Source organism: Physcomitrium patens, chromosome 8 (assembly GCF_059467195.1).
Source record: "Physcomitrium patens ecotype Gransden chromosome 8, ASM5946719v1, whole genome shotgun sequence".
Classification (NCBI taxonomy): domain Eukaryota; kingdom Viridiplantae; phylum Streptophyta; class Bryopsida; order Funariales; family Funariaceae; genus Physcomitrium; species Physcomitrium patens.
In genome coordinates this window covers 8914950-8987038 of record NC_143417.1, presented here as the reverse complement: position 1 = coordinate 8987038, position 72089 = coordinate 8914950, and the positions used below count along the sequence as shown (strand labels likewise).

The 72089-nt window shown below is 26.0% G+C and overlaps 1 protein-coding gene across 3 annotated transcripts; it reads left to right on the top strand.

The window, feature by feature from the left end:
• The first annotated feature begins 39922 nt into the window (after positions 1-39922).
• Positions 39923-46110, top strand: LOC112286053 (transcription initiation factor IIA large subunit). Of its 3 annotated transcripts, none has more exons than XM_024527580.3 (12): positions 39923-40150; positions 41748-42124; positions 42538-42714; positions 42899-43039; positions 43473-43533; positions 43784-43860; positions 44005-44136; positions 44368-44550; positions 44713-44746; positions 44928-45094; positions 45344-45427; positions 45794-46110. In XM_024527580.3, exons 2-12 carry the CDS (start codon positions 41972-41974, stop codon positions 45815-45817), a joined length of 1233 nt encoding a protein of 410 aa, XP_024383348.1. In that variant the 5' UTR covers positions 39923-40150; positions 41748-41971; the 3' UTR covers positions 45818-46110. The 3 variants fall into 3 exon arrangements, with proteins under 3 accessions (XP_024383348.1, XP_024383349.1, XP_024383350.1); XM_024527581.3 differs by having other exon boundaries at positions 39923-40164; XM_024527582.3 differs by lacking the exon at positions 39923-40150 and adding an exon at positions 40157-40745.
• The last annotated feature ends 25979 nt before the right edge of the window (positions 46111-72089 follow it).

The window sequence follows — 72089 nt, the reverse complement described above, 5'->3', positions numbered from 1 at the left end:
TAGACAACTCAAAGAAATTTAAAAAATTAAATTAGAAGAGGGTAATTAGCAATGTCTAATAAAAATTTCTACAAAGAAGGATAATCCATTCTCTTTAAAACAAAGATCAATATTAAAAAATAAGATTTTTTGTTTAAAGGTGGATAACTTGCAACCTTCAAAATACAACAATAGAAGTAGGATAATCCACTCACTTCTAAAATAAGACAAAAACAATATGTTTTCACTCTTGTCAAACTATCAAGGACATGAATCTTGAAGAAAGAAAATCCTCAATGCACTCTTATGTCACTGAAAAGAACTAGAAAGTTACTCAAAAATGATATATTATTGAATTAGAATGGCTATTGCTAAACACAAGAAGATTAGAAAATCTTGGAATAAGAGTAAGGACTAAGAAGGCATTGGGAAGAGTGAAGGAGGCTTCACTCTTGCCTCCATATATACTCTTAACTAGAAACTGTGTAGTGATGTCCTATAGGACCTCGAAAATGTGTTGACATTGCTAGCTACATGTCTTAACTTGCAAGATAAGTTATTTATATATGCGCTACATATTTAGCTTATTCTACAAGCTAGTACATAGAGTTAACTTGTTCCACAAGCTACCAACATGTGATTAATTTGTTGGCCAAGTTTCTATCGTATAAATATATTTAAAGTCAAAAACACATCTACAAAGCTTTTAAAAAGCTTTCCTAGAAGATTTTATGAAATTAATCTATATTTACCTACTTAATTATATAAATAACTATTGAAATAAATGTATATGTCTGTGACAATAGTCTTGCTTACAACTTGTTTTCTTAGAATCCTTGGGCTTCTAAGCGATTCAATTTCTTGACTCATTATATAATGTAAAACTTAACATTAATAATTATTATTTTATTTTATTTTATTTTTCATATTGATTTGTAATTTTTTCTTTAATATTTGTTGAATACTTGTTTTATTTGGTTGTTATACTTACAAAATTTAGATGGCTCCAAAATTTCTTATATTAAAAAGATTTCCTACTTACTAAAATTGACCTTCATTCAAAATATATTAATATAGATTCTTCTTCAATATTTATATTATTTTCTTTCTTTTTAAAAATAAAGTCTAATAGTGTGGTTTTTTCTTTTTTGCCTTTGAATTCAATCTTTATGTCTTAATGTACAATATAACATTGTTCTATACCATCTTTTTTTTATGATTTTTAATACTCTAGGTAAACTTAGTTTGTTCCATTTAAGAACATCATTCATCTTTAATATATATATATATATATATATATATATATATATATATTTATTAAAAAACTTTCTTGATAATGATTTGAACTTATAAGTCCATGGACTTTGATTAATAAGAATACAACATATCTCTAATATACTTGTCAATTAAACGTAAAGTTTTTCATATCTTTAAAATCATAGAATATTCTTTCCATACTTTCATATAGAAACTATTCTTACATTCTTAATAGCTCTTAATGAAGATCATTCTTTGTCTTTTAGTCATTATAGCCTTAATATAAGTTCTTGAAGTTGAGTTCAATATCTATATTGAAATTAAGATTAATTTTTATATTAAAGATAAAGATTCTATTAATATCAATCACTTTGTTGAAGTTAATTAATTTTTTTTAGTAATTAAATTCTAAACTTATACTAGTCATCTTTATTCTTTAATCTCTTTTTATGTCTTTATATGTTTTATAATATCTTGTTATTACTACTAAGTCTTTGTAAAAGTTGAAGTAGTCTATTGATGTAGTTTGCTTTGAAGTAGAATTTTAATTCAAACTTGATGAACCTTGTCTTATAATTATCTGCTTACTATATAACTTCATATTTTTGACTTTAAAGCCTTTTTAACCTTAAATTTAGAATCCTAGAGATATTCATAAATCCTACTTTGGTACATTTTATGACTTAAACTTATGACTTGTTAATATATTAATAAATTAGGAAAAAATAATAATAATAATAATAGAGTATTAATTGTAATCTTTTTATTATAATTTTTAATGATGTTTATAATATAAAATATTAATTTTTTTTAATTTCTATGTAGTGAATTCTTTTAATCCTATTTGAACTTAATAACTCTATATTATCTCTAACTATCTTAAATATCCAAGGTAATATAACTACCTTATTTTTTATTTTTTATTTTTTTTAAATATATTGGTAATTAACCGTCTTATCCATTTATAATATTGAACTTTTTTTTCTAATATTTTTTAAATTGACTCTTATTCTTCTTCTTTTTATTCTTTTTATATGAAGTCTTCATCTTATTTTAACTTCTTTTTATACAAAGGTTTTTTTTCTTTTTTATTAATATTTTTTATAAAAAATATAAATTCTATTACTTAATTTTATATTAAATTAAGTGATTTTAGAATCATAAATAGAATTCTAAGATTAATACTTGAACCTAATAAAACTTTGCTTTTTATTTCAATTTTGTATTTACCATTTGATTTGTGGTTTTTGAGTCATCCAATATGACAACTACACTCCAACTTTTTACAACTTCCTAAAAGGACATTGGCTAACTATCAAAATAAGAGTATCTCTGCCACATTGTTGCTACTTACATTCCTAAATTTATCCCTATTCATGCCAACTTTACTACCTCCAAAAAGATTTTCCAACTCTACTATTTCATATTGGATCAATTTAGCAACAATTAGTTGAAGAAACTTGCTTAATACAATGTCTTAACTAACTTGCTCTTCAAATAAGTCCTTCTTCTTACTAATATTCAACCTACATCTATAACAAGCAAAAAACTACTAAATTTCTAAATATAGTAACTTTTTTATTATATATATACTTAAGATTATATATTTTAACTTCAGTGGCAATGTTGCAATATCAATATTGTTGAATTTTGAATGTTATGTTATTTCTATAGACAACTATTTCAACTACTTATTTTTTTATCTTTTTCAGAAAAAGAATAATATTTCAAATTTTGTAAGATTTTTTATCTTTGGCCTAAAATTTAAATTGATCATAAACTTTGTATCTTCCAATTTAATGAAGGAAAAGAATGTCTCTTCTCTAATTTTGATCAATATCTAACAATACATGTCATCTAACAACAAGTAATGATTTTCTATATATCAAAATAAAATAAAGTGGAGAAAAAAACAAAACAATAATAATAACAATAATAACAACAAGACTCTTTTGAATGCTATTCAATGATTGTTCTATGAAAGAAAAGTGACAAAAACATATTAATAGAAGGTTGTCATTCATACCATGTATCTTCAAAATTGATATCTTATCAAAATAATCTCTCCAACAAAGACCTCCTTTGAACTTTGGCACAACCAAAAACCTAATATCTTTCATCTTCAAGTATTTGGTAGCAAATGCTTTAACAAGATTTTTTATTCTCTTTAAATTAAGGTGAATAATAAATCTTGGAAATTTCTTCTATTGGAATATAATTTCTTGAGCAAATAATATAAGCTCCAAAAAATCCACAATGCTAAAATGGTTCTTTCTTGGAATATTATATTTTAAAAAAAATCTACTTTTCATCTTCTACTTCTTTCTACTAATGTAGAATGCATAGATGCCAAAATTCAATTAGATCTATTATTTTATCAACCTAGTAGATCTTCTCTTTTACTTCTATTGATTTTTAATTATTTCTATTTGTTTAAATTCTTTGCATCAAGATTTCCTATTGTTATAGCTTCACCACCTACACTACCCTCGCGACTAATAACTATGTAATTCTTGTAATAAATTAATTTTTTTACTATTACCATATTTGCATTCCATATCTCAGCTTCCATGAACTTTGATGTGTCTACCACTTAAATATACTACCACCACTCTTCAACTAAAAATTATACTTCTACTTGTTGCTTTAGCCACCTTTCTTCCTTTATAGGTTATAATAGAGAAAGATTCCTTTCACCCTTCTAATCTACTATCTCAACCAAATTCTTTACTAATTCCATATCCAATTGTATCTAAGAATGATGCACTTATAGCTAATTTATCATATTCTTTACAATAATTTATTGATACCAATCAAAGATAGAAAAAATATTTGATATAAGTCATCATGATCACTGTTTCAATAAATCATACTATTAACCTCCATTTGATAATAACTTAGATGAATCTCCATCATCACCACGATTATTGCATGTGTCCATTTGCCAATATTTATGTGTAACAAAGGATGTCCCTCTATTGCGTATATAAGAGCAAATTTCAGTCTTCAATCTAAATTACAAGATAGCTTCAATTAAGAATTATTTATAATTAGTGGTATAAAGTGAGACAAGCAAGTAACAAGAATAAAAGAAGAATAATAATAAAAAATAAAATGATATAATCAAGCAAATTACACACTTCAAAACTTGATGATAATTTTTTTTTACTAAATTTTTATTTAATTAAAAATAAAATAAAATATTAAAATATATATTTTTAAATAAATAATCTTATTATATTTTTAATGACCTAGAAAAGATATAAATCTTATTTATTATGAATAAATTATAAATATTTAAAAATATAAAGTTAATAATTAAATATTTAACTAAAAATATTTTATCTAAAAGATAATTTATTTAAAGATCAAGGATTTAAGGCTCACCAAGGCTCACATATAATATATAAGGGTGTCTTAGAAAGGTCTCAAGGCCATAGTCTTATCTTCCTACCTACATCTAAGGTATTACAATTTATAAGGGACTTATGCAACCTCGTTCCTACAAAGACTACACTATTTGATAGTCCTCCTATTTTCTACTAATAAAACTATTTTTTGTATTTTTTTATCTTACGATAGTATTCAAAAACACATAATTAGCCTAAAAATCTTAAATGGCCTTCAAATCTTATTCTATTTTTTTATAATAGCTCTCAAGATAATAAAATTCAATTTTATAAAAGTCTTGAAATTTTTCCTAAAAATTCTTAAAGAATTCTAAATAAATTCTAAAAATTCTTATAATTTTTTTAATACTAATATCAACTTAAAACTATATATTCATATCTTAGTGATATTTTATAATAATAAAATTAATTAAAATCAACTAAAAATATTACTTTTTACATAAATAATTAAAAAGATATGAAGCTCTTTTTTATGCTCTTTCAAATTACTAACTAACATTTATAGGTATTTTTATATAAATAATATATATAGATAAAAGGCCATTTTAGAAATTATTTTTAATGATTAAATCTTAATATTTAATAATAATAAAATTACTAAATCAATTAAGATAATTACTTCTAAAATTCATTAAGAATCCATTTTTATAAAAAAAATTTGTAATAAGACTCTTCTATCCTATAAAATTTCTAAATTCTAATAAATACTGAAATAATCTAAAATAATTTCTAATTCTAATTTTTTATATTAAAATTATTCAAAACTGCATTTTTAATAATTTTACTAATTAAGAGCTATTTATGAAAGTCACATTGTAATCCAATAAAAAATTACAACTCAATTATTATACATTTCTATATCCAAAGTTGTAATCTTTTTTATTCTTAACACACTTTATTTACCATCTTCAATATTTTGTTGGAATCTCTAATATATATTTAAGATTTAAATTCTCTTGAAGCCTTTTAATAGCAATAAGTTATCTAAAATAAGCCAAATTCACATGTAGCAAATTATACTTGGATTTTTAAGGTCTTATCATGAAACCGCTAATCTATCTCTTACAATTGGATTTTAAAAATTAAACTAAAAAGCTTTGACTAAATAGATTGTTTTAAAGCCCGCTTGATTGCTTGCAACTTCAATTAGATTCTAAGATTAGATTACAACAAAATATTTTTCCATATAATTTATATTCAATCAATTTACTTAATTTTTGGTATTTTTATCCAATTAAATTTATACATCTACTAAATAAATGTCAAGATAGTTTTTTTCAAAAATCTTTTTTATAAAAAAATCTACATTAAGGCCCTCAACAGAAAGACTCATCTTCACCCCAAGTTTATCTTTCACCTTTAGAAGACCTTCTAGGGACTCAAAAAAATCTACTTAAGAGTAATTTAAAGTGATTAATTTATACCTTGCTATTCTTTGATTTATTAATTCAATGGAAAATAAAAACATCTACTACTTGCATTGCATGTCAAACTTTGTTATTCTCATATTCTATACTAATGATACATTCATAGCTAGTAGTACTCTTCTACTCCTTCATACCATCAAAAATCAACTTCTTTTTCAATTTCTTTTCTTCAATTTAGAAGATGTCTACCATATTTTTAGTCTTTAGGTCACTCATGACCTCTATTGTAAATAGCTCAGTATCATTCAAATCTTATACATTGAACAATCTTTGGCACAAAAATTTCCATGATAGACTGCTCTTCTATTTTTATGCTTCAATTCTTTAACATCCACTTCTTGTATGCTAATCCAATAGGCTCTTTTAAATAGGTAAGCATTTGTATATGCCTTAACATAGCTTTTATAATTAGTATCTTGGCACAATATATACATAACTTAGGATCTAAATATATCCAAGCTTATAAATATACTTTTTGATATCTTCGTGGCTCTCTCAACTATCACATCGAATATCATTGTATCACTTTATCTTAGAAATCTTTATTTTGATCTAATGACATAGTTTGGACTAGCAATGTTAACAAAAGATGTTCTATATTTGGATATTATTTTTTCTTATTACATAGTATAATCAATTAAGGCTTTATTTGCTAACATTCCATGGTATTGTCTAATAAAGAATCAAAGTATATGGCTATGGCTACTGCTACTTTTGAAGCTATTTGGCTCTACCATTTATTACATGACTTCCAACAAACTCAAAACCTCAAAATTCAAAACTATAATGCTAATCTATTGTAATAATAAATTGGCCCTTATTTTGCTTGATACAATGAAGTTCAATTCTTGTACTAAGTACATTAATATTTGTTATCACTTCATCCTCTATTCTGGTTATTGTCCCACTATGTCCCACTAGTGAAATGCAAGCCAATATATTCACCAAGTGGTTGTTGATATTCAAAGCTTGTTGATTACTTCTTGTTGCTCGATGTACTTCGAGGAAAACCTGACCTACACAACTTACTAACAATGGCATATTAGAAATCACAAATAGAAAAAATATTTAACCAATTAATGGTGAGTAAAAACAAATAGAAAAACAACACATCATGTCAAGAAGTCATGACCTTCCTGGATGCACCTCCCTTGGTATGATAAAAAGCTTGTAATACCTTGTTCATTATTATAAATTAAGTTACTAAATCTTAGAATTACTAAATCCTAACTTATAGGGTTACTTCCAATAATCGATTGCAAAGCTTTAGCTTAGCGACATTCCACATCAACGGATGTGTCAAAAGAGCATTCTCCAGTACCATTGCAGCCTCAGTTTCTTAGGACCAGATGGCAAGGCATTCATTCATGGTTCACCAGACCTGATGGTCATGTACCCAACACAAGTCTGCTACACTATAGACAATCACGAACTAGCTAGTGAAAACAACTATGAAGAATGAATAATGAAAAAAACAAGAAGGGGACAAAATGAAAAAATAAATAAAATACGAGATGAGAAGTATAACTAAAGGGATTTTTTCAGATAATAAGGAAAAAGTCTCATCCAAGAATTCCAAATGTGCTTATCTTGATCTAGGCGATCAAGGCCTGATCAAAAGATTTCAACACATAGAAAGACGCAAAAATCCTTCAAGCCTGTGACTTGTGGCGGCAAAGTTGCAAGAACGTTGTCTCTAAAACGTTGTCTCTACAAAAATATTTTATTGTTGCTTGACCCAGCATTATACTTATTGAACTTGATGAATACCTTGCCTTCGTGAAAATACAAAGAAACTTGGCTTGGTGGTATCTATACTTCCCAAAATAATAAATCAAAAAACCAACTTCAAATGCTAATGTTGGATTGGTTTGAAATTTTTTGCACAATTCAATTTTTAGAATCTTTTTATTGACCACAAGAAATTGATACAACAGATTTATAGTAACTTTGTAGTTTACTTAATTTTATACTAATTTAATCATTAAAGATATATTTAATTATTTTCATTTATTTATTTTTCTCCTATATTAACCAAGAATCCTTAAATTTAATTAAAAAAAATAATTTATTCACAAAACTAATGATGATACTTACTTCTAGTATAAAGACTATTAGAAGTGACATAAAAATTAAGTTATTTTTTAAAATATTACCTATGAATTTATATATTTTCAAAGAATATTATTTTTATTTAAAAAATTTAATCCTTGTGAAAAATTTAGAGGATTTCCCTTAAACTTTTTACAACAAAGTTTTTTCTTTTTACAGCGCTAGTAGTAGTTTTTTTTATTGGACTTGAAAAATACATCAAAGTCAAAAATTAAATGTTTGAACAATGTCTGCAACAGATTATTAATTATCATGAAATAAAAAAATAAAAAATACATTCAACTTACTTTAATTTATTCTAATTATGCTTATTACCTATAATTTTATTTTATTTTTATTTTTTCATAGTAAATAATTATTTTTAAATATGTTTGGAAAAAATATTATTGAAATCTCATACAACAGTAAGGATGTATGTAAATGATGCATTAAAATAATAAAATATTAATACATGTATTGTTTTAAAAGAAAAAATATTACTCTTTGGAGTTTATGGGAAAATATGATTACTTTGATATAAAATCAAGACCAAATAACTTTGTTTTATATTGGATTCTTAAAGTTTTAAACTAATATTGATTTAAAATCAAAATAATGTCATTGCATATTAGTTAAATATATATGAACCAATTAAGATTCATTTCATTTTTACTCTAGCTTGTTTACATATTATTAACACTTATAATTCTAATGAAAATTATAAAAAAATATATCAAAAAAATCTTAAAATAGTTATTATTACAAAAATCGAGACAAATAAGATCTTAGATTCAAAAAATTACTAATAAAAATTGGAATACTTTGTAAATTTATATAGATATAATTTATTTATAAAATATCTAAAAATAATATAACTTATTAAATTTTTTTATTAATAGAATCTATCTAAATAAATAACCAATTAATATATAAAAAATATTTAATGTAAAATAAGATAAAAAACCAATTTATTATTGACTAATGTATTTTTTAGTGTCTATTATAATATAATTTTTATAGACTTTGGTTTAATAAAATTTAGGACCAACATCTATTGGATTTATTTTTTAAATATAATATTATAAAATAAATTATTCAGATTAATAAAAAGTTTAACAATACAAAATTAAAACTTAAATAAAGATTCTTAAGAAGAAAACTTCATCTTTTAAATACATATTGAATTATAATAAATTTAATATAGAAATGTCAAAAAATATATCAAGTGATTTTTGATATCATAACAAATTAAATATTTGATGTAATGGCATGATGATTTTTTAGTTAGAAAGTCATATATAACAATCAATTAATTAGATGGTCGTTGTATTAAGTATAAGATTTTATAATTGGTGCAAAAGTTTTATCAATCACCTTTACAAAGAGTATAAGTCATGGTTTACAGCAAATATCATTTGTTGTATTTTGAACTTTGTCAATTTGTCAAGCAATTCAAAACTTTACTTCTTGTAAAATTAATATAAAAAAAGAAGTACTGTTAAAAAGAATCCCATTTTCTTAATAAATCAATTTTTTTAAAAAAGATTAATAATACTTTTTTAATTTATATTATGAAAGAATCTTAGATATAACTTGGATATAAATTTTTTTAAAAAATATTAATAATACTTTTTTGCATTTTAAAAAAAATTATAATCTTGATAAAGATAAAATTTACTTTGAAATAGTTTATATTTTTTAGATCTATAAAAATCATATTATTTTAGTATAATAAAATTTTATAGAATTTAGTGATAATAATAAATGAAGTTATATCTTTATTCAAGTAAACCTATTTCAAAAGCTTAAAAACTCTAAGCATCAAAAGAATTTCATTTGTTGATAATGTCTTAGAGAGTTTGTTATTATCCAAAAAAGACTTAATTAACACATAAATCTTATTTTTTTTATTATATTTGTAAATTTAATAAGTATATATATATATATATATATATATATATAATTTAATCAAATTCAGATTCTTGAAGTCTAAAATATTTACAAATTATATCTTCTTTAGTCTTTTAGGATCTACCAAAATTAAATCAAGTAATTTTTATTCTATTTCAATTAATTTTTCATTATCTAAAGTAATGAAAAAATTAATAAATATATTTTTTATTGTAAAATATAATTTTTATTTTCTTAAATTTGGTATTTTTTTATAGATGGCAATCTAATTCATTCATATATATAGTATTTTTTAAAGAAACATGATTCAAGTTTATTAAAAGATACATTCTATTATAATTACTCTTAAAATTAAAATTAAATTAAAATTAAGAATTTCAAATCAAATATTTCTATATAAATAAAATATTGTCTATTTTTTTATAAAATATGTTAGAAACGATATAAGTTCAAATATAGATAATATATAAATTTAAGATAAGTTAGACTTTTTTAAAAAGGAAAAAAAATTTCCTAATTTAAAAAATAAATATGTAAAATATAATGTTTTATAAAAGTTATTAAGTAGAGAAAGAATGCCAAAAAACCAAACTAAAAAAAGAATAAAAATATAAAACACTTTGATTATTTAAAAATTTATGTAGAAAAGACAAAGTTATATACATATATTTTCAGTTAAAAATATCAGTTATCAAAATTATTCAAGAAGATATTCTAAGAATTGTAGAATATCACAAAATTATTAAAACTTTTAGAAAAAGCTTCAGAGGGCCACAAAAGATTTCAAATGACTAAAGAAGATTTTTTAAATTATATTATTTGAATATCATAAAGATTTTACTTATATCTAAGTAAATTTAAATTATCTAAATATTAAAAAATACAAAAATCTATATTTATAGGTATAAAAATGAAATTTTAGAGAATCAAAATTAATCTAGAGACTCAATTTTATCTACTAAGTCTATTTAATCTTTATTCTTTCTATTCTTATAAAAGAATGTTTTTAAAAATCAATTTGGTGAAAGTTTTTTAAGAATTTCTTTATAATTTTAGAATTTAAAAACTAAAATTTTATTTTGTATTATAAATAGAGTTAAATTCGTTTATTATTTTAACTAGTTTTATTTATTAATTAAAAATAAATTACTTTTATTTTATTTATTTTATAATAAAATATTAATCATAAAAACTTGATACTAAAAGATTTATCATTAAACATATAATAATAGATAAAAAAGATATATCAAATTCAAATTTCTATACTTTAAGAAGTTGTTCTTTTTAGCCACACATAATAATAAAAAAAATTAAAAATTCTTTAATTATATTTATACTTGAAAAGAAAATAACTCTAATTATTATTGATAGTTATAAAAGTTAGACTTATGTTAAAAATAAGAAGATTAATGATTGTATTTATAAAAACCTAATCAACAATATCAAATCAAATAATTTAAATATAAAATTACTTTAAAATTTAAAATTTTAATATTTTGATTTTTAAAAAATATATTATTAATAATTAGCTATATTATCTTTTTATAGTATAAAAAACTTAAGTTCTAATAATACAATCATAAAATAATAAATAAATATAAATTTAAAATCTTGATATATATATATTTCATTTTAAATTTTCATTCTATAAAAAAATTAATAATCTAAAATGCTACAAAAAAAAACTACTCTGAAAATAAAAATCATTTCACTAATGATATAAATATTTGTTTCTTTTAGCTTATATAAATATTACTTTTACCAAAAAAGAAGAAATTTAAAACTTTTAGATTTAAGAATTTTTTATTAATAAAAATATATAATAAACATATAAAAAATAAAAATAAATAAATATATATATTATTTAATATAAATTTTAATTTAATTTAATTTATAAAAATAATAATATAATATAATAATTATTTAAATACTTGATAATTTTAAATGATATTTTATTTTTAAAATAGAATTAAATCTATTTTTTTAATTGTTTTGTCGTTTAAAAAATAAAATATTAAATAAATAATATTACAAATATCTTATGATTAGATAATAGATTAAATAAAACTTTTTAAATCTTTAGTTTTTGTTTCTAAATTAGATAGTTGGTTCTCATTTAGCTTATTAGTAGGTTATTAGACAAATATAGATCCTTAAATAGGTTGTTATAGAATAGTTAGAAATTATAACTAATCACTTTAAAAAATGAAGAAATTCGAATAGAAAAATATATTCCAATGAGGAAGATGTTACTAACCAAGAAGGGTTGGATGTTTGAAAAATAAAATATCTTTGTTTGAATTAAGCATCTTCAAGTATTTTGAATGAGGTGTAAGGTTATTATAGAAAAGAAGTAAATTATTCCAAGAAGTCTATAAAAATAACAATTAAAAGAATCTAGATTACCAAGTTTGTAATAAGTGGTTATTACATTGGCATTGTATTGTCATTTTGCCAAAGACATAAATCACAAACAACCAAAAAATTAATATACTCTTATGTTACTAAAATAGAATAGATAGTCACTAAATCATAGAATAATATTAAAACTAAATGGTTATTGCCAAAGACTAAAGACTAAGAAGAAGAAAGAGATTCACAAGAATAAAGAGAACTTCACTATTCTTTCTATATATATTATTTAACTAAAAGCTATGTAACAAAATTTTATAGGACCTCCAATATGTGTCCAATATATAAGACATTTATCTAACTTGTAAGATATGTATCTAACTTGTATGACATATATCTAACTTGCAAGACAAGTTTGATATGTACATCACATAACAAACTTCTACTACAAGTGGCTAATATATACAATAGATAGCCAATTTATTGGATTTTTTTTTAAATATCAGTTATATATAAATATGTATAAATTAAAATCTATATATATATAAATATTTTTTTAAAAAAAATTATAAGATATTATCAAATTTATTTACTTCTACTTATTTCTATCTAATTTTTCTAAATCTAAGTAAATGTTTATGTTTGTGACATTATGCACCCTTTTGGAAAAAAATTCTATAAAAAGTAGTGTTCACTTATTGATTAAGTTCAAGATGCAAAAAATTACATTTTTTACATATTTTGATCTTTTTTTCTTCAATGATAGTTAATAGGTCTTTTTAGCCATCAATAATATTTTATGTCAGGGCAAAAAAACTAATCTAATATTTGATTATTGTTAAGGCTTTTGTAAAATTTTTCAAATAAAACATTTAAAATACCATAAGAGCTAGTTTTTACCTCAAATAATATTATTAGACATTAGAAATATAAATTGATAATATCAAATATTTTATATTTTTTTATCTATTCAAAAAACATGTTATTCTTGAGGTTCTTCATATTACATTGTCTTGAAAGTTGTAACAATCTTAATGCCTCATCCAATAATTCAATAAATAATAATTTTAAAATTAAATCAGTTGGTTATTAATTTTCTATCTTTTGAAAACCATAAATATAAAAAAATCACAAAAAAGAATATGAAATAGCATGTAATCTTTACTAAATAATTTTTCTTTTATGACAAAAAATTATTTGGTTCTTTGTCTTCATTTTGCTAGATGTTTTCAATAAAAAAAATATCAACTTTTTTCGTTGTATTTGTAAGATCCTTGAATGGCTTCCATATACATTCACTAATAGCATAACAATGCCAATGTATAAGAAATTATAACATATTTTAGTATTGCATTGAGTCTAAGACTTCTTTATTATCAAATTCTTGATTATTATCTAATTCTATGGAAAGAAATAACCTATATCTATCAAGTACATGAATTAAAAAAAAAACAAAAAAGTCGATACATTATTTAGTCACTAAAAAAGAATACATAATCACTCAAAGATTGTAAAATATTAAACTAGAATGGCTATTGCTAAAGATAAGAAAACTAGAAACTTTTGAAACAAAACTAAGGATTAGAAAAGCATGGACAAGAGTGAGAAAGGCGTCACTCTTATCTCCATATATACCATCTAATTAAGAGCTATATAACAATATTCTATAGGATCTCCAACATGTATCCAACTTATGAGACATGCATCTAATTTAGAAGATAAGTGTCACAGTGTTATGATGAAAAGTAACATAATATATAAAAATAATATAAAATATTATAAAAGTTTGGAATATAAATATAAATAAAAATAAAATAAAAATAAAAAAGAATATAATAAAATATTTATTTAATTTATTTAAATTTATAATTTAAGTTTTTTTATTAAAAATATAAATTATAGAATTATTAGAAAGAAGTTTAGAAAGACTTTGGACTCAAAAATATAATATTTTGACTTCTAGACCATCCCATGTTAGTAGATAAGATAAAAGATAAAAGACTTTATTTCTATTAGTTGGAAATCATGCCCAATGGGCTTCAAGAAGTTAATTGGAACCACATTGGAGTTTGAAACTATTTTAGGGAAATCCATTCAAGACAAGACAAAGCATTCAAGGCAAGGCAATCTATTTGAAGTTTAGAGATTGGATTCAAAAAAAGGATTTTTTGGATTAGAATTTGGATTAAAAAAATGGGTGATTTGAATTTGTAAGGAGAGAATTATGGTTTTTTGAAGTTAGAGTGTGATTTGGATACATAGTACTACTCTTTTGAGAATATAAAGAGTTTTAGGAAAGCTTTGAAGAATTAAAAAGTGAGATTTAAAAGCTGACTTAAAGAGCTAAATTTTACATAAAAACATTAATATGTTTCATTTTAGAACAAAGAAAAAAGTATTGTTGGAAGTTAGATTTCAAAACTGAGATTTGTAATTTAGTTGTTTTTAATAGAAGTTTCAATTTTTGCCATATCTTGACTATTTCGCAAATTTTTTGTTCAATTTTTTATTATAAATATAGATGACCATGTTAAAAAATTGTATATGAAAAATTCATGGTTTTTGAGTGTTGTATTTTTGAGATATGAAGGAATTAAAGCATGAGTATCTAGAAATTGACATGTTTAGTATGTGCTAGAAATTAGATAATATTTACAGACTTGTAATGAATTTATGGTTGGATTTTTGTATAGAGCTAATCAAATATATAAGTTAACTTTTGAAAAAATTTAAACCCAACTAGACGATTAGATTAGAAGTTATTGAATGATAAATATATAGAAAGGATCTTCATAGGAATAGAAGTAAATTTAGGATATCTAGTCATATCTTGGATATTTTTGTGCATTCTAGACTTGTATATTTGATGTATTTTTCTTCTTAAAGAAAAGCTATAAATCATAATTTTATTTTATAATCTTACAATTTGTTTGAGTGATTAGTGGTAGATAGAGGCCTAGTACTTTCTTGAAGCAAATCTCTCTAGCACAAAAATCGACATACATATTTATTCTAATATATACTTATATGATTAAGAAGAAGTTGATAAAAGTAAATTTATTTTATAATATTTTTTAAAAAAGCTTTCTAGAAGCTTTATAGATAATTCTTTGACTTTATATGTATTTTTAGTTAATTGTTAGATTAAGAAACTTAATTAATAAATTAACTACATGTTGATAGTTTGCAGAACAAGCAAACTATGTGGCGCACATATAAAAAACTTATCTAATAAGTTAAGATACATGTCTTGTAAAGTCAACACATATTGAAGGTTCTATATGAAATTGTATCAAGGACATGAATGTCAAAGAAAGAAAATCCTCAATACACTCTAATGTCACTAAAACGAATTAAAAAGTCACTCAAAGATGATATAATATTAAATTGGAATGACTATTGCCAAAAACAAGAAGACTAAAAAATCTTGAAACAAGATTGAGGACTAAAAAAACATTGACAAGAGTGAAGAAGGCTTCACTCTTGCCTCTATATATACTCTTAACTAAGAACTACGTGGCGATGTCTTTTAAGAGCTCCAAAACATGCTGACTTTGCTAACTACATGTCTTAACTTGCAAGGTAAGTTATCTATGTATATGCTATATAATTAGCTAGTTCCATTAGCTACTACACGAAGTTAACTTGTTCCACAAGCTACCAACATGTGGTTAACTTGTTGGCCAAGTTTCTAAACTACAAACATATCTAAAGTCAAAACTACATCTATGAAGCTTCAATGAAGCTTTTTTAGAAGCCTTTATGAAATTAATCTATATTTACCTACTTCTACCTAATCATATAAGTAACTATTGGGATAAATGTATATGTCCATGATACATTGTTACATAGCTCTTAGTTAAGAGTATATATAGAGGTAAGAATGAAGCGTTCTTTATTCTTGTTAATACCTTTTTAGTCCTTAGATTTGTTTAAAGACTTTTTAATCTTTTTATCTTTAATAATAGCCATTCTATTTTAATACTATATTATCTTTGAGTGATTCTATAAACTTTTTGAATGATACAAGAGTGTATTGACACTTTAGTTCTTTGAAGTTCATATCTTTGATAGTTTGACAAGAATTCTAATTCATTATCTTATCTTATTTTTGAAGTGAGTAGATTATTTTATTTCTATTATTGTATTTTGAAGATTATAGATTATCTACTTTTAAAAAAACTATTTAGTTTTCTAACACTCTTTTTTTTCTTAAAGAAAGTGGATTATCCTTCTTTGTGGAAATTTTCATTTGACATCAGAGGTTGTGGATTACCTTCCTCTAATTTGACTTGTAGATTTGTCAAGTTGTTTGAAATAGAAGGAAAAATTTTAAATGTTATACTTGGTGGAAGTAAGAATAGGTTTGCAACTACTGCAAAGCTTCACAAATTTATCAACATTCTTCGAATAGAAATTTCAGGCATCACTAATCTCAACTAAGGAAATACTAATCCTACAGCTGTAAAAGAAGTTCAAAGTCCGCATCAAGAAATTTTGTAGTTGAATGAAGTTGAAATGAGACTAGACTATCTCTAAGATCTAAGGTCCTTTCAATCTATAGCAATATAAATTCTATTATAATATATGATAGCGTAGAATATATGAATATCTTATCTATATTCTATTACAATTAATTTTCTTCTATTAATACAAAATATCTTAATATTACTTTCAATGACATTTCTAAATTTTTTCTTGAGAATAGATGAGATTTTGTACAAGTTTTCACATTACATTGTGCTTAGTCTTTTTCAGAGGACTTTGTACTAAAGTATTGGCTATCTATTACCATGGCAAATGTAGTGATGCTCTAAAATATTGTCTATTTCTAACTCTTATTGGTCATCAATCACAACTGAAGGTAGTAGTAGTGGTTAGTATTGGTCCAAAAAATTCCTTGTTTTAGTATAAAACTTCTTAAGTTGTAAAACATAGAAGATTGAATGGACTTGAATATAAGACAAAAGTTCAAGGTAATATACAATGTTAGAAATTACTACAAAAATACAAAAAGATCCAAGCCACAGAAGTACCAACTTACAAATTCGGATTGATGTAGCAAATATAAATTTGGCATTCAAGAGTAACACTCGATCACCTTCTTAAAAGGTCTTATATTGTCAGTGGTTATCCGCACTACCTATGTTGATTTTGTGCAATAAGAAGGCAATGTTGTACCTCTTACAAGGTTGTTGTAAGCTATCATATAAACTCCTCAATTGTTGGATTTTTGGTATCAATGGGATAATAGAGAATTGCTAACATAATTGGATGTTGATCAATATTAAAGAAGAATGGTGAATAATCAATACTTGCTTAAATATTATCATTATAAGAAAATTTTAAGGACATAAAATATTCATTTCAATTATTATAATGAACTATCATAAATATCCATAACATATCTTCTAAGGTTCAATTTGCACACTCCATTTTTTCATCTGTTTGAAGGTAGAAGGTCTTATATATAATAAGTTGTGTACCCAATAGCTTAAACAAAGCTTGTTAAAAACTCTTCATAAAGCATGGATCTTGATTTAAAATGATGACCTATAATAATTTATAGTGACAAAGAAGAATATCAAAAAAGATCCATACAAATGCTTAAGCATCAATATTAGAGCACATCACAGCCAAGTGAAGTTGCTTCAAGAGTTAGTTCATAAAGACAATAATTGCAATGTGATTGTAAGGCGTCTGCAGTAAATATGTAATAAATTCTATAGTTACCTACTCTCAATGTATTGTAGGTAGTAGAATTAGCTACAATAGTCCAAGTGATGTTGCATTGCATGCTCTGTTATGTTGGCATGACTTGCAAAAATATACAAAAGCTCAAACATTACAATCTAAACGTGCCTAAAATCATTTTCTTAAGATTTGTTCTAGAATCTTCTCACATTTCAAATGTCTAGATATTGGAATGACATATTTGTCTTAAAGTATGAACGTTCAAAATATAGCATTATTAGGTACATAAATCTACTTTTTGAAATAGAACAAGCAATCAATAAGATGGTAATCTTGATATTGTACATCATCCACCTTCAATCAATCAATAAAAATCTTAAAATTAGTATCTCAATGCATAACCTCTTTCTATTTTGTTCTTTTAGTTAGGTTTAAAATGATATTATTAATGATAGCAACTTCTATCTTATCTTCCAATTCAAGCTTCAAATCTGGCTTGTGTAATAAGATGTCTTACACAGTGTATTATTACCCTTGCTTGTATTTAAGCTAAATATCAAAGAGCTATAATTATTCTTCCTAATGATGATGTTGTAATTTCATATTTTTTAAATGTAAATTGTGTAGCAAGGATTGATGATAAATCTAAACAGTCATTGGCTTCTCCAACAAATAGTATTATCATACCTTTGTATCATGTACAATTACTAGTTGCTTTTGATTACTTACAGAATAATTGTGCTTTGCCCTTTTGAGCTTATATGATTTATATACCATAAGTTGAAGGCTCCTACTAAAGTCTTATTGAAGGACTATGCCAATAACAAAGTCAAAAGTATCTATGTCAAATATACAAAGAAGATTGGAATCATATGATTGTAATATTGGAGTAGTAATGAGTGCCTCTTTAAACATATCAAAGCCCTTTTTTTACTCTGATTTCTATTCAAATGGAAAATCTTTTTCTACTAAATTTTTTAGTGATATAATAATGTATAAAAATTACTAAATAAAATGGCAATAATATCCAATAAGATTTAAGAATGAGTAAACTTCAAAAGCATCCTTGAGAATTGGTAAATCTTCTACTGCTTTCACCTTATTACGATCTATATGCATGTCTTTGGGAGACACAACATGTTTCAAAAAGGTGACTTCTAACTTTCAAAGTTCACACTTTAATTACTTGCAATAGAAGCAATTATCTTATAGCTTGCGTAGCACTTCCAATAGATGTTCTTCTTGCTCCTCACAGATTTAATTATATATTAGGATATCATTGATGAAGATAATTATATAATTATCTAAAATATCCTAAAATAATATATTCATGTGATCTATGAAGGAGGCTAGAGCATTGGTAAGGCTAAAAGGTAAAACAAGTCATTCAAAATATTTGTAGTACATACAAAAGGTTAATTTTTCTATATTCTCTCTTACAATAGATGTTTGCCAATATTTACTCTGAAGATCTAATTTCCTAAAGATGGTTGCATCTTAAAGTTGGTCAAGAAATTCATCCACATGTAAAAGTAGATATTTATTTTTGACAATCTATTTACTGAGCTCTTAATAGTTGATGCAAAGCCAAAGTCCACCATCCTTTATGAGTACAAAGAGTACAAGTGCTTCCTATGGTAACATACTTTCTTAATGAGGCCCTTTTCTAAAAGTTCATTCAATATCTTTTGCAGCTCTTTATATTCATTTGTTGTTAAGCAATAAATTGATTGACTTGCTGATTTGGCTCTAAGAAATAATTCTATTTGGAAAAATGCACCTCAATCAAGTGACAAGCCACTAAATAAATTGGTTGAAAAGATATTTCAATATTCATGTATAAATTTTTCTATCCATTCTATTAATTTAGCTATCTTTTTTACTATTGAGATAAAATTTAGAACCACCATATATATATATATATATATATATATATATATATATATATATATATATATATATATACATATATATATCAATTATTTATGTTATATTTATTTCTTCATAAAGATAATCCTTACAAATAAGCCTTTAGTTGCAAATTGTTTTCCTACCTTGTTCAATGCAGAGATACAAAAAGTCACCTTGTATCTTCCATCTTTAAAAAAATTATTCTTGTTAATCAATGAACTTGCTTATTTTTCACATCTAGCCATAGCATACCAAGGATAATGTCATATTTGAGCTTTGTTATCTTTAACTTCTTTCTTAAGACATAGATGTTATTAAACCTTAAGATTTTTTTTTTACATATTTCATTCAATATGTTCTCTCAATCATCTATTAGGTATTTATTCTCTTCTTTGATGACCTTGGTTTTAATTTCAAGTTCATCAACAATCCTATTCAAGCTGTAATTATCAATAGAGCTGAAATCCATAAGTACTTGACATAGTTGTCTTTTTAGTTGATCCATTAGACACAACAATTGACTCTTTTGATAGTTGTCTAAGGCCATGCAATTTATCTTTGAGAGATAGCAACTATTTTTAATACTAGCCCTTGATGCTTTTATTAAGAAGTCTTATTTTCCTACTTTATTTTGTTATTGATTTAGTGACACTTAAGATTCTAAATCCACATTGATTTATTGGTAACTAAATTTTAACGTTTTAGACAATCTCCCATCTGGTGGCATAACTCTCGATAGTTGAAACACGATCCCTTCTAAGCCAATATTTGTCATTTTTGTGGTGTTAGTGATCCTTGTAGGATATCAATCACCATCAATATTGATTGTTGTGCCATAGTATTGGATAGTGATATAGGACTTTGCATTATAGGTCATCCTTCAGAGATTTTGAAATCTATAGTATTCACCATCTCTGTAATTCTAATTGCTTCCTCAAATATTGTAGATCCTTTAATTCCACTTCTTGCTGAACCATAAGTTTCAATCCTTGTATAAATCAATCTATCATCTCTGTTTTTGAAACATTGCTAATTTAGAAATATAAAGACTTGGATTGGAACATATAATTTTACACTAAGCTAGATTATGTAAGATTAATTAACTAATTACGTGCTATCTTTTTGACTTACATAGGTTCTAATTAACTCCTAAACTTGGTCTCAAATTCCTCTTACTAACAAAATCTACCTTGATCTCTATAGCTTTGAGCTTGATGTCTCTACCAAATTATTGTCGTACCTCTCAAATAATTAGCAGGATATATAATTCTTTTGGTGGTATTTCTTCTTAATAGTTAGAGGTATTGTTGTATATTAAAGAATCATTGATATACATCTTCTTGCCTTAAAGCTCTAGAATATAAATTGACTTTATTTAATTTTAACTTAGTAGATGTCAATTCACTAGTCTTAGGGGCTTCTATTTTCTTTATAAAGTAGCTATCTAGCCTAAGAGGTATTATATCTAAGTTTCTATCTGGGACTACTTCACCATATCTTCCATGCTATAATTTTCTTATTGAACTTTGCTACTATAATGCCTTCTTTTCTTCGAACTTACTTCTTAAAAGTAGCTTAAGGTAGCTCCAAAATAATACTTGGTGTAACCATAACAACTAACCTCCAATTAGACTGAGGCTAACAACACATTATTAAAGAAAAAACATACATTTGCTCTAATATCAATAAAATGGAACTAGACTATCTCTAAGATTTAAAATCTTTTCAATCTATAGCAATATAAATTTTTTAATAATATAGGATACTATAGAATAGAACAAAATTAAATAAAGCTAAATAAAATAGAACATGAAAGATAAAACATAGCAAAAGAAAATAAAACAAAATTAAACAAAAAAAGTACAAAAATAAACTTTATTAAGAGAAAGAGAGTGAAGCTACATTTGATTGGACATCCAAATGGCCTTAATCTATCCTATTTATACTTTTTTCAATCAACTTTGAACTTTTTATAATGTTTTTAATGATAGGCCTTACCTAAATAATTGTCATAAGCTTTTTTCATAATATTCTATGGTGGATCCCATATAGATCACCAACTTAGCTCTAATTCTAAAAACTTCTAAAAACTTCTCAAACATGGCTCCAACTATTTATTTTTATATGTCAACAATACAAATATCTTATCCATACTCCATTACAAAAGTAAGTAGATCAATCTTATAACCAAATTCAAGAAGTTTTGCTTCTATAAGTACAATGGGAATAAGGATTAGTATGCCTAAGAAGTTTGATGTAATAAGATCAAATTTTTTAGGGTTTTTATAATAAGTCAAGCTCTACCTAAATTTGCATCTAATATCTTGATGGATTTATTCAAGTTGGATTTATATATATACTTTTATCTAAAAGTTCTCTCTCTTGGTTTGTACCTTTGATGAAAAAATATTCATGCCTCTTTTATGATTTGAATTCATTTTTAAAAGTATTTATAGCCACATTTGGAGAAAGTGATTGAGAAAGAGTATTAGAGACCAAACTCTTATCTTTATGACAAAGATCACAGTTAGCCACCATATATGCTATTGAATTTCAAAATCTCACTTACAACATGGATTAGAATGACAAAGTCCTCATCAATCAATTTATATATGAATTGAAGGATAACGTCAAAGATTTATTATTGACAATGCCAAAAGCAAATTCTTTAAAAAAAATTATTGCTCAAGCCATTATATACAATAATTTATTATTTAAAAGACATTAAGAACAAAGATTTAGCTAAAAAATAACAAATAAAGAATGATGACAACTCCTAAGTTTTTAGAAACTTATTCATCAACTCCAAAACCAATACAAATTGATATAGTATATTTTAAATTTATTATTGTGCAAGAAAAGACTTATTATAGTCAAAAAGATTTATACCTATATTCTAGAGAATTCAAGCACACTGCTCAATATTGTCCAAAAAGCAATGCAATTATTAAATGAGGAGCACGGTTGCTAAAGAGGATAATGTATAAAAAAAAATCTCTCTAGGGACAATAGGGACCATGCAATTGGAATCTTATATAATTCCTAATAAAGTTTCTATTCTCTCTTTAGATCTCTCATCTTGTTTTACAATATAAGTTTGTTTAAAATCAAAAAATTACAAAGTCCTAACCTTATTGGATTTAAGAACCTTAGCTTGTTTTATAAGATATAATCCTTAAATAGACTAGATTCTTTGTAATCTTGATTTTTTCCATAGTTTAGCCTAAGATTTTGCTAGGAAAGTAAAAATCTAAAAGATCAGTACATCTAAATTATTATTAGTAGATGCAAGAACTTTCATGTATGTTGTAAAAGAAGGATCAATTTTTGTTATATATGCCTTATTTATTGTTAATAGAGAAAAGATTTCAAGTAGCATTTCAAGCCAATACCAAGATTATTAAGATATCTTAAAAAAAATGTAGATATTCTTTCAGAGCATCATCTTTATGATTCTTCCATTGATCTTCAAGAAGGAGTTCTACCACCATTTGGACCAATCTCTAACTTATCACAAAATAAGTTGGCTACACTCAAGGAATACATTGATGAGAATTTGGCTAAAAACTTCATATGTCATTCTAAATCTCTAGCTCAAACTCCTATCTTATTTATACAAAAAAAAGATGGATCTCTATAAATGTGTATGAACTATCAAAGACTCAATAAAATCACCATCAAGAATAGGTAACTTTTATTTTTAATTTTAAGACTTCTTAATCAATAAAATTAAGCAAAAATCTATACAAAAATAGATCTACAAGGAGTATATAATTTGATATGCATTAAAAAAAAGATAAATAAAAAATTATATTTTGAACCAAATATAGGCATTTTGAATATAATGACATGCCTTTTGGACTTATAAATGTACCAATTACTTTTCAACATCTAATGAATGATATTTTTTGCAAGTTTTTTGATGATTTTGTCATCTATTATTTAGATAACATCTTAATCTATTATAAGAATATAGAAGAGCATAAATTTCATATTTTTTGTGTGTTACAAAAACTAAAAGATACAAGATTATATGCTAAGATGGAAAAATATATATTTCATATTACTCAAATTGACTTTTTAAGATACATCATTTCAAACAATGATCTTATAATAGCTCCTAAGAAGGTCAAAACTATCATAAATTAGAAGATTCCAAAAAAAATCAAAGATGTACAATTTTTTTTGAAATTTGTCAATTATTATCAAATCTTTATCAATAATTTTTTTTAAGTTGTAGCCTTTCTTATACGCTTGATATGTAAAGACACACTTAAGTACATCAAAGAAGTTGAAGCATTTTTTGAAGCCTTAAAGGTAGTATTTATTTCTGTACCAATCTTATAATATGCCAAATTTTTAAAGGTATTTTTTATACAAATAGACACATCAGATTTTGCTATGGATATTGTTTTGTCACAAATGGGAGTAAATAATAAGCTCTGTATGGTATCTTTTTATTGTTTGAAATTTTTAGCAGCCAAGATTGATTATGAAATTGATGATGAATAGTTTCATGCAATTGAGGATTCATTTCAAAAATGGCATTATTAACTAAAAGGTGCTTTTAATCCTGTTATTGTATACATGGATCACAAAAACCTTGAGTATTTTATATCAATATGTCTTTTAAATTATCATCAAGCCTATTAGACCATATTTTTATTAAGATTTGATTTTAAGATTACTTATTGACCTAAAAAATAACAATATTTGTCAAATAATTTTTTTAAAATATTTTTATCTTCAACTAAAAGAAAAAAAATGTAAAATTTGATTAATAAAAAATAATCCTCTTGAAGCCAAAGCATTTTCATCTTTGAGCAATAAAATCAACATTGATTGTTGATTCAACTTTTATTAATCAATTTCAATCAAGTATGTCCTTTGATCTTCTTGTTTATGATATCAAGAATAATTCTTCTAAATCTCATGATACTTTTAAGTTTAAGTTCAAAAATAATCTATTTTATATTAAAAGATAATTATATATTCCAAAAGATAAATTATAATTATGTATTTTTTAAGCTCATCATGACTTTATAGCAATTGAATATTTTGGATATAATAAGACTTTAAAGCTAATATTCAAAGATTTTCATGGTCCCTAATATAAAAGGCAATTAAAAACTTTGTATAATCATGTATTATTTATCCAAGATTATAAATTCTTTGTCATTGATTTTATAGACTTTTTTTAGCTATTATCTATTTTAAAACAACCATGGTCTTTTATTTCTATGAATTTTATTATAGAACTTCTAATCTTAAGTTTGTATGATTTTATATTTGTAATAATAAATTATATTATCAAGATAACATATTTTATACCATGTAAAAAATGTATCACAAGTAAAAAAAATGGCTAAGCTTTTTCTTGAAAATATCTATTATTATCATGGATTATCTAAATATATTATATTAGATAGGCAAATTTAATTTGTATCAAAATTCAAAAAAATCTTTTTAAGATTCTAAAGATGGATATAAAGCTTTCTTTGATTTTTTATCCTCAAATTGATGGACAAATAGTAAGGTGCATTAAGTTTTGGAGCAATATTTAAAATGTACAATCAACTATCATCAAGATGATTACACAATTCTTTTGCCATTGTTAAAATTTACATACAATAATTTTGTACATTCTTCTATTCAAAAAAAATCTTTCTTTGCTAATTATGGTTACCATCTATAACTTGATATTTATAAATTTTAATAAATTAAAAATCATCCAACAAAAGATTTAGAAAATCATTTATTAAAGCTATATGTAATAATAAAGGCATAATTAAAGGAAGCTCAAGAACAACAAAAGATCAATTTGGATGCCTATCACAAGGAACAACTACAAATCACCATAGATGAAAAGCTATGGCTACTTTGTTGAAATATTAAGACTACTCGTTGTTGTATTATATATTATCTTGCTCGAGAATGTACCGGGTACCTACTTGTGGAAGGTGAGGTTGTATTTTACAAGTATCCAAGAAATCCTAATAGGTTTCATCCATACAAGAAGAATATAATCTGAATTTCAATTCAAAAGTGCTTAAAACACTCTTCTTAGTAGCCTTAACCATACATAAATCCCAATTACCTTGTTTCTTTCATATTTAAGTAATTTAGATTTTTCTTCTAAGCTCCAATCCGACCATCCACTTGATGTAAAATTTTGCATGCAATTGTCAATGTAAGTCTTCTATATGCTCAAGAATTTTTAATTCAATCCAACTTACAAATTGTGAGAAAACCTCCAAAAATTACAAAAATGTCACTTGACCACCAACTTGAAAAATAAAGCAAAAATCTTAGTAGTAACTTCTCCCTTTTCAATTTTTAAATTTGACTCAAAATTGGTGTGCAACTTGATCTTCAATTCCTTCAATACCATGCCAAATTTTACCTTGATCCAACTGATAGATCTCTAGATATCACAAAAATCCTACCCAACCTCAAACTGCCAACTTCTGAAACCTTCTTGTGCTAAAAATAAGATATCTCTAAACCACACCATTAAATTATCACAAAGTTTTGTATATACTTAGCACATTCAATAATCCAAATAGTTTGAAATTTTTAACTATAGATGTCATACCAATTGCATGAACTAGCCAAAATTGCTAGTCTTAATTATATTATATAAAATTCAAATCACCAATACAAACCCTGACTTTCAATAATAATTTCTAAATCCTCAAAAACCCTCCAAAAATAATCCTTATGTCTTTGGAAAGAACTTCAAGCTAGCTCTCAAATCTTATCCTTTGAACTTTGAATGAATCGCTATTTTGCCCTAGGCCATCATTTTTGTGGCTAGAGGTCTGATTTCGATCCTATCTCACAAACAACCAACCTCCAAATATCAATCTAACCTATCCTAAGGATTTTTTAGTCCAACCCTATTTTCAACTTAATCCTAGTATCAATTATACTAATTATTTATCTCTTTTGATCTGATTTTATCAATTTATGGTCTTTCTAAGGTAGTAAAAGAGTCTCTACAACCTAGAAGGTATAATTACTAACTTTCAACTTACTAACTATTATGATAAGAAAATAATCTAAGAGGCTTTTATAAAAGCCATTTTTAGATATCTCAAATTATAATTAAACTAAGATAATTAGATATTAATTAGAAATTCAATTTTGATTATAATTTTACTATATAATCATATTATATCATGACATCATCTTTGTGACAAGTTGGACTACTGTAAATTTGAATCTTTTTTTATTTATAAATAAGTCAATCATATTGCTTATTGATTATATCTACCAAAGTCTACAAAGATCCATTCCATATTCCACGTGTCTCTTCTTGAGCCATAAAAGATAGTGAATATCTTAGAAAGAAGACAAATGCCACTTCTTCCTATCAAAATAGATAATAATCAAGAATTTGAGATAGAAAAAGTCTTAGAATTAAGATAGTACCAAAATAGATTAAAATATCTTATTCATTGGTACAAATATAATATTAGTGAATGTACATGGGAGCCAACAAAGAATCTTGCAAATGCAATAAAGAAGTTTGAGGCTTTTCATCAATGACATCTATTAAAACCAATTTAAAGAATAGCTAATCTTTGGTATAAAATAAACAAGATCTTGGAAAGATAGCATTTTATCTTCTATTTGTATTTGTACCTTTTTTTATTTCTGTCATGCTGAAAAGATGGAAAACCAACAACCAATAGTTATAACTTAAGAACTATCACTTGTTAACTTATCAAATGAAACATTGTGATTGTCACAACTTTTAAGATGGCGTAATCAAAATGAAGATCTTTAAGAACAACATGTTTTTTTTTCAAATACATAGTAAGATATAATGTATTTGATATGACAAACATAGAAGAGATTTTTGATGTTTGATGATTTTATTAAAAATGAAAATGACTCCTAAAAATATTTTAAATATTTTATTTGAAGGGAGTTACAAAGGCCTCAACAATAATCAAAGAATAAGGTTGTTTTTCCACCATAGTATAGAATATTATTGATGGCTGAGAGGACCTATCAACCATCTTCAAAAAAAATAAAGATTAAAGTATGTGACAAACATAATTTTTTGCATCTTAGATTTTTTCAACATATGATCATTGTTCCTCATAGAATTTATTTTTGAAAAGAGGAATAATGTCACAAATATACATATTTATTCTTATATTTACCTATATGATTAAGTAGAAGTAAATAACAGTAAATTTATTTTATAATATTTTTTTAACAAAGCTTCTTAAAAGCTTCATAGATGTTACTTTGACTTTATATGTGTTTATAGTTAATTAGTAGATTAGGAAACTTCATCAACAAGTTAATCACATATTGGTAGGTTGTAGAATAAGCTAATAATGTAGTACACATATAAAAAACTTGCCTTGTAAGTTTAGATATGTGTCTTATAAAATCAATATATTTTAGAGGTGTTATAGAACATTGCTATATAGCTCTTAATTAAGAATATATATGGAGGCAAGAAGAAAGCCTTCTTTATTCTTGACAATGCCTTTCTAATCTTTAGTCTTATTTTAAGACTTTGTAGTCTTTTTATCTTCGGCAATAGCTATCTTAATTCAATACTATATCATCTTTAAATGATTTTCTAGTCTTTTTGAATGACACAAGAATGTATTGGAATTTTAGTTCTTTGAAGTTTATGACTTTGACAACAAGTTTGACATGTGCACGACATAATAAGCTTTTATCACAAGTAGCCAATATGTGCAATACGTTGTCAATTATTTTGCTAGATTTTCAACCTATCAATCACCTATAGATACATATAATGTCAAATCCAAGTCTATCAAGCTTTTAAGAAGTTATTTTTTAAGATACTATAAAATTTATTTATTTTAATTTATTTCTACCTAAATCCTTTAAATCTAAGTAAACATTTATATCCATTATATATTGAGGTTTCAAATTAAAATTAATAACTATTGATAATATTATTTTTTATTAATATTAATCAATTAAAAGCTAATGCATGACAAATATTTGGCATGTTAAAGTAAATAAGTAAAAGTAAAAATAGAATAAGTTATATTATAAAAAATATCACTTCAAGTAAGTTGCTATTAGTCAAAAGATTGACTTTTAGTATATAAAAAGGTCAAGAAATAAGATAGATGAATAGACAAAGAATTTTAAGGATATAAAGAATACACTAAAAATATATCTTTATATTAAATAATATATTAATAAATAGTTTCAGTAGAATATTAAATGGATATATTCATCTAAGATGAAAAATTGTCCATTAAGACAATAGCTACCACCTATAAGTAATAGAAGTTGGAAGTAAGAATTATCTTATTTCATACTCTCTTTGTAAGCAATCTTGTTGATGCTATGTGTTATGACTTCAAAGTTTTTTTATTCAATAGATTATGAATCCACTGACCTTTAATTGTGAGTTTTGAAGTTCTTTGAAGTCTTTTTTATTGTAAAAAATAGATCTCATAGTTGTTATTGATATTAAAATTTGATACCTTCTAAATCTTCTTTAATATCTAATTGTTGATGTAATTTTGCTCTTACTTATTGATAAGTGCATTCATAGTCTTGAAAGTTGTGAAATTACTTAGAATGATGTTTTAAAATGCTAGTATTATATTTCTTTGTTGAATTACATCATTGATGTACTAATATTGTACTTTTATATACTAAATTTTAAAAAAAGTCTTGTTATAGTGATAAAAAGATATTTTTGAGATAAAAAGTATTTTTGTAAGAATTGAGAGTGATTAAAGAATTAAATCTCTAGTTTACTCATAAAAAAGGTAATGTAGATTTTCTAAAGCAGCAACTTCTTTAACTTGAATTTGAGAGCTTTACCTTTTTTATTCTTGAATTTCTTTGATAAACTTCTTTATTAGATATGGCTTCAAGTAAGAGTGAGAGCTTAAGAGTGATTGAGAAGTTTAAAAGTGACAACTTTTACTACTAGAAGAAAAAAATAAAGCTCTTGTTAGCTTCATTGGACCTTTGGAATATTATTAATGAAAGTGAAGAGCCTCCAAATGATGATGTTGATGTCAAAGTGAAGAAAGAGTATAAATTTTGTAAAAAAAAAAATTTTAGATTGATTAGAATAAATCTTAATAAAGCCAATTTTTTACATATTATTGTGGCATTGAAATCTATCAATATGAAGGAGCTTATCATGAATTATGTAATATCAAGACTTGCTCGTAAAGTAACTAAAAAGAAAAAGAAAAAGAGCTTCAAAGTGATGATTTGGTTCTATTTTTAAAAACAAGAAAAAAGTAATTATTTTTTACCAATTTTATAATTCAAAAAATAATATAAAAGATAATTATATTTATAAAAAAATCAAATTACTTTGCAAAGAATTGCTACAAAATTAAGAAAGGAGATAGGAAGAATGCAAATAATTCTTGATATAGTTTTGGTAGAAATGACTATGCTTTTATGGCAAGTGAAGGAACTTCCATGGTTGCCATGTCCAAGTAGATTATAGATTTGGATGCTACTAAGTACATGATACCATATAAGTATTTATTTGATATTTATGAAGCAATTTTAGTGACAAAAATTTAGTTGGGAGACAATGGCATGGTATAAGCTATTGGAATTGGCTCCATTGTAGTAGAAATTAATGTAAAAGATCAAATTAAGAGGATCATATTGAAAGAAGTCTTATATATGCCAAAGATGAAAGAAAACATCATTTTGGTGAATAAACTTCTATCACTTGTTTGTAAGGTTTAATTTGATATGAATGGATGTTTTATAAAGACATTGAATAGACAACATGTTACCAAAGGCCTTAATGACATCAACTTCTACTTCATCAATTATAAGAAGATAAATAAAATTGAAGTGATAGCATTTGTTGAGTTTCTACAAAATCAAAAGAAGTTTGAAATTTGGTATTAAAGACTTGGTCATTTGAATGCCAAAAGCATAAAAGAGCTTCAATCTGTAGTAAGTAGCTTGGATCTTGGTTAATTCAGCCACAATGCCATGACACTTGCTTGTAAAGATTTTATCCAAGGCAAATAACAAAAGGTTTCATTTCCAAAAAAAGTTGCAATACGTGCCAGCAAATTGTTGGAAATTATATATTTTAATATTTATAGATCAATGAAAATGCCATCAATTGGAAGAGCAAAGTACTATTTTACATTCATTGATGATTTTTCAAGAAAGGTGTGGATTTACATTCTTAAAGCTAAGAATGAGTGTTTTTAAAGGTTTAAGGATTTTAAGGCACATGTGGAGAAGCAATGTGAGTGTAAGTTCAAAGTATTGTGCATAGACAATGGAGATGAGTATATATCAAAAAAATTGATAAATTTTTAAAAAATTAAGGTATTATAAGATAAACCTCTATTTCTTACTTTTTAGAATAAAATAAAAATTTTAAAAGTTAAAATTGCAATATTGTAGAAATAGCAAAGAATATACTTTATGTACAAAATCTTAAGCATGAATGTTGGATGGAAGCCATGGTTACAATAATGTATATAAAGAATAAGTGCCCTATACGTGCACTCACATCAATGACTTCACAAGAAGCTTAAAGTGGCAAAAACCTTTATGTTTTAGATATGAGGATTTTTGGAAGAATTCCTTATATAAAGATATCCAATTTTATGAGGTCCAAACTTTATGCAAAAGGTACAAAATATTTGTTTATTGGATATTATGAAGATATCAAGGCTTATAAGCAAATATATATAAAAACCAAGAAAATCATTAAGAATCATGATATAGAGTTTTTAGAACATAAAAGTACTTTTGAGTACTTGAAGATGTATCCAAGTGGGAGTAATGATATCTTTTTGGACACATCTTTAATTCCAATGAAGAAAGAAGAAAAAAATGATGACAATGAAGATAATAGAAATACAAATCAAGATATTCAGTCAAAGAAGGTAAACCAAAGTATGTCTATAATTGCTAGAACTAGCAATGAAGAGAATGAGATATTGAAAGATGATAATGATGAGGACTAATAACCACTAATTATGAAAAGAAAAGCTTTTTAAAAAAAAAAAAAAAAAAAAAAAAAAAAAAAAAATTGTAAAAGATCTTGGAGTGCAAGAATGTGAATCTTTATCAAGTAAAATGAGATATCTTTCAAAAGATAGAAAAAAAACTTAGTGAATAGTAAAAAAACCACATCTTCCTTTAAAAAAAGAACATACCAATATTTCACTATGTGTTGATCCATTGAGCTTATATGTTGCAATAAAGTCCATAAATATTATGAAGTAGGAGAATGCCATTAAAGAAGAATACAAATCACTCATGAATAATAAAACATGGAAAATATCTTAACTTCTACCAAATTGATCTTCAATTGGTTGTAAGTAGGTGTTAAAATTAAGAAAGATGCAATAGATAATATTGTAGGTTACAAGGTTAGATTGATTGCTAAAAGCTATTTATAAATTGTTGGTGTTGATTTTAATGAAATATTTACTTCTATAATCAAATTCAATACCATTAGAACCTTTGTGATAATTGAGACAACAATGGACTTAGAAATGCATCAAATGGATGTAAAAAAAATTCTTAAATAGAAGATTAAAAAAGAGGACATATATATGGATCAATTTCAAAGATTTGTTAAAGGAGGTAAACAATACCTTATTTGCAAGTTGAAGAAATCCTTGCATAGATTCATGTAATTATTTAGAATATAACATCAACATATTGACACATTATTTGTGAATGAAGGATTTGAAAGAAGTAAGACTGATCATTCTAAATATGTGATATAATAAAATAAATTCATATTGATTGTCATTCTCTATATTGATAATTTAATCATCTTAATCAATACTTTAAAGATGATAGATTGATTGAAGACAATGTTAAAAAAGGAATATGAGATGAGTGATTTGAAAGAGCTTCACTATTGTTTAGAAGTAGAATTTGTAAAAGTTTGTGTTAAGAAGACCATTACAATGAGCTAAAGCAAGTATATTGAAGAGATATTGAAATAATTCAACATGGAGGAATATAAGCCTACAAATATACCTTTGGAGGCCAATTTGAAGTTGATGAAATTCATAGATGAAGAGTTTATTGAAGTTGAAGGTTAAATGCAAGGTATTCCATACAAGGTAGTAGTAGGCTTATTTTTGTATATAATGATTGGGACATGAGTAGATCTTGCATATGAGGTGAATTTTGTGAGTCAATATATATCAAAGGCTAGACCAATCTATTAGGCAACCATTAAAAAGATCATGAGGCACTTAAAGAGAATTTTGCATTTTCAAATTGTGCATTGGAAGTGATAACATTACTTTGAATGGTTATTGTCATGTGGATTGGATTGGAAATACAAATGATAAAAGATCAACAATAAGATTTTTTTTTTTTATTAGAATAGAAGTTGTTTTATGGAATTACAAGAAAAAACCAACAATTACAATTTCAACAATGGAAGTGAAGTACATGGCAGCAAGTCATAGTACAATGGACGTAATATGGCTAAGACAACTTTTAGAGGATATTGGAGTAGTACAAATAGAAATAACTTCAATAGAGTGTGATAATTAAGGATATCTTGCATTAGCAAAGAATCCAAAATATCAATCAAAGACCAAACACATTGACATTCAACATCACTTTATAAAAGAGAAGATTGAAATGGAAGTAATTGATATGAAGTACTATACAACAAAAGATATGTTTCTTGATTTGTTGACAAAGGCATTAGTAAAGAATAAATATCATATGTTGACAAAAGCAATATGATTAAAAGCCTTTAATTAATAGCAAAATAAGAGTGTTAAATAAGTCAGTAAAATTAAAAGTAGAATAAGTTATATTATAAAAAATATTATTTTAGATAAATTGTTATTGGTCAAAGAATTAATTTTTAATATATAAGAAGGCTAAGAGATAAGATAGATGAATAAACAAAAGATTTTAAGGATATAAAAAATATGCTAAAGGTAATTTTATATACAAGATAAGATATTAATAGATAGTCTTGATAGAATATTGAATAGATGTATTCATTTAAGGAGGAAAGTTGTCTATTAGAACAACAGCCACTACCTATAAGTAATGGATGTTGAAAGTGAGAGTTATCTTATTTCATACTCTCTTTGTGAGCAACTTTGCTGATGCTATATGTTATGACTTCAAAATTCTTTTTATTAAATATGACAAGTATTATTATATCAATCACAGTTAATATCAATCTTTGTTAATTATAAGTCTCAAATTCTTTGAAAAAAGTATTAGATTAAATTGAATAATAAATACTTTTGTATATCTAAACTTTCTTATTTAGAAATTAATATCTTATTATTTAAATCTATAAAAAAAAATCTAAATTAAATTGATAGAATAAAATTAATTCAAAAATATTAACAATAATAATAAATAAATAAATATGATTAATATATATAATTTTTTAAATATTATTTCAAAAAATATTCTTATAAGATATTTGATGTCTTTTATCAAAAAAAATGGTTTATATATATATATATATATATATATATATATAGAGAGAGAGAGAGAGGTTCTAAATATAATTTTATCAAAATAAAAGTAAATTTAGAAGACTTTATTAGGCTATTTAAAGATAATAATTTATAAAATATTATTTATATAGATTAAATTATTTTTAAATAATAATATTCTTGAAATAATAATAATAATAATAATAATAATAATAAGTTATCTTTTATATAATTAGAAATATTCTTTTATAGTTATTTTAAATTTTAAAATATCTTTAAATAATATTATAAGTTTATTTTGATATATTTAAAAATTCTCTTAAAGATGCCAAATTTAATCAAGTTCTTTAAAAAGATAAATTACACCATATTATATTATATGTCTTTTTTTAATTGGATGCTTAAAAATTTTATATAAAATTTTAAACATTAATAAAAAATTAAGATATAAGCATATGTATTTTTAATTATATGATTTTAAATGTATCAATATATTTAATATAGATTATGTTTAATATTAAAATCCTAAAGTTTTATGTATATAAAAATAAAATAAAAGTAAAATTATATATGTATACAATATTTTAGTTTGTACTTAAATTATAATTTTGATTTTTTAATATATAAATTATATAATTTTAAAAGATTCATCTTAATACTTGAATATATAGTATATTTGTCCTAAATATAAAAAGATCAAAATATTATACTTTCATAAATAATTTTCATAAATAATTTACAATTAGAAAAAAATTAAGTATTATTAAATAATAAGTTGAAATTATTTAGTAAACTTCTTAGATATTTGATTCAATATCATCAAATTACTTAACGCAAATTAATATTGGTACTTAATAATAAACAACCATAATTCAATTATATTCAACAATCAAAGTCAATAGTTAATTTTCTTAATGAATATCAATATACTTTTAGATTTTATTTACTAAATTAATATTTAAAATTTTATTAAAATTTTTAATAAAAATATTATATATATACTAAATTAATTAATTAATTTTATGGAATATTTTTAAATTATTTTTCTATAATTTTAATGCAGTAAATTATATTTTGTTTTATAAATAAGAATAAATAGAAGTATTTTTTAAAGTATAAAAATAATTTATAAAACATCGCCATTGATTACAATACATTGTAATTAAATTTTTCTACACTTCATGTATTAAATTACGTAATAATTTGGTTTCAAAAGTTGTGATATATTTTCCATAGATTTTTTGAAAATTTTAATTAATAATAAAATATTAAAATAAAATAAAAACTTAGATTACAAAAAAATATTATAAAAACAATTTTACTTATTTTATAAAAACTGTAAATAAACTACTTAATTTTTTCCAAATGTAGTTGCAACTATAACTAAGAAGTACAATTATAAAATAAATACATGTATAAAATTTGAGTTTGCATAACTTTAATAGAAATCACATGGTTGGATTCTAATAAAATATAATTATATAGAGGTTATATATTATCATCAAAAAATTGTTTTTGATATATTATATATTTATATTTAAAATTAAATGTTATATAAAAATAAAAATAAATCATAATTTCTAAAGTCTTATTTTTATGTAATAAAAGTTAGTTAAGTATTAAAATTTATTTAATATTAAATAAAAAAATTATACCAAAAATATACCTTAACAATTATTCTCTTATAGAAATTTTTTTTTCTTAATTTGGAATTTTTAGATATACTTGTGTATAGTTATATAAAAATCAAAATAATAAATAAACTAAAAAATGATATCACATAATTGAATTTCTAATTATCCTTATAAATTAATTTAAATATAATAAAAAAATTATATATATATTTTATAGAATTACGTCTCTTTTGGATTAAAAGGAATACTAAAAGAAAAAATCTGTCTTTAATCTAGAAAAAATCAACCTTCTATTTATTGAACAAAGATATTTATGTAAGTTACAAAAACAATAGAGAGAAAGAGAACTAAATCTTTTACTCCAAAAAAACTTCTAAAGGCGTTATGAAATATTAAATATATATATATATATATATATATATATATATATATATATATACTTAGTAATATTCTTTATAATCTTTAACTTTAAAATTGAAAAATTAAAAATTAAAAAATAACTCAATACCCATTTAGACTAATTTACAATCTAATGCAAAAACAAATTACATATGTTTGTCAAAATTATAAACTTATTTATATATATTTCAAGTCTTTTGTTGCCTCTTCAATTATTTGTATGAAGGAAAAAGGTATATGATTACAAAAATGTATAAATTATTGAAATCACTAATATTTTATAAAAATATATTTTTTTTAAACAAATTATCTATACTTTATTATAAGTAAATATAAAACTAAAGTTACATATAAAATATAAATTTATATATTTGTCTAAATTTAATTAATAAATAAAAAGATGATATTCTTTACGGTTTTAAATATGTGGAATTTTAATAATCTAAATATTTATAAGAAAATTTTTTATTAACCAATAAATAAATCAGATATTAATTTTTTGACTTAAAATAAAAAAATAAAAAAATAAAAAAGAAGAATTTTAAGAGTTTTTGTAACTACCCAATATGCATTGCAAATGTTTTTTTTAAAATTATTAATTTGTAAATATTTAAGCATGAATAATTTATAATAGCAGTTACAAATAGAACAGAAAACAATTTCGTGGATAGAACCATAAAAATATATTATATAAAATAACATCTAGTCTTTCTTATTTTAATATAATATTAGTGGTTTTTGTTTTTTTATTTTTTTCTTTGTAAAATTTGTATAAAAATTTAATTTTATGATGCCATTTTTTTTTTTTTTATAATACTTTGAACCTTATATGCAAGAATTAATTTTAGATTCTTTATTTGATATTATTCATTTAATATTTATTTGATTTTAAGCTATATCTTATTAGTACATTCTTTTGGCTAATTTTAATTATTTTTTGAATTTATTAGTCTATTACATTAATATTAAAATTAATCATCTAAAATTAATTATAATTTTAATTCTTAAAATTATAGCTTCTTAGTTCAATGAAAAATTATTAATTAATTATAAATTATATTATATATTTTATTTTATTTATTATTAAAAATTACTAATTATTTGTGTTATTTATTTATTTATTTGATGAAAGTAGTCTTTATCAAATATAATATTGGATTTTAATTTATTAAATAAATTATATATAAATTTTAAGAGCTATTTATATATATACTAATAGAAATTTATTTTTTATGGATATTTTTTTTAAAAAATATTTTAGATTAGTAGCTAAAAACAAATCTATCATTGCATTTATTAAGGATCAAGTTTTAGATTTTTCTCTTATTGTATTCTTTTTTTCAAGTTCTAAAATCCATATTATTTTTTCACTAATTTTTAAAATTTTATTTTACTTTGGTGTTAGTAAAAGCCAAATACATATCTTTTTGGTAAAAGGATTGAATTCTAATAAGAAAAATAGACCAAAAAAAATATTACATACACTTTTATGCAAAGAACATGCAAAGAACATTATATATGCAAAGAACATTTATTTGCAAAGAAGGTTACTTTTTTTACCTTATTATTTATAGAAACTATTGTATATTTTTATAATTATATGAATTTTTAAAATATTATGTGTAGAAATTTGTATCTTATATAAAGATAAAATAAAAAATATTATAGTTTAAGAAATAGAATTTGTAAATACTTTCTTACTTATTTTTATTAAAGTGCATTATTTTTTTGTTGCATTATATGTAAAACCTCATATTACATCTTATTGTTAAATTAAAATTTTTTAGTTGATAAGATTTAGAATATTTTGTTGTTCAATTTGTTATTTTTATTTTATTTTCATTAAATTACAAAGTCTATACCATCTTCATACTTTCATGTTATTTATATATTTACCACCACTCTGATTATAATCAAATTGGAAATTTTATTTCTTTTTTTTTTCATAATGAACTACAAAACATCCATATTTGATGTATATTTATATAAATATATATATATATATATATATATATATATATATATATATTCAATCAAGTGCAATTTTATTTTTAATTATTCCATTTTACAATTTTTTCCCGAATCATGAAAAAGGTGAAGATGATATTTTCGTATTTTAATTTCTAGATTTTTTGATTAACTTTCCACTGAAATCAATTAACACAAAATTAATCTAACCTAATTTTCTTGATTTCTAAAAAATTTAAACGACATGATATAATTAATTTCCTATATTTTGAAATACGAATTATATAAAAAAATATATTTTATGAATTTTCAAAATAAAAGCTAAGGTGATATTTAACAAATCTTACTACAAACGTTTCATTAAACAAAGAATATTGGAACATAAGACTATAAAAAAAAAATATTTTCAATTGATTTGATCAAATTCAGATTAAACTCGTTACTAATATCAAAACAATTAACATACATTATAATACAATTACAAAAAATATTTGAGGAATTTATTATAATGTAATATCATTACAAATACACACTTCACAATGTGCCAATTTCGCCATTTAATTTAATTCAGTTTCAGTAAAAAAGAAATAAAGAAATAAAGAAAAAGTTATTAATAATGATTCTATCTATGTGAAAAAACATATGGTACAATTAACATGAGTACTTATCAATAATGATTTTGTATTTTTTTTGAACTCAATAAAGAAAAAAACATATAATAATTGTACAACATTTTTATGGATATTTTATATACAGTTGATATACTTTTAGGATTATGCTTAAAAAAACACTTCAAACATAGATTGTATTTAAATGATTTGAAAATCTTAGATTTGGGTCAAATTCTACACTACCAATACAGAATGTTTTTTGCAACAAAGATCCTCTACACATTCATACATACACATTTACTTCACAAATCAAAAAGGCCTCTCAAGATGGGGGGGAGGGGTGTTACATCCATTCAAGTACAAATAGATGCCATACCAAACACCTCCCTATCACAAAGCACAAATGGCCACCAACTCATCTATCACTCGCATACACCTAAATAAGACTTATTCCTCAAAACAAAAATAACAAAAGAAAAAAAAAAATACCAACCAGAAAAAAAGTAAATGAAAAAGATAAAAGAAGAAGAAGAAGCATCGTCACAACATGGTCCCCTCTTCAAACTCAAGGTCTCCAGGGCCACCCCACTGATCCCTTCCAGCAAAGGCTACGTCGAAGTACAACTTACGATTGTTGTAATTTATACTCGTATCAAACCCCACTGTATACGATACTGTAGAAGGGCGGCGATGGATGCGAGGAGGGACGCTGACTGGGGGGCAGTGAACAGAAAGAGTTCATCCATCCATTGTGGCAGATGAGAGGTAGTATATAATGCAGGGGGCGAGAGAACAGGGGGGTTACCTGGCTTGCATTCGTGAGAATTAGAGCCAGCGGCTCCCGTTCCTCCTCGAAGTTTGCAGGGAAGGAAGGAAGGAAGGAAGGAAGGAAGGAAAGGAAGCCCTCTCTCTCTCTCCCGCTCTCCCTCTCGCACGGTCACTGCGGGAAGAAGAAGAAGAGGAAGAAGAAGATCCACTCACACCCACGACGATTCACTGACTGAACCCCACCGAAACACACTCTCACACATCCAGCGATTTGAGGTGATTTGGTGCTGGTACTGCTGTCTGTCTCGATTAAGCACTTCCTGCATTTATAGGGCCATTCTTTTTGAGTTTTGGGAAAACGAGGTGTGGAGAGGAAACCAGAGCGTGCGTGAGAGAGAGCGAGAGAGTGAGAGAGAGAGTATGTGTGTGTTTGTGTGCGGTGAAAGAAGGGGAGGGTGGTGTTGGTGGTGGGTTGTGCGAGGACGAGACTGGAACGTTTGTGTGTCGCAAGAGGTGGACGTTTAGGCAGCGGATGGAGTTGGGTTTCGTCTTGCGCGTTGGATTTGGGTGGCGGTGGTTGGCTTTTTTTAAAATTTAATTTAATTTAATTTAATTTTTTATTTTATTTTACCTTTTCATTTCCTTTCCTTCTTCTCTCGCTCTGGGTTATTTAAATTTCAAAATTCAAAATTAGCTGAGGTGAGTTTGGCGGCTGGTAGAGGAGGTGTAGTGAAGGGGAGCGGGAGGGTGTATTTTGAATGCATTGCATGGTCGGGAGCTTGGTCGAGTGATTGTTGTAGGTTTTGTGAAGAGGGTTTTAGGATTTTGAAGATGTCGGGGAAGGCTCAGGCGTTTGAGATTCCGGTTCTAGGTTAGTTTTCTTGTTAGCGGATGCTCTGTTTCGTACATTATTTGTGAGTGTTTTCTTTGTGAAGCGGGGCTTCGTTGGGTAACTATTGAGGTTTGTGATTAGGGTCGATTGGGGTAGATGTATGGTTCGATGCGTGTGCTTTTTTGTTTGAGTGGTAGGAACTTTTGTATGTGAGATTCTGTGTTGGAGCAGAATCACACGGTTTGGCTTTGCCTGCTATTTGCGCGTGATGCTCTGTTTCACGGGGAGTTGAGTTTAGCGGACGTCGCTAGAGTCGTAGATGTCATTATCCGCCAACAATGGATGGCTGCCCTGCATGAATTACCTCGTATGAAAGTCTCGTGAGGGTCGAGAATGATATGCGGGTGCGTGCTCTTTGTTTCTGCGATTGCTGATTACTAAGTCAATCATTCACTCGAATTCTGGTAGGTGCTTCCGGCGCCGCCAGTGCTGTCGTCAAGGAGTGAGTGTTGTTCGGACGAGGGAATTTTTATGGTCGCATTGAGTTTTCTTATTCTTTTGTGTGGTACTTGAATTGGAAGGTTAATAGAAATGGATGTGTATTCTGGTTATTTATTTTATTTTATTTTATTTATTTATTTTAGGAATCTAGTACTTGATAGTAAGAACGAACGAAAGAAGGGTGTCAATTTTTGATGGGTCGGAAGTCGATGAAACAGTAGTTAACTTGAAATGGGGTTGGTTGTCTCGTAACGGGATTCATTTGTAGAGGAACAAATGGTCATGGAACCATTGAGTTACACTTTAGGTCGTGCTTCATATTCAATCGCACATTAGGAACTAAAGAGATGATATCGCTCTAGCGTTTCTACTTCGTGTGCAATGTGAAGGCTGTCAAGTTATCATCGCTTTTCGACTTCTATTGAAATCCATGAAAAGGATTTCGGTGAGGAAGCAGTTTTGAGCCAAAAAAATGTTTTTGCTACTGAATGACATAATGGAGTATTCTAACATTCGTCACTGGCTTCATATCAATTGCAGATGCTGGGGGAGTCCATAACTTTACTTCCGAATATTTTTGTCTACTGATTATCTAATCACTTCTTAGCCTCAACCTTTCGGACAAAAGTACAAGAACTAGACCTACTCAGCCCAAGATAATTGTAGTTTTTCAAGTTGTCCGGCGGCATAATTTTGGTAGTGATTCTTGTAGTGCTAGGTTCTAAGGGCTGCGTATCTGAAACTTTGTACCAAACCTAAGCAAGATGTCGAACGCTAAGCAACAAGCGAAGGAGAAGGAAATGGCAATGAGTGTATCAAATGTTTATCTCCACGTTGTGGAAGATGTAATCAACAATGTACGCATTGACTTCCAGAGTGAAGGAGTAGATGATAATGTTCTCAACGAGCTTCAGTCGGTAAGAATTTTTCGTCATTTTCTTTAGGTTCCTTACACTTTTTTGTTATTGTTTTGGAGGTTTTTGATGTATAAAAATCTGGAGTCTGGGACTCACTTATTAGTGGTAGTGGGATGTCTGTACTTTGTATGCCTGCATTTCTGGGACTTGTCTTTTTCGCTACTCTAGTTTGTTGAAGCGGGAACTCTAATTAGTTGAGGTGTGGTTTTTGAATGTCATGTCCATTATAGTGGTATTTCTTTCTAAAATTTATTGACATGACGCTGGTGAACTGAAGAGTGGTTTATTGGATTTCCAACCCATTCTACTTGCAAAGCTCCTCAGCTCGTCTCATGTCGGAGATGAGTTTGGCAGTAGAGGGCATGGTGTTGCTTACTTGTGTTCAACTTTTTGATTCCTGTAAATGTGCTCAGCTTTGGGAGCTGAAGTTGGTGCAGTCAGGCGCAATTCAGGATCCTACTGCTCATGACCCTCTTGCAAACCCAGCAGCTAAACCTATACCTCAAACAGTAGCTACTCCAGTACTCGATTTGAATGGACCTTATGTGGCAGCTGAGGAATACGAGACTCCGCCTAATGACTTCCCTCGGGTATGGCTTTGTTGTCTTATCCATAACACTTTTTTAGTTTATGGCTCTGTATCTTGATAACGTGAGATAACTCACGGTATGAGTTGGGGAAGAACGATGTTAGTAGAGATCTGGGCTCCGCACAACCTTCAGTGGTATCCGGGAAATTTTAGCTTTGGCATGTAAAGATACGTTTCAATCGCAGGTGCCCGCATCAACTAGTTCCCGCGAGCCTGTGATGTTTCAGTACATGCCTCCAGGTCCCAGCGAGGAATCCCTGCAGATTGACCCTGGTCAGCAGCACCTTGCTCCTAGGATTGGAAACGGAACGCCAAGTTCATACATGGTACGTTGTATCATGTTAAGATTGTATTTTTCAGTTTGTTCGCTCGTAGAAAGGCTCACCCAGAGTACGCGAGTTGCGTTCGAGCATTTTTACACCAAATTATGAGGTGTAAGGGCAGTTTAGATCAGATTAGAATTGATGTTTTTTCTGTGGATGCTGGATCTTTGGAACTGGGTTTTCCACATGACGTTGTGACAAGAATATAGATTCTATTCTTTTCATCATTGTAATAGTTCTATCAATAGCATGTTTTTCAGAAGTTGTAAAGAATTTGACTTGAATTGTCATCGTTGACGTCTTAATGATCATAAAACCTGTAGGTTCAACATATACTTAGCCCGAAATTTTGTTATAGATATGGCTTATGTTTAGTCGTGTCAATTTAGAGTCCTTCTGACAGGCAGTTTTGTGAATCTGCGGGTGGTGGTCTCAGCAACAGCCAGCCTCTTGGATGAATCAAAAACATCGTGGAGTTGAACTCAATATGAATGAAAGTAAGTTCTGCGCCAGTAAAGGCGTCGAATGTAACTTGTATGTTTTTTCCCAGCTGAAGCCACCTATGTGCACTTTAATTTAGAAAACAATCAAGTTCAGCAGCTACAGTTCACTTATACTTGTGAAAGATCTAAGTTATGTTGAAGATACACACTATGTAAAATATATATTTTGGAATGTCTACAATATTGTGTACAACCAAGTGATCTTATTCATACATGGATCATTGATCGCTTTATCTTGCCGCAGCATATGAGGAAAGAGAAGGAGATACTGATACAGCACAAGCACCTGTTGCAGCGCCAGGCGCACCTCCTATTACCAAGGTACTGATGATACTTCTAGGTGCTTATTCTCTGTGTATCACATTCTGTCATGTTTGGAACAGTTTGGGGGTTACGGATTTTCTGTCTTACTATTTTGTATGGGACGTAGATGATAACCTCTGAAAGTGGTATGGATTGGAACAGGATTTTCTCACCATTTCTACAGGCAAGAGAAAACACGATGAAATTTCCTCTGGACAGTATTATATCCCTCAACGAGATGGTGCTGTAGATGATGAGCTGTCTACATCGATGGGTGAAACTTGTGAAAATGAGGTCAGTCCTATTGCGCTCCGCAAATGACACGATTATATTGATATCTTAAGTTGGTTTTGGCAGGTTATTGTGGATGTCTTACCATCATTATTTTGTTCTTCATTAACTTGCATGTTGTATCTGCGCTTGTTGAAATATGTTTTTGCATGATTTCAAAAGCGGCAAAACTTTTATAGGCTAGGTTTCTGGTGCTTCAGATTGGATATTAATCCTCGTGTTCACCCCGATCAGGGCCGGGAGGTGTTGGGAAACTGGCAGGCTGAGAGAAGCGTTGGTAGGAGTGAAGATTTACGGTTATGGTTGCAATACAGGCGAAGTGCAGATGCTGCAATTGAGCAGCTGATACACGCCAAACTGTTGCAGGGTTTGTCAGGTGTTGCGCAACTTGATGGTATTGACGACGAATATGATGATGTAGGTGTCTGACACTTGATTGTTTATCTTACTGGTTTTTGGAAGTCTAATTAGCAAGTTCTTGTCGGTTGTGTCGAATGAATTTAGATTCCCTCAGCTGTGATGAGGGCCATTCTTGCCTTGTGCTCAACAATACATTTGTGTTCTATGCTCTTATACCAGGCTGTCGCAGAGGACTACAATGAGCCTGAGGATGGTGAGAAACAGAACTGTTTTATTTGTGATTTACATCTGGCCAATATATCGCTCCAGTACAGTGGACATCTGAGACTGTTTGAAGCCAGTCTTGGTGGTCAGAATTAGTGTTTTGATGTGGCTGAAAGAGAATTGTGCCAGTGAGAAGAGAGCTCCCTGACGTTGAACCACATGTTTGACAGACCTTCCTGTGCCAGAAGCAAAGATTGCAGTAAACGCTGAGCCAACAGAGTCAGAGGGTTCTGAACCGCCACTATGTGAAGATGATGACGAAGATGATGTAGATGATGCAGATCGTGGAGATGACGAACCTGATACTAATCATTTAGTCCTTGCCCAGTTTGATAAGGTCAGTAGTCTATCCTGTTATTCGTGGCTGCCTGGGTAATTTTTTTGAATCTTGGGTCATTATCGGACGTCTGGTTTACGAATGTGAATCAGATGATTAGATCTTCTTCAGATGACACTTTATGGTTCAAGTAACGTGTCGATATATTTCGCCTGTTCGCTTAAGCTAACAATTCTTCAAAGTCAGCTTCTTTGATGTCTTGAATTCAGGCATATCTTTTAAATGCTTATAATGTTATATTATGAGCAGGTAACTAGGTCAAAGAACAAGTGGAAGTGTACTCTGAAGGATGGTATCATGCACCTGAATAATCGTGATATTCTATTTGTAAAGGTGAGTGCTGTGGACCATCACTCGTGAACCCTATGCTGCCGAGTAGGAACTGGTGTGCTCGAGCATAATCCTGCTTTTTTGCCTTCTTTAATTAGTCAATTGGTTATTTTGATATGCTGCTGTCAAAGTCGCACTATTGTAAAAGCATCGCATGTGCCGTCACTCTCAGATGATAATGTAATGGTTGTGATATCTGAAAGTACAATATATTAGCCATGAATAATTTCCATGAGATTTTCTACTCTGTATAAACGTCATTCTTAGAATCGTTCCGAGGGAATAGGTGGTCTCTTGCACAGTCAAAAGTTTAGAAAACGTTATCAGACCCATTGGTCTCTAATATGCCTTGTGCTCGTTTTCTGACAGGCAACTGGGGAGTTCGAATTTTGAGCAGTTTGATATTTTGATGGTTAATGGAAGTTGTCCCACTGCTCTGAGGGATTGTGATTGAAAAGGGCTTAAACGCCATAATTGGTGGGGCTGACACGACCTGAAATGAGGTGATTCGATTTTTTTCAATCTGTGTTACTTTTAGTTGGGATAAAGTTGAACTCGGATTCCAAACTTAATTTGCTCGACCAGCTGTATGCTACCTTTCCAGTGCTTTGACCAAGGAACACCTTGTGGTTTCGGATGTGAAAGCAACATCAATAGTATCCGGGGTCATACCCTAACTTAGTCAATGGCTCAGCCTGTCTCTGCATCCGCTTGTGCCCTCTGCGTTGACAAATGCCTTCTGTAGAATGATTCTTTGATTGTAGGACAGACTCCCCAAACTTAGAAGAAAGAACATGCTCTTAGGGGGTGTGATGAGGCTCTAATCTGCAATAGAAAACACCTTTGTGAATCAGTGCTTCAACACATTGAACCCCTGGGTCTTCCATATTGTGCGTTTGATTTGATCGGCGTCTCGAGCAGCTACGTACTAGTAAAATAACACATCAAACGAGCTCCGGATTCATAACACATCAGTTTCAAACGAGAGAATATCACATTTGTGGAGTTTGGGTTCCTTCATATAACGATGGTACGACAAGTCCCAAACAAAGCTATTTTACTAGTGGACTCCGTGACATGGCCAGATGCCACTCGGAGAATCACCGTTGGGCCCGTGACAGGGTTTCAGTGAATTTGCTATTTACTAGTCCAAAGTCACGTCGAGCCAACCCGGTTGTCTCTGGGGCGAGTGGTACCACTGATTCTCGAATGATTGCACCAGAAACAGTTGCCGCGGAGGACTCAGAATCCCAGGGAGATTGCAAGAGACAAATGCATCGAGATCGTTGAACCAACCCCGTAGACCCACACCGTGTGACCATTGCAGACCTCGGCGAGGCGTGTCGAACCAGTTGAAAGTTAAGGTAAAGCCTAGCTGTGACCGGCTGACCGTGAAGTCAGCTTAGCAGCAGTGCCCCCCACTTGAGTTAAGTTACGAAGAACACATTGTTTCATCTGGCGATACTCTTTCCCAGGCTGAACGCACCGCCCAGTCACACTCGGAGCCCTTCAAGCAACCCTGGCACCAGATCGAACTCGCCTCGGTGAGATTCTCGTCGATCTCCACCTCACATCTCCACTGCAACCATCTCCTGAACACGATTACAATCCTGACCCACCAGCAGCAACAGAGATGATCACCCTCGTGAATTCCTTGTCAAGCGACCAGACTTCACACGGACACTTCGCACAGCACCCGATTTCACCGAATCTATTGCAATTGGGCACATTCTTGTAGCCACCCCACAAACAATGCAGCAACAATACGATCCCACGGTGAGGAAGTAGCTGCTTGAATCGCTGTAAGACCACGTCGAGGTGGAAGCTACAACATGGATTGTTAGCTACTCCAGATTTCAAGCTCTAAAGCTGCACACATTGTAAGAACGCAATCGTTGCTCACTTTTTGTTGAGGTTTTGTTCTCTGTCTTTTTGGTTTTCAGTTGCAGAGCTAGGTACATCTACATGGTCCAATAGGGTGGCATTGGATTCTAATTCTCATGAAGCTTTGCCATGTGCAACGTAATAGAAAACGTTTTGAGGGTTTGGGGAGAGGTTCTATCAATAAGTCTGAGTTGGAGGTGATGTGGGGATGAGTTTTTGTTGACCCAATTGGTTCGAGGTCACGTTTTGGTATGGTTCAGAGTTAAAACTTGGTATTTTTTTAATGACTCACCTTCTAATGTTTGTAACGGAAGATGCATGCAGGATTCTGATGAAAATTCTGTGCTGATTTTGGATAGATAGGATTTGGTTTATTTTATGTTATCAATAAGAAAGAGAGGGAGAGTGCAACTTGATGGGTTTGTTGGATGTAAATCTTACACAATTCTTTGAATAGAAAATGTAGTGTCATGATAATTATGGATTTTGATTAAACTTCTTTGACAAAATAGAGATGGTGGTAAAATTATTTTAAAAAAACAAAAAAATATAAATATTATTATATATAATATAGAAATGTGAGCTATAACTTCACTCTACAAATATCAACTTTGCTCATATATTTTTTCAAATAATATTTACATTAATAACCTCTTTAAGATAGAAAGATGAATCAAAACTTCTTTATATTCTATGTATTGTTTTAAACAAAAGCTAGGTGAAATTATTATAATTTTTTGAATAGCATATTTGAAAGAAAAAATGAAGAAAGAATACAATTATCTTATGATAATATTTATAAATATATATTATTTTTTGCAATGAGAAGAAAGTTTTTATTATAAGTAAACATTAATCATATTTGTTCATATTATAATAAGATAATTATGGCTTATGATCTAATTTTTTGATATTCATTTAATCACATATTTTATAAATAAAATAAGGTGTATTACATCTATTATAATAAAGTCTATTATAGCAACATATTTAAAAGTATTTGGCTTTAATACCTCTAATATCTTAAAAAAAATTTAAAACAATTTTTGGTCTATTAATGTAAATTAGTAAATATAATTACATGAACATAGATTTGAACAAAATATCATATAGATGTGACTTTGATAAATTTTATTACAATTTTTTTATTTTAAATATTTTTATAAATATTTATTAAACTTTGATAATGTAAATATCTAATTTTATAATTAATTATTAATTAAATAAGTATTACTTCCAAGGCATCAATATGTAATTCTAAATTTAAAATTTTATTTGTTAATATCATATATTTGATGATAATTCTTTAAAAAAAATCTATGCAAGAACTTGAATCATTTAATTGTAAAAAATGTAGTATTCGATAATTTTTTTTTAAAGTTTTTTTTAAAATAAAATATAATATATTAAATTTAAGATTCAATTAATAATTAGATAACCTAAATTTTAGTTTTTTAGAATAAAATATATTTTATATTAATAGCATTTATAAATTATTTATTTATTTATATCTTTTATTTGATAAAAAAAATATTAAAATATTATTAATTAATTATTAATATTATATTATCATTTTTAATTTTAATTTTATTTTTTATACCACTATTCTTGTAATATGAATTTTTTTACTCTTAATTAAGGTGCTTATTTAGAAAAATTAAAAACGTAATTATATATTGTGATAAGTCCTACCTTGTAGTGCTTTACTTCCAATTTTATTTAATATTTTTTTAAAAAAAATGGGAAGAAATTTTTACTTGAACAAGGTCTAATATATCTCTGCAAGCTACAAACTTATCTCTAAAAAGAGACTTTGTGAAGATATTTGTTGCCATCTATTTTATAGAATAATATTCTAATTTAATCTATCTTTTCTTTGCATATTGCTTGATAAAAGGATGTTTTGTATCTTTGTATTTTGTACAACCATATTATGCCAAATTTTCACAATAATAATAGTCTTTTGGTTATTGTCATAAATAAGAATCTTTTCTAGCTTGGAAATGTCATTATCTCTTAATACTTTACAAAGCTACAAATTTTATCTTGTTGGAGCAACAAAGGTTACAAAATTTGCTTTAATAGACAAAACGGAAATTAATGATTGCTTCTTGCTTGACCAAGTGATGATTGTGCTACCTAATATGAATATAAAACCATCCATTGAATAAAGCATTTTTACACAACTTACTATCACGGATATCTATACTCACTTCAATAATTACTTAAATAATATGAATAGGTAGAAGAAGTTTAAAGTAGATAAATTTGATAATATAATATAGAAATGCTTCTTAAAAGCTTCAAAGATATGGCTTTGCTTTAATGCGTGTCTACAGGTGATTACTAGATTGAAAACTTAGCCAATAAATTGGCCATATGTTGCACATGTTGGCTACTTGTGGTATAAGTTAGACATGTAGCAAACATATAAGAAGCTTGCTTTGTAACTTAGACATGTATTAAGCAAGTTGAATACATATTGGAGGTTCTATAAAACATTGCCACATAGCTCCTTGTTAGATAGTATATATAGAAATAAAAATAAGGACTTCTTTATTCTTATCAATTCCATTCTTGCTTTTGGTCTAATTTCAAGAGTCTCTAGTTTTCTTTTCTTTTGAAAATAGCTATTTTAATTTCTTCTCAAATATATATATATTTAAAAAAAAAAAATTCACTTTTTTATTTGATTCATTGAATTTTTGTCCTTAATACTTGTTCTATTTACATCACTATAACCACTAAGTTATAAATTTGTTCTTTAGCTTCTATATTGTAACACCAAAACTTTTGTTTCTTACAAGTAACAAAATATTTTCTTGATTTCTTATCAATCTAAAATATATGGATTCAATATGTATTAAATAAGGTGCTAAATAATCCTACATAATATTATATCTTGTACTATTTATAAGATAGAATAAAAAATCTAAAGTTCTCAAATAAAGCTTTATATCTTTTGCATTTAGAAGTTTATAATTTTCATACTTAGTAAGGTAATCTTATTTCATTAGTGTTGTAGCTTCTTTTTCTTCTTTTATTTCAAATTTATCTAACTTCTATTAAATGTAATTAATTTATTCAAATTGATAGTACCACTTTTAATCAAAGCAAAAGAAAAAAAATGATTTATTAATGTCTTTTATTTTGTTGTATTCATGCAATTTATCTTTAAAATTTACAAAGATCTTAAAGTTCTTGCTATCAATTAGTATATCATTGATGTAGACAAATAATACAAAGACAAATCTTTCAATGTACATCATATGTAAACAAAGAACTCACTTTGAGTGGTATCATGTGGTAATACGACTATATGATGAAAAATAAAAATATGGATATTATTATAGAAAAGCCTAATAGAAAGATATAATAGAAAAAATAATGATAAATAATAGAAATGTAGTAAAAACTTTAACCTTAATGCTACTTTTTTTATAGAAGAGATATCTATTTACTTTGTAGGAGTATAAATAAGCCAAATCAAAGTAAATAAATTAAATAATTAATATAGGCATATTTAGGAAAAGATTAAAAATAAGTTTTAGCAAAAATTATTTCAAAATAATAAGAATTGATACGCGGAGAAGACTGGTTGTGAACCAAGATTGAAATCAGATCCCGAGGTTTATAATTGTACGTTTATGGCAACTTTAGGGTTTTTTGGTTGATTAGAGAATAATATTTGAGAGTAGATAGAAGAAAGGTTCTTTAAGCATTAGAATCAAGTGATTTGAATGTGTAATAATTTTATAAAGGCTTTGCAAAGTTACGATTGTTTTTGAGTGACTTACGATTTTAAAAAATTTAAAGATTTTTTTTAAAGAGTTTATTAAAAATATTTCTTTAAATAATTTCTTTAGGATTTTTTTAATATTAATTTATGACTTCTTTATGTTTTTTTATAACTTCTTTTAATTTTTTTTAATTGATTAAAGTTTTATTAAAATTTTTAAGAATTATTTTGAATTTATTTAAGACTCTACTAGACTTAGTAGGATTTTGTTATTGCATTTCTACTTACCTTCTATAATTAAGTACCTAGTGCATTCTCAAGCAAGAATACATATAATATGACAATGCTTCCAACTAAGGTTCAACAAAGATGTATCTAGACTTTCATTCTACTTGCATCTAGATTATTTTAAATTATATAAGGTCTTTAGTAATCATGATACCATTTTTTTTGTATTTAGTCAAAAAAATTAATTTTTTAAAATTTATATATATATATATATATATATATATATATATATATATATATATATATATATATATATATATATATATATATTTATTCACCATTAAAATAAGTTGAAAAAACATCAAGTTGCAACATACTTCAATTAAGAATAACAACTATTATTATAAATATATGAATTATTTCAAGTTAATTAATTAATGTAGAAGCCTCTTAGTAATTGAGATCTATTACTTGAATAAAATCCCTTGCAACTAAATATGCTTTGGAACACTTAATAGAATTATTCATGGCAAGCTTTATTTTCAAAATCTATTTTGAATCTACGACCTCCCTCACATTTGGTAGAGATAAAAACTCCCATACATCATGATTTCTTGAGGAATCAAGTTCTTCTTTCATAGCATGTCTCCATTCTTAGCTAAAGAAAGAGCTCATGCCTTGCTTAATAGTATCTAATTTTTCTTGTTCATCAATATAAGAAAACATCTATTATTTTGATTAATAGATCATAATCTCTTCAAATAAAACTATTGATATTTATTCAAAGCATATAATGTATCTTTTTGTCACTTATGATTTTTGTTGAGTCAATTGCACTTATGTCACTATATCTTGTTGATAGAGCTTGAGCAATTGCTTTTACTTTTGATTGATAGGATTCTATCACTTCTATTATTATAGAACTTTCTTCTTTGTTAGAAATTTTTCTACTAGATCTTTTATAGATATGTGATCTTAAGCCTTGAGTTTTGGATATTTTTGATCCATCTAAATATTCAAGACTAAGTATATTAAGCTTTTTTCTATGATTTCTATTTTATTTATTCTTCTCTTAAAAACTTAATGGCTCACAAAAAACTCATCTCTATTATTAAAAAAACCACATTGCAACTAAAAATTATCTTCTTTTCTTTAGATTAAAACAATTTCGTATTCATTTACCACATCTAAATATTAAACAAAGATATCCTTCTTTGAATTTTTGATAAAATTTTAATGCTATTCTTTTGATATATATACCAAAAAAAACAACCAAAATTACAAACATATTTAACAAAAGGTTTTTTACCACAAAAAACTCATATATTGTCTTATTATCAAGTCTTGTAAGTGAAAGGCAATTATAAGTCCAAACAAAAAACTTAATTATAAATGTCCAATACCGAAAATCCAACTTGGTATTCTCTAAGAATGTTTGTACTCCTTCAAAGATAGTTTGCATCATTCACTCTTCTATGCCAATAATTTCATATGTATATACAAGATTAATCATGTGCAAAATGCCTTGAGTCTAATGTATGAAATTAGCTTATAAATTAAGAATTTAATGCCATGATTAGTAAAAAAAAAAAAAAAAACTTAATCTTTATTTTTATTCTCTTCTATGCATTTGCCTCATAAATTATATGTGCATCTTGTATTTGGTCTTTAGTCCAAAGAAATACAAGGCTATATTAACCAAAGTATTTGCTAATCTATAAAACTAAATCATTTGATGCGATAAAAATTAATTATATTAAAATAATCAAGATCAAATACTATCACATCTAAAATACTATCAATATATTTAAACTTGTTTAAAAAAGATTATCTATAGACCTTTCCAATAATGTACAATTGACAAATATGTATCTCATCCTTCTTATCTTTGATCTTTGATACTTTAATAATATTCAATTACTTTTCATTTTATATTGAATACATCAAAACATGTATCAATACTCAATATCATTTAATGAGTATATAATTAGAAATAGATAAACCAAAAACTATAAAAACTTTGTTAATCTTATAAAACATAATATAAGCTTTACTTTTGAATATAACATGGATGAGTAAATTACTTAAATAGAAGATCCAATTATCTCCATTTTTATCTAAGCTAAACTTTTAATCTTTCTTATATAAAATTATTGCTAATAAAAATGCATCATATACTTTGAGAATCTAATATACATCCTTTGCAACCATAAAAATATATTTTTAGTTAGAATTTAGAATTGTAAGATGTATCTCACTTAAATCTTGTGATTTATTGATGCCATTATTGTAACTTTGAAGTTAGATAATTGTGTTCTTATTAAAATTGAGAAGCTTATTTTCATCTTTTTTTTATATTATCAATGCAAACATAATGGCATGATTGAGACAACAATGCAACAATGCTTATGACTTGAGTGATATTTCTTGGGCTGAGAAAAAAAAATCAATACCAACTCTTGTTTTATTACTGTCATTTGTTTTAGGATACTTTGCATTGTCCCACTAGTGTTCAATTTGTTTGATAGTCCTATAATTAATTTTGGAATTATTGATCTATAGTTTTTTTTTCTATTATAGATGTTGCTTTCATTTGGCATATACTACTAAGGTAGAAATTAAAAAGTTATTTTATTCTTTTTATCATATCTCTTTTTTTTAAAAAATATGATGTACAAGTTCTTATTAAAATAAGTAAGTAAAAATGAAAGTAGAATAAGTTACCTTATAGAAGATATTATCTTATATAACTTAATAATAATCAAAGAATTAACTCTTGGTATATGAAAAAAACATCTTATGGATATAAAATAAGATCAAGGGCTAAGAGTCCAAGTCAAGAAGATGAAGTATTAACTAGAGAATATTCAAACATTATATAAGAATAATTAGTATTTGGCATATGATATCTTTTTAATTAGTGAGATGCCAAAGGATCCTAAGACCATGTGTATAAAAGTCAAAGAATAGAAGTTTTCTTTAAAGACAACAACCACTATCTTTAAGTAATGTATATTGGAGGTTAAAGATTATTTTACTCTATATTCTCTTTGCATGCAACTTATTGATGTTATATATTGTGACTTCAAAGTTCTTTTTCTTCAATAGGTTATGACTCTATTCACTTTTAGTTGTGATTTTTGAAGTTCTTTAAAGTATTTTTTTTGTAAGGAGTAGATTTTATAGTTGTTACTGATGTTAGGATTAGGTATAATCTAATTTCACTTTTGAATTTAATTTTTGATGTAGTTTTATTCTTACTTATTGTAAAATACATTCATAGTCTTGGAGGTTGTTGGATATCTTATAATGATGTTTTAAATATTAGTATTTTATTTTTTTATTTTATTACATCATTAGTGCACTAATATTTTGCTTTCATGTACTTAAGTTGTTAAAAGATCCTCTTATAGTCATAAGAAGTGTTTTGTGAGATTGAAAGTATTATGTGATATTAGAAATGATGAAAGAGTAGGAAAGCTTATATAAGAAGTTTAAATAGAGAATAAGACTTATGATAAGTTTTATAAGTGAAGTTGAGAGTGATTATAGAGTGAAATTACTAATTTACTTACAAAGAAGGTATTTTGGATTTCTAACGTAGTATCACTATCCTATTGATTTTGAAAGCTATATCTTTTTTTTTTTGATTTTTTTTGATATACTACTTCTTTAGACATAGCTTTAAGTATAAGTGAAGGCTTAAGAGTGATTGAAAAGTTTAGAAATGACAACTTCTACTATAGAAAGAAAAAAAATAGAGCTTTTATTCGCTTTATTGGACCTTTGAAATATTATTGATGAAAGTAAAGAGTCTCTAAGGAAAAATATTGATATTAAGATGAAAAAGTAGTATAAACATTGTGAAAGGAGGCTTTTGAGATAATTGCAACAAATCTTAATGATTCCAATTTTTTACATGTAATTGGTTACAATGGACCAATAGAAGCATGGAAGACTTTTTGTAATATCTATAAGTAGAAATCTTGCCAAAATTTTGTCATGGATATATATAGATATTCTAATAAATATCTATATGATTACATAGAAATAGATAAAAGTAAATAAAAGTAGGTTAATTTCATAATACCTTTTAAAAAAGCTTTCTAGAAGCTTCATAGATACTATTTTGACTTTACACATATTTGTAATTAATTGATAGGTTAGAAACTTCGTTAAGAAGTTAATCATGTGTTGATAGCTTATAGAATAAACTAATTATGTAGTGCATATATAAAAAACTTGACTTACAAGTTAAGATATATGTCTTACAAAGTCAATACGTTTTGGAGGTCCTATAGCATATTACCACATAGCTCCTAATTAAGAGTATATATGGAGGCAAGAGTGAAGCCTTCTTCACTCTTATCAATACCTTTCTAGTCTTTCATCTTGTTTGAAGATTTTTTAATCTTCTTGTTTTTAGCAATAGCCATTCTAGTTCAATATTATATCTTCTTTGAGTGACTTTCTAGTTCTTTTTAGTGATATAAGAGTGTATTGAGGATTTTCTTTATTCAAGATTCACATCCTTGATAATTTGATAAGAGTTCTAATTTCTTATTTTTATCTTATTTTAGAAGTAAGTGAATTATTTCACTTTGATTGTTTTATTTTGAAGATTAGGGATTATCTACTTTTAAACAAAAAATCTTATTTTCCAACATTGATATTTTCTTTAAAGAGAGTGGATTATCCTTCTTTGTAAAATATTTCATTTAATATTAGAGATTGGAGATTATTCTCTTTTAATTTAACTTTTTAAATTTATTTGAGTTGTGTATAGAATGAAAGATTTTTGATGCTACTCTCAACAAAAGTGAGAATAGATTTGCAACTATTGTAGATCTTCATGAACTTATCAACATTCTAAGAGTAAAAATCTCATGTATTTTCAATGTGAATCATGGAGGTACTATGCTTATGCCTACAAAAGAAGTTTTGAGTCTACGGCAAAAAATTGTGCAGTTGACAAAAATAAGTAGATTAATTTTGCAACCAAATCTATAGAATTTTGCTTCTATAAGTATGACAAGGATAAAGATTAGTATGCTTGAGAAGTTTGATGGAATGAGATCAAAATTTTGAAGATTTTTGCAACAAGTCAAGCTCTATCTTAGGTTGCATCTTTTCTAATATCCCAATAGATTTACTCAAGTCAGATTCATAGGCTCACTTCTATTAAGAAGTGCTCTTTCTTGATTTATATCTTTAATGGAAAAAATATTTTTAATTATTTTATGATTTGAATTCATTCTTAGAAGTATTTATTGTCACATTCAAAGAAAGTGATTAAAAAAAGTAATAAAGATCAAGCTCTTATTTTTACAATAATGATCATGGTCAGCTATCATATATGCTGTTGAATTCTAAAACCTTGCTTGTAACATAAACTGGAATAACAAAGCCCTTATTAATTAATTTTGATATGGATTGAAGGATAATGTCAAAGATTTGTTACTGACAATACCAAAGGCAAAATCTTTAAAAAAATTTATTGCTCAAGTCATTGAATGTGACAATTAATTATTTGAAAGAAATCAAGAATAAAGATTTGGCTAAAAAAGAACAAATTAAATAATGACAATAGCTCCCAAGTTTTTAGAAACTTATTCATCAAGGCCAAAATCAATGCAAATTGATATGATATATTTTAAATCTCTTACAGAGCAAGAAAAGATTCAACAATATTAAGAGGGCTTATGCTTATATTACAGAGAAACTAAATACACTACACAACATTGTGCAAAGAAACAACACAATCACAAAATAAAAAGCATGGTTGCCAAAGAAGACAAGGTGTTGAAAAATAAGTTTTTCTAGCTACAATAGGGACCGTGCAATTGAAATCTTATATAATTTCTTATAAAGGTCTTATTCTTTTCTCAAATCTCTCACCTTATTTTATAATAGAAATTTATTTAAGACCAAAAAATTACAAAGTCTTAGCTTTGTTAGATTCAAGAGCCTCAATTTATTTTATAGACAAAGATTTTGTCAAAAAAAAAGAGATATCATTAGTTAAAAAAACTAAACTTGTATATGTAGAAGTCATAGATGGTCATTTTTTATCTCTTGGAGATGTTATGCATAAGACTGTTTCTTTTGATGTAGCAATTAAAGATCATAATAGCATAGTAATATTTAATGTAATAAGATCTTTGTTTGATCCGATTATTTTAGGATTATCTTTGTTAAAAAAGTATAATCCTTAGATAGATTGGATTTTTTGTAACCTTAATTTTTTTGATAATTTAATCCAAAATTCTATTAGTCAAGTAACAATATATAAGATTAATACATCCAAATCTTTATTAATAGATGCAAGAGCTTTTATACATGCCTTACAAGAAAGGTTATCATTTGATTTATATGCCATACCTATTTTTGATGGCAAGAAGATGTCAAGTGGTATTCCTAGTCAATATCAAGATTTTCAATATATATTTTTTTAAAAAAATACAAATATTCTTCTAAAACATTGTCTTTATGATTATTCCATTGATCTTTACAAAATAGCTCAACCACCATTTTCACCAATTTATAGCCTATCACAAAATAAATTGGTTGCACTCAAGGAATATATTAGTAAAAACTTGGCTAAGAATTTCATACATTATTTTAAATCTCTAGTCGAGGATTCTATCTTATTTGTGAAGAAAAAAGATAGATCTTTGTAGATGTGTATAGACTATCTAAGACTCAAGAAGATCACCATTAAGAATAAATATCCTCTAGCTTTGATTTCAAGACTTCTTCATCAATTGAACCAAATAAAGATCTATATAAAAATAGATCTATAAGAGCATATAATCTGATATGCATTAACAAAGGAGATGAATGGAGAAGTGCATTTCAAATCAAATATGGACATTTTGAATATAATATCATGCCTTTTGGACTCACAAATGCACTAGTTGCTTTTCAACATTTAGTGAATGATGTCTTTCATGATTTTTTTTGATGATTTTTTTGTCTTTTACTAAGATAATATCTTAATATATTCTAAGAACTCAAAAGAGCATGAAATTTATTTTTGTCGAGTATTACAAAAAATTAGAGATGCAAGATTATATATCAAGTTAAAAAAGTGTATATTCCATAGTATTTAAGTTAACTTTTTAGGATACAACATTTCTAATGAAGAGCTAATAATGGAGCCAAAGAAGGTCTAGACTATCATGGATTGAAAGATTCTAAGAATAATAAGGGACATACAATGTTTTTAGGACTTTTCCAATTACTATCAGATTTTCATTAAGAATTTTACTCAAATTACAGCTCTACTTATACGTTTGTCTTGTAAAAACAAACTTGAGTAGAATAAAGAAGCAAAAGCATCACTTCATGCTTTAAAAAAAGAATTTATTTTTGCACCAATCTTATATTATGTTGACTTCTCTAAGGTATTTTTTGTAGAAACAAATGTATCAAGTTTTGCCTTAGATGTAATATTATTACAAATAGAAGTAGATGATAAATTCTATCGAGTTGCTTTCTATTTCAAAATTTTTTCAACAGTCAAGATTAATTATGAAATCTACAACAAATATGTAATCCTAGATTTGTAAATAAGTGAATGCTATTACTTATTAATTATATCTACAAGAGTCTATGAAGATTTATTCCATATTTCATATATCTCTTTTTAAATCATATAAGATAATGAATATCTAAGAAAGAAGACAAATGCCACTTCTTCCTATAGAAATGAATAATAATCAAGAGTTCAAGGTAGAAGAAGTCTTAGATTCAAGGTGGCACCAAAATAGGTTGAAATATCTTGTTTATTGGCGTAGATATGATATTAATGAATGCATATGGGAATTAATAAAGAATCTTGTAAATACAACAAAGAGAATTGAAACTTTTTATCAATGACATCCATCAAAAATAAGATGGAGAATAACAAATCTTTGCTATAAAAAAAATAAGATCAAATGAAGTTAATATTCTACCTTTCTATCCTTCTTTGTAGCTTTTATATATTTGTGATGCTAAAAAAATAGAGAACCAACAACCAACACATTTAATTCAATAGCTTTCATTTGCAAACTTACCAGATGAGACATTGCGATTGTCACAACCTTTAAGATGACAAAATCAACATGAAGATCCTCAAGAATGACATGTCCTTCTTTGAATAGATGGCAAGATATAACGTATTTGATATCACAACTTTAAAAGAGACTTCCAATGTTTGGTGATTTTATTAGAGGTAAGAACAACTTCTGATGAAATTCTAAATGTTTTATTTTGAAGGAAGTTATGAAGGCCTCAACAATGACTAAATAACAAGGTGGTCTTTTTCCTAGTATAAGATACTATCAATGATTGAGAGGACCTATCAACCATCTTCAAAGAGAACAAAGATTAAAATATATAGCAAATAGAATTTTCCATATTTTGGATTTTTTCAACACATGAAGACCATTTGTAGAATTTGTTCTTAGAAGGAAGAATAATGTCATATATATATATATATATATATATATATATATATGTACTCTAATAAAAACATATATGATTAGATAGAAGTAGATAAAATTAGATTAATTTTATAATATCTTTTAAAAAAGCTTCTTAGAAGCTCCATTAATAATATTTTGAATTTACGTGTATTTGTAGTTGATTGGTAGGTTAGAAACTTAGTTAACAAGTTAACCATATATTGATAGCTTATGAAATAAGCTAATTATGTGGCATACATATAGAAAACTTGCCTTGTAAGTTAAGATACATGTCTTACAAAGTCAACATGTTTTGGAGGTCCTATAAGATATTATCACATAACTTTTGCTTAAGAGTATATATGGAGGAAAAAATAAAGCCTTCTTTATTCTTGTCAATGTCTTTTTAGTCCTTAGTCTTATTTCAAGATTTTTTGATCTTTTTATTTTTGGCAATTAGCATTCTAGTTCAATATTATATCATCTTTGAATGACTTTCTAATTCTTTTTAGTGACACAAGAGTATATTGAGGATTTGTTTTCTTTAAAATTCATGTTCTTGACATATTCTATGGATAAAAAAAATTTCTTAATGGTAAAGATGAAAGAAGGAGATGACTTCATGGCTCATGTTAACAAGGTAAAAATACTTGCAAATCAACTAGCATTTATTGACACACTAATTGAAAATAGAAAAATTGTATTGACATTATTAATGCAGCTTTGGGAGTCTTACAACTAATTCATTATAGTAGAAGATTCTATCAAAATGAAAGAGCTTATAATGAATTATATTACACTAAGACTTACTCATGAATTAACTAAGAAGAAAAAAATGAGCTTCAAAATAAAGATTTGGATCTATTTTCAAGATAAAGCAAAGGTAGCTATTTTCATCAATGTGATAATTTAAAAAGTGATATGAAAATTCACTATATTTATAAAAAATCAGGCCATTTTATAAAAAAATTCTACTAAGCTAAGTAAGAAGATAGAAAGAACAAAAAGAAAATACTCATGATAACTTTGGTGGAATTAATTAAACTTTCATGGCAAGTGAAAGAGCCTTTGTAGCTACTTTTTTTAAGTGGATTATATATTTGGATGCTACTAAGCACATGATACCATATAAGTATTTATTTGATACTTATGAAGCAATTTCAGCAACAAAAATTTTGTTGGAAGATAATAGCATGGTGCAAGCGATTGGAATTAGATCCATTATAGTAGAGATTAATATAAAAAATCAAACCAAGAGGATTAAATTGAAGGAAGTCTTATATGTGTCAAAGATTAAATAAAAAAAAAAAAGAAAAAGAAATGATGAGTAAACTTATATTACATGGTTGTAAGATTCAATTTAACATGAATGGATTTTTTTTGAAGACATTGAATGGACAAGATGTTACCAAAGGCCTTATAAATAGTAACCTCTATTTTATAAATTATCAAAATATGAATGAAATTGAAATAGTAGTATTTACTGAGTTTTTATAAGTTCAAGATAAGTTTAAAATTGGGCATCAATGACTTGGTCATTTGCATATTAAAAGCATGAAGGAGCTCCAATCTATGATAAGTGGCTTAAATCTTGGTTAAATTAGCCAAAATACCTTCATTCTTATTTATAAAGATTGTACTCAAGGCAAATAAAAAAAAAACTTCATTTCTAAATGGAGTTGCAACATGTACTAAGAAATTACTAGAGATTGTATATTTTGATGTTTATAGTCCAATGAAGATACTACCAATTAGAGGAGCATGATACTTTGTCATATTTATTAATAGTTTTTTTATAAAAATATTGATTTACATCCTTAAAGCCATGAATGAGTATTTCTCAATATTTAAGGAATTTAAAGTACTTATAGAGAAGCAATATGAATGCAAGATCAAAGTATTGCATACAAAAAATAGAGATGAATATATGTCAAAGTATTTTGATAAATTTTTAAAGATTTAAGAAAAGACAAATCTCTATTCTTTATACTCCACAAAAAAATAGAGTTGTTGAAAGAGAAAATAGCACCATTGTAGAAATGGCAAGGAGTATATTTAATGCACAAAAATTTGGGCATGAATATTAGTAGAAGCTATTATAAATATAGTGTATATAAAAAATAAGTGTCTTACTAGTGTACTCACATTAATGACTCTATAAAAAGCTTTAAGAGGAAAGAAATCCTATATTTCATACATGAAGATTTTTAAATCCATTGCTTATTTAAAAATACTTCATTATATGAGGTCCAAATTTGATGTAAAATGTATAAAGTGTATGTTTATTGGATATTGTGAAAGTACCAAGGCATATAGGCTAATATGTGTAGAAACCAAAAAAATCATTTAGAATTGAGATATAGAGTTTTCAAAATATAAGACTACTTGTGAGTACTTAGAAATATATTCAAGTAGAAGTAATGGTATATTTATAGATATATCTTTAATTCTAGTAAAGAAAGAAGAAAAAGATGATGATAATGAAGATGATAGATGAGTGTATATGTTACTATGAAGTCCATAGATGCTATGAAGTAGAAGAATGCTATGAAAAAAGAATACAAATCACTTATAGATAATAGAACATAGAAATAAACTCAACTTCCAACAAATCAATCTTTATTTGATTGTAAGTAGTTGTTTAGAACTAAAAAAGATGCAATGGGTAAAATTATAAGATATAAGAATAGATTGGTTTTCAAAAGATACTTATATAGACATATATATATATATATTTTAATAATTATCTATATAATTAAATAGAAGTAAATAAAAGTAGATTAATTTCATAATATCTTTCAAAAAAGATTCTTAAAAGCTGTATAGATGTTGTTTTGGCTTTAGACGTGTTTGTAGTTAATTGATTGGCTAAAAATTTAATTAATTTTTTTTTATATATCACACGTATTAATAGCTTGTGGAACAAGCTAACTATATGGCATACATATAAATAACTGTAAAAGTCATATATCTAGTAAAATCAATACATGTTAGAGGTCTTATAAAATATCGCTATGTAGCTTTTAATTAAAGAATATATATATATATATATATATATATATATATATATATATATGTGGAAGCAAGAGTGAAGCCTTCTTCATTCTTTTCAATGTCTTTTTAATTCTTAGTCTTATTTTAAGACTTTTTAATCTTCTTCTCTTTAGTAATAGCTATTTTAATTCATATATTACTATCTTTGAATAAGTTTTTAGTCTTTTTGAGTAATACAAGAATATATTGAAAATTTCTTTCTTCAAGATTTATGCCCTTGATAATTTAATAAGAATGCTAACTTATTGTTTTTTTATTGTTTTAAAAGTGAGTGGATTATCCCTTTTCTATTATTGTATTTTAAGAGTTGCTGACTATCTATCTTTAAATAAATAATTTAATTTTTAACATTGATTTTTTTTCTTAAAGATAGAGGATTACCTTTATTTGTAGAAATTTTCATTTGATATTAGACGTTGTGGATTACTCTCTTGTAATTTAGTTTTTTGAATTTATCTGAGTTGTCTATAAAAGTAAAGATTATAGTTGCTACTCTCAACAAAAGTGAGAATAGATTTGTAACTATTGAAATTCTTTATAAGCTTATTAGTATTCTAAGAATAGAAATATTATATATTTTTAATTTAAATCAAAGAGGTATTATTCCTACATCTAGAAAAAAAATTAATAATAAAGTTCAAAGTTTGTACCAAAAATTATTCAATTAAAAGAAGCAAAAAAATCAATTTTATAACTAAATTTGAGAAGTCTTACTATTATAAGTATAAAAAAAGAAAGGATAAACATGCCTAAGATGTTTGATGGAATAAGATCAAAATTTTAGAGATTTTTATAATAAGTAAAGTTCTATCTAAGGTTGCATCATTTTCAATATCTTAATGGATTTATTCAAGTTGGATTCTTTAGAGTACTTCTCTTTGAAAGCATCATTTCTTGATTTGCACCTTTGATGAAAAATGATTCATAACTATTCTATAATTTGAATCCATTCTTAAAAGAATTTATAATTATATTTAAAAAAAATGATTGAAATAGAGTAACAAAGACTAATTTCATATCTCTACAATAAGAATCACATTTAACCACTACATATGTTGCTAAATTCTAAAATCTTATTTATACATGGATTAAAATGATAAAAACTTTTTTAATCAATTTTAATATGAGATAAAAGATAATATTGAAGATTTACAAGAAGGAGCTCAACTACTATTTGGACCAATCTACAACTTATTACAAACTAAGTTCTCTGCATTAAAAGAATATATTGACAATAATTTGGCTAAAAACTTTATATGCCATTCAAAATCTCCAATAGAAACTCTTATCTTATTTGTGAAGAAAAAAGATAGATCTCTATGGATGTACGTAGACTATCAATGACTCAATAAGATCACTATCAAGAATAGATATTTCCTACCTTTGATTTCAAGATTTCTTAATCAATTCAATTAAGCAAAGATCTACATAAAAATAGATCTATGAAGAGCATACAACCTGGTTTGTATAAAAAAAAGAGATGAATTGAAGACTACTTTTTAAATTAGGTATGGACATTTCAAATATAATATTATGCCTTTGAATGCACAAATATACTATCTACTTCTCAATATTTTATGAATGATATTTTTTGTGAATTCTTTGATGATTTTGTTATCTATTATTTAAATAATATTCTAATCTACTCTAAGAATATAAAAGAATATAAACTTCATATTCGTCATGTATTATAAAAACTTAGAGATGCAAGATTATATGTCAAGATGGAAAAGTATATATTCTTCACTATTCAAGTTGACTTCTTAGGATACATTATTTCTAACAAAGAACTAATGATAGATCCAAAGAAGGTTTAGACTATTATAAATTGGAAGATTTCAAAAACAGCCAGATATATGCAATGTTTTTTAGGCTTTGTAAATTACTATCAAATTTTTATTAAGAACTTTTTTCAAGTTATAATTTTACTTATACATTTAAATTATAAAGAAAAATTTGAGTGGAATAAAGAAGTTGAAGCATTGATACTTTAAAAAAAGAATTTACTTTTTCTTTAATTTTATATTGCATTAATATTTTTAAGGTATTTTTTATTAAAAAAGATACATTTGACTTGGCCTTGGATGCGGCAATGCAACAAATGGGAGTAGATAACAAATTCCATCTAATAGCTTTTTATTCTAAGAAATTTTTAATAGTAGAAATCAACTATAAAATCTACAATAAAAAACTTCTTACAATTATGGATTCTTTTTAGGAATAACTTTATAATTTAGAAGGCATTTCTAATCCAATTATTATATATATAAATCACAAAAATCTTCAGTATTTTATGTCAAAATAGGTATTGAATTGTCACTAAGCTTATTGGAGTATGTCATTATCAAGATTCAATTTTAAGATTACATATCAATCTAAAAATCAACAAGGTTTATCAAAAGTACTTTTTAGACATTCTTATATTGCATCAAAAGAAGGAAATATATTATTTGATCAATAAAGAATAATTCTCTTAAAGCCAACGTATTTTTACCTTCAAATAATAAAATCAACATTAATTGCTGATTCAATCTTTTTCAAAGAAGTTCAATTGAATAAATTCTCTAATCTCTTTCATGATATTAAAAATAATTCTTCAAAGTGTCATGATTCTTCTAAATTCAAATTCAAAAGTAATCTAATCTATCTTGAAAGATAATTATATATTCTAAAAAGAAATGCATAATTATGTGTTCTTTAAGCTTATCATGATTTTTCAATAGTCAAGTATTTTGGATACAAAAAGACTTTGGAGCTCATATCTAGAGATTTTTGATAGCCTCAAATATGGAAGTCAATCAAAGACTTTGTACAATCATGTGATATTTTCTTAAGATCCAAAACTCCTCATTATTGACTTTATAAACTTCTTTAGCCATTACTTACTTTAAAACAATCATGGTCTTTTCTTTCTATAGATTTTTTTCATGGATCTTTCAATCTCAAGTTTGTATGATTTTATATTTTTAATAGTAGATTTTTTTTATTGAAATAACATATTTTGTACTATGTACAAAATCTATTACAAGTAAAAAAAATAGCTAAGTTTTTTCTTGAAAATATTTATTGCTATTATGAATTGCCTAAGAATACTATATCAAATAGGAAGATTCAATTTCTATGAAGATTTTGGAAAATCTTTTTCAAGGTTTTAAAGATGGATATCAAGCTCTATTTGGCTTTTCATCTTTAAACTGATGGATAAATGAAATGGATGAATCAAGTTTTAGAGCAATATTTAAGGTATACTATCAATTATTGTAAAGATAATTAGATAATTTTTTTTATCATTGACAAAGTTTGTATATTATAATTTGGAATATTTTTTTATTTAATATATATATATATATATATATATATATTTATCAATTATGGTTATCATTTATAATTTGATATTTTGACTTTTTAAAAGTTGATAATTTATAGCAAAAGATTTATTAAATACTTTGTCAAATTACATACAAAAACAAAGGTGTAATTAAAAGAAGCTCAAGAACAACAAAATATCAATGTGAATGCTTATTGCAAGAAATAATTACAATTTAATATAGGTGATAAAATATAGTTATTTCAGTGCAATGTTATGACTTATTGTCCTTTTGACAAATTAGACTTTTTTATTGTAGGCTTGAACCTTTTTATATTTGTGAATAAGTTAATCTTGTTGCTTATCAATTATATCTATGAGAGTCTATGAAGATCTATCCTTTATTCCATGTGTCTTTTTTTGAGCCATGTAAGATAGTCAATATTTAAAAAAAAAAAATGCCACCTCTTTCTATAAAAATAGATAATAATCAAGAGTTCAAGATAGAAGAAGTCTTAGATTCAAAGCAACACCAAAATAAATTCTAATATCTTGTTCATAGTAGTGAATATACATGGAAGCAAGAAAAAAATCTTGTAAATGCAGAAAAGAAAGTTGAGGCTTTTCATCAATGACATCCATCAAAATCAAGATGAAGAATAGCAAATTTTTGTGATAATCTAGGAAAAATAGCATTTTATCTTCTACCTTTGTTTATAGCTTTTGTATATTTGTATTATTAAAAATATGAAAAACTAACAACCAACAAATTTAATTCAAAAGCTATTTTTTGTTGACTTACCAAATGATACATTATGATTGTCACAACCTTCAAGACAATGTAATCAAGATGGAGATCTTCAAGGATAATATATTTTTCTTCAAATAGATGGCAAGATATAACTTGTTTGGTATCACGATCTTAGAAGAGATTTCCAATGTTTGGTAATTTTATTAGAGGTAATAACAACTCTTGACGATGTTTTAAATTTTTTGTTTGAAGGAAATTTTGAAGGCCTCAACAATGATCAAATAACAAGGTGGTCTTTTTATCTTGATATAAGACACTATCAATGACTAAAAAGACTTATAAACCATATTCAAAGAGAACAAAGTTCAAAGTATATGACAAACACAATTCGCTGCATCTTAGATTTTTTTAATATGTGATGATCACTCCTAGTAGAATTCATTTTTAGAAAAAAAGATAATATCATGGACATACATATTTATTCTAATAATCATCTACATGATTAAATAGAAATAAGTAAAAGTAGATTAATTTCATAATATCTTCTATAATAGCTTTCTAAAAGCTTTATAGATGCTATTTTGACTCTATATGTGTTTGTAGTTAATTAGTAGGCTAAAAAATTGGTCATAAATTAACCATGTGTCATATGTATTAGTAGCATGTCAAACAAACTAACTATGTGGTGCACATATAAATAACTTATCTTGTAAGTTAAAACATATATTTAGCAAAGTCAATACATGTTAGAGGTTGTGAACCCAAATTTCACCACTCAATAAAATTGATGCTACACAATAGGTTTAAGAGGTGGAATGGAAGAAATTTTAATTGTGTAATTGCTAAGTTAATTTAAATCTTGGTGTTTGTAATTTAATTAACTTAATGTCTTCTAAGTAATGATTATTAATATTAAATAAAAAATTATAATAAAATTTACTATGGTCTTTCAAGACTATTTGCATGATCTTTACTTAAATATAACTAGATCGTTTAAATCATTTATATGGTTTCTACTCGATCATTTATAAATCGTCTAAGACCATCTTATGGTCTCTACTAAATTTTGTGTCATTACAAAACTTATAACTAATTAGAATAAATATATAATTAATTAATAAAATTTATAAATTATTATTTCTTAAATAACTGATGGTAAAAAGTAATTAATTAAATTATTACCATTAATCCATAATAAAAGTAAAATCTTAAATTTTACATTAAAAGTTAAAAATTAAAAGTAAAAATTAAAAGTAAAAGAGAGAAGATTAAAGATTAAAAGTTAAAAATTAAAATTAAAAATTTGAAATATGAAAGTTAAAAATTACTATAAAAATAAAAGTAAAATTGAGATTAAAGAAATATAAAAATGAAGGTACCTTGATAATGCCTAAGAATTGAGGGTAGAAACTCTTTTCTACTCCAAAATTTTCCAAAAATTGTGAATAGCTTCATATTGAACTATTTTTACTTTATTTCAAGGTTAATTTAAAGGTGCTCTTGCTTTAAGAAAATTAAATTCAATCTAGTATCTAAGCTGCAAGAAATGCTCCTTTAAAGTTGAGTGACTAAGATTGCCATGGTAGGCAACCTCCTTACACTTGGAAATTAACCAAAAATTCAATACATCTTAAAATTTAGTGAAGTTTATGCCATTAAAAGCTCAGCTTAAAGATGCACTTATTTCCAAAATTTCACAATAATCTAATCAAAAAACACTGAGAAATACTTTTTCAAATGCGGATGATTTAAACTATCAAGGCTGCCGACCCCTGTGCACTTAAAATTTTACCAAAATTTTGCCCTTATTCCAAATCAAGCAAATCTTACCTTGTTTGAAAGCTAATACCAAAATCTCCAACAATAAAATATTTCACATTGAATTCAAAAAAATAAATGATTGATTGAGGAAAATTTGTTATTCTTGAAACTTTAGGAGTATTTGAGAGGCTCAAGGAGCTATCTACCACAATGAAGTATGTTTTAAAATCCAATGACCATCATTTACAACTCAAAGCCTATGCACATACATCCACAAAGTTCACAATGGGATTTAAAATCCAAAATGAAATTAAGATTAGGATTCAAGGCCAAAATTTGGCATGGCTTTGCCTTTCATCAAAAGAGGAGAGAGAGAGGGCTTGGAGAACCAAGCCACTCTTATAAAATTGAGTGATGGATTGTAGAAGGGCGGCCATATTTCCATCCTTGATCTCTAAGATTCCTAATGTAGATCTATAACCTTCATTCATCAAAGAGCTAATTTCGTTACCAAGGCTGATGGCTCTTGTAAGTAGTCAAAGAAAGCACTTTTTGGTAAATCTAACTTCACCATTGTCTTCAAAACACCTTTTTATATTAAGATTGACTACTCACATGCCTCAATCTATGTTCATTTGCAATTTTTATGAAAGTTTTTACCTACAAGGATTTTGGCAATTCTTGTAAAATTCTTCAAAATGAGAATTTCATTGCTCCACTTGTATTTTGAAGGAAAAGGTGCTGATATTATTTTCTTCACTCCATGGGGTGAATTTGGTATCACCATTGCATTTGAAAGGCTTCTATTAATAAAAAGAACCACTATTCCACTTGGATTTGTTGAATTTGGAAGAAATCTCAAAATTATCATTACTAAACTTCACTAGATCTTTTAAAAAATTGTAATTCTAACTAACTCTAAATCGTATGATATGATTGTAGGTGAACTCATAGGTTCTTAATCAACCCTCATAGTAATAACTAACAACCTCTAAATTATTAAAATTAACTAAGTTGCTATTTTAATTTTCTAATTCTTATTAATTTAGTCATAATTAACCTAATTCAAGGAATTAGGCTATGATTTATTTTATAAAATATTAAAATTCCAAAAAAATATAAAATTAAATTCTATTTATATAGATCTTAATTAAACATACTCAATTATCATAAAATAAAGAAATAATAAAAATTTAAATATTATATCATAATTAAAAGCTCATAGAGGTCTTTAAGAATATTGTCAATGTAGCTCCTAATTAAAGAATATATATGGAAGAAAGAGTGAAGCCTTCTTTACTTTTATCAATACTTTTTTAATTCTTAATCTTATTTTAAGACTTTTTAATGTCTTATCTTTAAAAATAGTTATTCTAATTCAATATATTATCATATTTGAATGATTTTCTAGTCTTTTTGAGTGGTATAAGAATATATTGAGGATTTATTTTTTTGAGATTCATATCCTTAACAAATACTAAAAAACTGTTGGTATTGATATAAATGAAACATTTCCTTCAATGGCAAAATTCACCACCATTAAAACTATTATAGCAATTGAAACAATAATGGACTTAGAGATGCATCAAATGGATGTAAAGATAGCTTTTTAAAATAAAAATTTGAAAAAAGACATCTACATGAATCAACTTCAAAAATTTGTTAAAGAAGACAAACAACATCTTGTTTGTAAGTTAAAGGAATATTTCTATGGGCTCAAATAATCACTAAGGGCATGGTACCAATGTATTGACACATTCTTTGTTAATAAAAGATTTGTAAGAAATAAGACTAATCATTCTATATATAAAATGCAATCAAATAAGTTTATATTGTTTGTCATTCTCTATGTTGATGATTTCATTATCTTAATCAATATTCTAAAGATGATAGATTGATTGAAAAAAAAGTTAAAAAATGAATATAAGATGAGTGATTTGAAAGAGCTTCACTATTCTTTAAAAGTCGAATTTGTGAGAGATTGCACTAGAAAGACCATTACAATAAGTCAAAGTAGGTATATTGAAGAGATATTGAAATAATTCGATATAAAGGAATATAAGCCTATAAGTACACCTTTGGAAGCCAATTTAAAGTTGATGAAGCTTACAAATAAAAAAATTGCTAAAATTGAAGATCAAATACAAGATATTCCATACAAAGTAACAATAACTTCACTAATGTATGCAATGATTGGTACAAGGATGGATCTTGCATATGTAGTGAATATTATAAGTTAATATATGTCAAAGCCTAGACCAATCCATTAATCAATCTATTGTACTAAAAAGACCATTTAAAAGATCATGAGGTACTTAAAAGATACTTTCTACTTTAAAATGTACCTTGAAGCTAATAACATTACTTTATATGGTTATTATGATGTAAATTAGAGTGAAGATACAAATGATAGAAGATCAATAATGAGGTATGTATTTTTTTTTATTGAAATTGGAGCTATTTCATGGAATTGTAAGAAACAACTAATAATTGCAAGGTCAACAATGGAGGCGAAGTATACTATGGCAAGCCATAGTACAATAGAGGCAATATGGCTAAGACAACTTTTGAAGGACATTGAAGTAGTATATATGAAAGCAAACCCAATGGAGTGTAACAATCCAAGATATCTTATATTTGAAAAAAATCCAAAGTATCATATAAGGATCAAACACATTGATATTCAACATCTCTTTATAAGAGAAAAGATTGTAATGGGAATGATTGATATGAAATATTATGCAATAGAAGACATGTTTATTGATTTGTTGATTAATGCTTTATATTGGGACTTCAAAGTTCTTTTTTTTCAATACTTCCTATATTATCATTTCTTGTATCTTTGATGTAATTGATTGAATAATTAGATTCTACAACTCTCACAATACAATAGCTTTTGGATCTTGGTAAAAATATTCCAAATTTCATTGTTGACTTATATTTGCATATGTATTTGAGCTATAAAGGCTTGATATTAAAGATGATCAATATTAGTAATTTTGCCTTACTTAACTTGAATTTTGATTCCTCATCTATACATATAGGATATTGTAATGTCCTATATACATGTGTATAGAGTTTATGCTCATTCATTAAGTATTTCATGACAAATGCATGTATACCAAAGTTTCTCTCATCCAACTAATCAATATAATAGTTGGTCAAGGATGATGCCATTGTTAAGACAATAAACCATAAGCAATAAGAAAAATAATACATTACAACTCACAAGAAAATAAGTCAATTTAGATCAAACTAGAAATCTAATCATGAGAAGTAAAACATTGTTTTGATACCATATTATAATTTAATAGGCAAACTTAATTAAGATATATATTTATAAAAATTAAACTCATAATTATATATTAGAACAAGTCTCAACTCACAATACTTTATTTATAGTATTATTCAACAAATGTTTATCAAATTTAGACCTATATGATGTATTCTTTAAAATATTAGTTAATATTTATTAGAATATTAAGTATTAA

Coding starts and splice junctions, on each gene's coding strand:
- LOC112286053 (XM_024527580.3), top strand. CDS start 41,972: ATGTCGAACGCTAAGCAACAAGCGAAGGAGAAGGAAATGGCAATGAGT. Junction 43,861..44,004: donor GCGCACCTCCTATTACCAAG/GTACTGATGATA, acceptor GGATTGGAACAG/GATTTTCTCACCATTTCTAC. Junction 44,747..44,927: donor CTACAATGAGCCTGAGGATG/GTGAGAAACAGA, acceptor CATGTTTGACAG/ACCTTCCTGTGCCAGAAGCA.